Source organism: Harpegnathos saltator, unplaced genomic scaffold (genome assembly GCF_003227715.2).
Source record: "Harpegnathos saltator strain DR-91 unplaced genomic scaffold, Hsal_v8.6 scaffold29, whole genome shotgun sequence".
Classification (NCBI taxonomy): domain Eukaryota; kingdom Metazoa; phylum Arthropoda; class Insecta; order Hymenoptera; family Formicidae; genus Harpegnathos; species Harpegnathos saltator.
In genome coordinates this window covers 574,037-646,125 of record NW_020230083.1, presented here as the reverse complement: position 1 = coordinate 646,125, position 72,089 = coordinate 574,037, and the positions used below count along the sequence as shown (strand labels likewise).

Genomic DNA, 72,089 nt, shown 5'->3' with positions numbered 1-72,089 from the left:
CCAGCGTCTCCGTAAGCGTCCATGGCCTCAACTTTTGCATAGCAATCTTGTATGGACGCCCCCACGGATCCGCGTCCAATGTCCGGAGGAGGTTGTCCCACCCTTGACCTTTGGCCGCCCCAATGGCCTTGCGCAATGCACGCGCGGCCATACAAAATTCTATGCGGGCGGCCGTGATCTCCTCAGGGGGTTGTTGGTTGTGGCGGGCTCTCCTGAAGTCCCGCCTGAGGTGGACCGATCTTCGCCTTGATTCGGCGATCTTGTCGGTCCACCAGGCGGTTCTTTTGGGGCAGGACCTCACCTTAGGCATGGCCTGATCGAACGCCTGTGTGATCAGGCACATGATTTCGGCTACTGCCGAGTTGAGGTCCTGCCCCTCCTTCCATCGTGGCCAGGTGGTTGCCTCGAGAACTGTTTCCAGTATTTCTCTGTCCAATTGGCTTAGGGCCCATCTGGCTAGTCTGAGATCCTTGCTGAGTTTGGGCCGTGGTAATTCGTTGGGGGTGGCGGAGAGCTCCATCTCAATGATCAGATGGTCCGATAAGGACTCCAATTCCTCCGCCACCCTCCAGGCCTGCACCCTTCCATAGGCCGCAGGGATCGCCCATGTGAAAACGATCACTGACTCCCCCTGCGGTCCGACTAAGGTTGGTCTTCTTCCTTTGTTTACTAGGTGCAGGCCCAAAGCCACGGCCCACTCTTCTACTTCCTCCCCCCTCCTGTCACCATCCCGGGTCAGACTCCACAACGCCGACTTGGCGTTGAAATCCCCGGCGATGATGACAGGGCCCGGGAGGTACCGTCTCACGGCCCTCCCAATTTCTCGGAGCCTAGACTTGTAGGTTGTCAAGTCCAGGCTCTTGCTTGGGGGGAGATAGACCCCGACCACGACAAGGGCCTCCCACCTAGTCACAACATATCCCCTCCCCTTACCCAACTGGGAAGCGGGGGGGAGCGGTCATCCGCCCTCCATGTTATTGCGACCAAGCCCGTATCGTCTCCGAACCACCTTGGGTTGTTCTTGGGGACGCAATAGGGCTCGGCCGCTATTCCCAAACCTGCACCACGCTCCGTCATCGTGTGCGCAAAAAGCGCCATTGCTTCACGAGCGTGGTACAGGTTGGTCTGGAGGAGTCGGGTGGCCATTATTGTCCTACCACGACGACCTTTTCACCCGGCTCCTCCAGTCCGTCTTCCTCATCCTCTTCCCTTTTACGGGTCCTCTTTTCCCCTCTCTTCTCCACCTCCATCTCCTTCTCTACCCGTGCGTTAGAGGGGGGAGGGTGGTCGGTGGGGGAGTGGGGGAGGGGAGGACTTCATCCTTCTCCTTCTCCTCCTTCTTGCTGCTGGGGGGTGTTTTCACCTCTGCTGCTGTCTCTGTTGCTACTACTTTTGTCTCTACCAGAGCTTCTGTTGTAGCCTGCTTCTTTTCCTCTCCTATTTTCCTCCCCTTCTTTTTCCCTTTTTTAGGGGGGTTGCAGGCAGGGCCCCCATGCGATGGTCCGCTTGTTTTCCTGCGACCGCGCATATCTGGCACCTGGCTCTCATGTTACAATCTCTCGCCAGGTGACCAGTTTCCCCACAGCGGTAACAGTTTCTGCTCCTATCTATTTCGCTCTGGCACTTTACTAGTACGTGTCCTCTCTCTAGGCACTTGTAGCATTGTAGAGGTTTTGCCTCCAACATGTCTATTTTTACTTGGGTCCAGCCTATGGCCAGTGTCCCTTTTTCCGTCGCCTTCTTGGCTGCGATCAGGGGACATCCGACCCACAGGGATTTGGACCCATTCGGTGCCCTTGTGATTCTGCCAGTTTTTATACTTGCAGAGTCACACCCTCCGGTTCTTGCTATCTTCTCCATCACTTCCTGTTCCGTGGTGGACGGTTCGAGGCCCCTTAATCGTATTTCCCCCATTTTTTGGGGGCGATTAATTCTGGCCATATCTGCCACCACTTCGCGTAGTTTTTCGGCGAGTATATCCGCCTGTTCCCCCTTCTTTCCCCTGGGATCTCCAGGATTAACGCTCCAGTGATTCCGACTCTAGTCTTCATCTTGGAGATCCCCAGTTCTTCGATGTGTATTTTGGCTTTCGCCTCTACCAATAAGTCCCTGTATTCTCTGTTGCTTGCTGATATCATTATTGCAGCTGTATTTGGGACTCTTCTATTTCTCATCCTCCTCTTCTTCTCTTCCTCTGTCCCTTTCCCTGCCTTATTTACAAGTTTGGGGGGCTGAGCTTGGGTCTTCTCCAATTCTCTCCTCTCCTTCTTCTTCTCTCTCCTACCCACCACCTTGGCCCAGCTCTCCTCAGGTTTGGCAGTATCTGTCCTCTCCTTTCCCTTGGTGGGGAGAGCGGGAATTCCTCTCTTCTTGTGTTGGGGGGGGATGGGGTAGGGGTTTCCGCCCATTCTCCTGTTTTGTCATCCCTTTTGCTCCTTTTATTCTTTTTTCCCTTTTCTCTCTCTGCGGCTTCGGCTGTTTCACAGGTAGATTGAGGACTTCACTCTGGCTGTCCCTGTTCTTTGGCGCCATTTGGCTCAGCACTTTGACCACCAAAGACGTCACCTGACTTTTCAGGGTCTCAGCCTCTTCCACTGGACCATGCTGCCTTTCAATCCTGATCTTTTTGTCAAATCGGATGTCCTCCTTTATGATCGGCCCAGGCTTCCCGGCTTTGACGACCTCGTCACGTTTCCTTTTGGGGCCTGCTCTCCCCATGTTTGTTTTTACCAGTCCCTTCTGGACTTCAATAATCCCCACTATTGGTAGATTTTCCACTTCCATATCTTCTATGGGAGGGGATATATACCCTTGCGGGTCTGATTCCTTCTTTTTTTCCTCCTCGACGAATACAGGAGTCGGGGACGGTATGCGTCGGGGAAGTGGTGGGAGATTTACCGGCGCTGGTGTTGGCACCTCTTTTAATTGGCGGATGGTTTCCTTCATTTTTTCCATCTCCCACCTCAGTTCCTCTTGGTAGTTGCGAAGCCTTTGGTTCTCGCCTCGCATCTCCTCTAGGACCTCTGCCTCTCCTCCTCTCTCCGTTATTCTTTGGCAGAGCATGGTGGCTCCCACTGTTATTTCAGCGGCCGCCTCCAGGACTCTCACGTACGTCTCTTTAATACTTCCGGACCTTAGTGCTATTCCCAACACCTTTTTTGCTGCGTCTAGTACAGACGCAGCCAGGTCGTTTGTAGGGCCTCCTCCATGCGCTCTGTTTGCCTGTTTGTCTCAGCCACGTATTTGCGGCCGGTCGTGAGATTGGCAAACGAGATGGACGGACTCTGCATGGCCTTCAGTAGGTCCTCCTCCTTCATCTTGATTTGTATTTCCTCCTTCTTTGCCATGAACTCTTTTTTGAGAGCATATTCCCCAGTGGTTGTGGGCCTGCCTCTCCCCCTGAAGGCTTTTGCTGCGAAGGCCTCTTCATCGGTCTCTCCATCAGAATTTCGAGGGATGATCCATTTACAAAGTGGTTCATCCCCAAGGGACTTCCGTCTTTCCGGTGTTGTTGAGTCCGATGTGGACTCCATTTCCCTCTTAGGAAGTCCTTGATCTGGACCGCGCTGAGGATATATTGTCTGTCCTGCCGCCTCTTCGCGCTGTAGCACGGGTGTTTCTCTCCCTTGTTGCTACATTGCGGGATGAGCTGCGAAGTTCGCGCTTCTCTGTCATCTGGCTTGTGCCAGGCTGATCATCAACGGAGATTATTTTCTCCGTCTCCTCCATATGAGAACTGGTAGGGGTAATCAGTTCTCTTCCTCCTTATGACTTGCCGGGTTCGTCATTTCTTCGGTGTCCAGATCCATATTCATTTGTTCCTTGTTTTGTTTTTGTATTGCGAGGTCGTCATTTTCTGGTTTGAAACCCACCACTCTGCACGGCTCCGGCGCCCAGGCATGCCCGCATCCCTCCGGAAAGGGGGAGCCTCCGAGTTTCCCCAGAGGAGCACCATATGGCACGGGCCGACGGAATGTATCATCGTCGGCACAGGCCTCCCGCCCCCTACACGCGCCCTGACCAACATTTCTGGTGGTCAGACCGCTTTCGGGGATCCCACATCTCCGACGATGTGGGCACCGTGCAGAGCGCCGCCACGCGGGGGGCTCCATGGAAGAAGGTAGTTCACCGGTGTCGCACCCCACCGGGAACGCCTCCCCAATGGCAGCCAGCGTGCTCGCGCCGCCCGAGGGTCCGCTTTAGGGAGATGCGATCGCATTTCCTCGGGCTCAGCACTAGGAGTTCCGGCCCTGACCTCGGAATACGTCCAAGCGGCCCGGAACACCTCTCCACCCTCCGAGTACCATGAGGGGTTCCAAACCCTCATGGTGTGCAGACCCAAGTGTGGGTTCCTCCCTCCGCCCGGTCGTGACAGGGACGGATGAGGGAGAGGTCCTCCCTCTTCGGCTACTGGAGCACCGGCGTGCAATGCCTCCAGGAGTGGGGTCCTCTATGTTGGCGCTCGAGGGTGTCTCGACCCGGACCTCGGAATACGTCCGAGCGGCTCGAGTCACCCCTCCACCCCGCGGGTATCATGGGGCAAGCCCCATGATGTGCAGACCCGGGTGTAGGTTCCTCTTTCCACCTGACCGAGACCAAGTGGGTGAGGGAAAGCGGGGAGGTCCGCCTTCTTTGGCTGCCGGAGCACCGGTGTGCAATGCCTCCGAAGGGGGGGTCCTTTCCCCTCTTCGCCTAAGGGTGACCCGACCGCGACCTCGGAATAAGTCCGAGCGGCCCGAGTCACCCCTCCATCCCCCGGGTACCATGGGGTTATACCCCATGGTGTGCAGACCCGGGTGTGAGGTCCTCCATTCGCCCAGCCGTGGATGTGGCGGATGAGGGAGAGAGATCTTCCCCCCTCTGCTGCCGGAGCACCGGCGTGCAATGCCTCCAAGGGTAGGATCTCTCAGGACGTGGTAGGGTATTCCAACCCCGACCTTGGAAACGTCCGAGCGGCCCGGGGTACCCCTCCGCATCCCAGGCACAATGGGGGGAGGATCCCCATGGGGTGGAGCCCTGGGTGCGGGTACGTCTCTCCACCTCCGATCCGTCCATAACGGACGGCCATATCGGAGGCGGGTGAGAAGGGGTCCTCACTCTTTGGCTACCGGAGCACCGGCGTGCAATGCCTAAGAGAGAAAGGGGTCCCCTTCCCGAAGCGAGTGTTGAGGAGATCACCCCCTTCGGCTGCCGGAACACCGGCGTGCAATGCCTCCAGGGGTGATAGTCTCCTCCCACTCGCTTCTTGATCAGTCTGGTCATGGACCATGCTGATCGACCAGCCCGGTCGGGTGCTCTTGGTCCAGTACCTCCGTACAGACCATTCCGGCATGGTAAAACCTGCCAGGGGCCGAAACCCCCGCCGGCACAGCTCTGTACATCATTGGGACCTTCAAGCCCCCCCCTCACCACGACAAGGTGGCACCCACGGGGGGAAAAAGGTATAGTGGGGATCCAAAGGACCCCCTTTACCCCCCCCCGTCAGTGAGGAACCGATGGGGAGTACCTGCCTTGTCAGCCCCTTAAGGGGGCCAACCATCCCGCCCCAGGGGGATTCCCACGACGATATCACGGTCGCCGGGTTCACTCTCCTGGTTTGGGGCTATCCCTAACTAATGCAATGGGAGGTGTTCCTCTCATTTTGGGTCGGCCCACCTCCCATCGCTCCATTTCGGGCTATGTACCTTTCACCGCGGTGGATGTCCCGGCAGGAGGCCAACATCCAGCCTCGATTATCAGGCACATCCCACCGCGACAGGTCGCTGTGCCCATATGCCCCTGGGTGTCCCGGAAAGGAGCCATCTTGGCTCCGACTGCCAGGCACATCCCAGGGGGAGGGGGTGGGAGGAATGTGGGGTGAGCTTGATTACTGCTCTTCTCCCCATTCATCCCACCCCGCCTCCTGTATGAAGGAGCATGTCGCTTCGACCTCACTCTGCGCGTCCTCTTGGACCTCCATTGATTGGGTCAATGGAGGTTCTGGTTCGGGGGGAGCTGGAGGAGGTGCTACCACTCTCTCCAGCACTACCTTTGGCACTTTTTTGATGCCACTGAAGGTGGTGGAGGAGGGGGCATCTCCCCTCCTCCGCCTCCTGCTACCTCAGTTGTACCTTTTTCGGCCCTCTCGTCAGAGGGAGGGGGCCGCTCGCTTTCGGCGCGAGCAGCCTCCTCCCTCCTGCGAGAGGCTCGAGAACCCGGCTTTCGTCGCTGTCGGCGTCGTGGCCGTGGTTTACTGCCTTTGGCAGCCCGTGGGACTGCCGTGCAGACCCTGCCCCCATACGGTGGTTAGGGCTTCTACCTAATGAGTCGCACAGGGGGCACCGCGGTTCTGCGGTGCACCCCTGTGCAACATGATTGGCCCCCCCACATCTGAAATATCGGCTACCCAGACTGCGTTCTGCAGTCCACAGCCAGGTGACCGAAGTCCAGGCATCGGTAACATTGGGGGGGCCTCTCTCCTAACAAGCGGATAGCGGCCCTCGTCCAGCCGATTTGCAGCCCATGGGCTGCCATTAAGTTATGCGCTGCCTCAAGAGAGCAGCGTACCCATATTGCCCCGAGTCCTCCGGAGGACTGCCTAACCTCACCGGTCTGGATGTTCTCCGGAGGACACTTGGCTACCGCGCATATCGCCTGGCGCACCGCTCCCTTGGTTAAGCTGTCGTTCAGTCAGACGATTCGGACCTCAGCCTTCCTCGTCTGCCTGGCAACGACAGCGTCTCCAGTTAGAGCGTCCTCCAGTTCACGGGCGAAACGATCGGCTTTCGCCTTTCTGTTTGCACCCGTGACCTCGAGGATAATCCCGCCACTGCAGGCTCTCTTATATTTAAAGCCCCGGGGGCTAGGCCGAGCCCCCAGTGGTCCACCTTTGCCTTGGCCATGGTCAAGACTTGCGCCGAGGTCTTCCCCGGCAACGTAGTGATCGTGACCACTGGGTTGTGCGGGGGAGGCCTCAGCTTACCCGTCGGGACAGGAGGTGGCCCCACAATTGAGGTCACCTTTTGCCCCTTTTTCTGCATTGAGGGTGTTTTGGCCGCACCCGTATATGTAATCGCGGCCATTTTCTTCCCCGCTGGTCCCCGGATCTTTGCGGGTTTCGCGGTCGCGGCCGCTTTCCCCCCTTCTTTTGCGGCTGCGGCTTATTGGGCCCCACGGTGGATCCTTCCCCCTTCTTCCTGCCTTCTTTCTTCTTGCGACTGGACACTGTAGTCCAGTCGCCCCCTATACTCCCCTGCGGAACCCGCTGGGGGTTCGGAGGGTTAAGCCCTAAGCCTGCTGTAGCCGATCCTGGGGGGAAACGTCCCTCCAGTATCCGCCCCAGGCGGACGATCTCCGCCTTGAGGCCGCGGATTTGAATTTTCACAGCCGCAAGGCGGGCATCCGCTCCCCCCTCCGAGGCCATCTCGACCAGCTCGTCGACGGTCTCCTCGATATCGTCGAGGGCACGACCAGCTTCGTCGAGCTGGTCGATGGCCACACCGTTGTAATACGCGTCAGCGCTCTTCCCTATGCGCTTACCCGGAAGTACGCGGAAAGCCCTAAGGCTCTCGAGACTCCGATAGGCATAGCCCGCAGCATCCTCAGCAATGCGGGGTTTTTCCACCGGTGGAATCCCCCACTGCCGCTGAACGCCCTTACCCCGCGGATCACGTCGCGGACCCTCGTCGTTACCGTGGACAGAGTTACTCTCCTCCCCTAAGAAGGCTTGTCCATCCTCTGGGAGAGGAGAGTAACTCCCACCCCCCTTCGCGAATGAGTGGAGATCGGCATCTCCACTTTTCTCCTTTTTTTCGCGTCCGCTAAGGGGAGGGGCAACGAGTCATTACGACTCGCACCCGGCCCCCCACCGGACACGTCCCTACGGGCGGTAGCTATATTGGACGACGTGCCCGCCTGGCACACGTCGCCCAGCCCGTCGCATGCTGACGACGAGGAAGTGCCGGGATTATACGCCCTCACTCGCCGTTTTCCGGGTCCGAAGTCCGGAAGGGTTTTCTCTCCTTTTGACGTTCTACCATATTTTTGCAGGGGTTTTACGTGCCCCTGCAACACGAGTGTGATTTCGCGGTTTTCCTTCCCCTAGACTGGTTGCCTTCACCAGGCTAACGAGCCCGCTCTGCCCGCGCTGTAGGGTCCTTCGAGCCCCACGAATGAGACTCTCTAGTTCCTGATTAAAACCTGGAGGCAGCTGCTCATCCAGGAGTATTAAGGACGCTCTTAGTTTGGCCCCTCCGTACAGACCATTCCGGCATGGTAGAACCTGCCAGGGGTCGAAACCCCCGCCGGCACAGCTCTGTACATCATCGGGACACGCAAGCTCCCCCACCACGACAAGATGGCGTCAACGGGGGAGAAAAAAGGGGACACTTTTTTGGTTCCCTCTCCCACCCGATGACCAGCAACCTGGCACAATCGACGGCCATCCCTTCCGAAAGGGGCCCCAATGCTCGTTGACTTTTCCCTGACGGATCAGGTCGCCCGCCACCTGCGGGTTCCCTGTTGCCGACTATCTCCAGCCGCCGAACACCAGGGTACTCCCTTTCGGACGGATAACCCCCGACTGTGCTCCAGATTTTCCGGACACCGGGTGTTGTACCATTGATCGCATGTTGAATGGTGGGTGGTGAACCTCATCCATCCCGCACGCAATCCCGGCACCGTAACTGTCATGTCTTTCGGCATGTGCCAGTCGAACTGCTTCCGGTCGCGGTATCGTGTGTCCGTATACACCCTTTACAGGACCGGTCAAGGCACAGGGACGACCAGCTGCGGGAGTCTCCCAGTCCTGCAGTAGTGCATTCGAGAGGCTTCATCACCGCCATCGATGCCACGTCGCCACTGCACCCGGGCCGGACAACCAGGCGCTAGACTGCCAAGACCCGGGAGGGTCAGCAGTCCGACACCTGCCCAACCAGCCCGCGTGGCAGGCGCCGCAGCACCGTCTCTAACGGTGGAATACCTCCACGACCCATAAGCCCATAACAGCCGACCAGCACCTTTTCTATGAGGGTGAGACTGGGACACCGATGAGTGCATCCCCCAAGTTTCCTCAAGGAATGCCCAGCCGGCACCCAGAAAAACCCTCCTTCAGAGGCGACCTAAGCTAGTTCATTCGACGCGCTTATCCTCTCCGGCACTGTGACGAAAGTGACCCCGTCCACCACCGCCACAGCCCCAACCCATCGAGGATCAGCGCCATCCCCAGCCCCCTCCGGACCCCACCCTCCTACACACACATTCATTCTAGATGGCTAGCCATCCTACACCCAGGAGGAGCCCGTCCCGTCCCCCGAGAGCACCCCCGCTCCCGCCGCCGAGCGAGCCCCCCAGGCGCCGCGGAACTTCGGCCTAACGGATCAATGAGTGCAAGCCCACCGTTGCCGACTATCCTCCGCTCCCGGCACCCAAAAGGCCCCTCCCGACGACAGAACCAGGACCCACGGGGTCCGCCACGTGCTCCACCAGATGTTGCCATTCGGCTGCGCTCATGTAGAGGAATTAGACCACATGAACTCTGCCTTGTAAACTTCATACGCTCAGCTGTTTCACTAGACTAACGAGGCCGCCTTCCCGGGTTTGTTCTTTGATGTTCTTCCTTCCTCCTCGGTGGACTGGGAAACCAGTCTCACGAGTCCGAACACCGACCGGTTTGTTCATGAAGTTGCCTCTCCGGTTTGGTCACCATGCTGCTAACGAGCCCAAACGTCCGGGTTTTTACTTTGGGTTTTCCTTCCCCTCGTTTGGTGTCTGTTCGACAGAATAACAGGCCCAATCGCCCGGGTTTGTTATTCGGGGTTCTTCCTCCCCTAGTATCGGCTACTTGGACTGCCAGGCTCACGAGCCCGAACACCCGGTTATTGTCAGATTTGCTCTCTGTTGTGGTTGCCCGAAGGCTATCGAGCTCACACGCCCGGATTTTTACGTTGGATTTCCTTCCCCTGGTTCGGTTAGCTGTCTTCTCCAGCGTAACGAGCCCGATCGCCCGGATTTAGCATTGGGGTTCTTCCTCCCCTAGTAATAGATTACTTGCCCACGAAGTCAAGCTCTCGAGCTCTCGCCCGGGTTTGATATCGGAGTTTCCGATCTCCGGAATAAGTTCCGCAAGGCTAACGAGCCCACTAGCCCGGGTTTTTACAGTGGGTGTCCTTCCCCTCATCGGGTTGTTCGGCAACCTCCCAAACTAACGAGTCCGATACCCGGGTTTTCGTGGGTTTTCCCTCGGCTTTTACAATGGGTTTTCCTTCCCCTTGTTCGGATGTCTTGGAAAAATAGACTCACGGGCCCGATCGCCCGAGTTTATTAGTCAGGGTTCTTCCTTTCCTCTAGTTCAGATGCCTGGACTGCCAGACTCACGAGCCTGAACGCCTGGTTTGGTTCGGAGTTTTCTCTCCGTTTCGGATGTCTGGACCGCCTTGACTCACTAGCCCGAATGCCCGGTTTGTGCGGAGTTTTCTCTTCGGTGCAGATGCCCTCAGGCTAACGAGCTGCACATCCGGGTTTGGTATTACGGTTCTTCCTCCCCTAGTAATAGGTTGCTTGCTCACGAAGTCAAGCCCTCGAGCCCTCACCCGGGTTTGATAACGGAGTTGCCAATCTCCGGAATAGGTTGCCTAGGCTAGCGAGCCCACTAACCTGGGTTTTTACAGTGGGTTTTCCTTCCCTCGTCGGATTGTCTGGCAACCTCCCAGACTAACGAGCCCAATACCCGGGTTTGGTATTGTGGTTCTTCCTCCCCTTCACATAGGTTGCTTGCCCACGAAGTCAAGCTCTCGAGCCCTTGCCTGGGGTTGATAACGGAGTTTCTCCAGTCAATGTCCAGAATAGGTTGCTCAAGACTCTCCTCCGTGGACGCCACCTTGCCGTGGTGGGGGAGCTTGCGTGTCCCAATGATGTACAGTGCTGTGCCGCCGATTGTTTCGACCCCTGGCAGGTTCTACCATGCCGGAGTGGTCTGTACAGAGGGGTCAGACTAAGAGCGTCCATAATACTCCTGGAGGGGCAGCTGCCTTCAGGGTCTGGAGGGTCTCATTCGTGGGGCCCAAAGGACCTTACAGCGCGGGCAGAACGCGCTCGTGAGCCAGGTGAAGGCAACCGTTCTAGGGGAAGAAAAACCCTGATTGCAAACCCGTACTTGTCAGGACGTACAACCTGACACAATTACAAGGGGCTAGTGTGCTTCGGCACTCTGGTACAGGGGACTCAGGCAACGCCGGCAGACCCTAGCCTACCACACCGCAACCCTAGGTCATGTCTCTGGGGCCGGGTGTCTTGCCTTAATTGGCTGTACCGCGAGGCGGGTCCTCTATAAAACACCACGTAATCCTACGGTTGAGGCATGCCACGCTTACGGGATGAATGGCAGGTGTGTGACCTGTCACTAGTGGTTCCTCACCTTGGGCACCTGGCGAACCCAAGGGATACGCTAGCCTTAGTCCGGGTAATGCGGGGGCTCTACCCGGGGTCGACGCCCACTTCCCGCCGTACTCGTGGGACCAAGTATAAGATCTCCTAAAACAAATAAAAACTTATTTTCTCCGAGTCTTCGGACTCAGAGTCCCGAAAAGGCGGGTGTAGCATCCCGCCTAAGGGCTCACCACCTGCTTCGGCAGGTGATTTTTTGACAGAGGGTGAGAGAGGAACAAGGATGGGCAGAGATCTGCCGGCGGGTGCCATCTCCTCTCCCCCCGGGGAGAGAGAGCGAATGGACCTCGGAGGGACCTCGGAGGTAGCCTCTGAGGGACCATCTTATGAGGGTAGTCCATCCCCCTCAACGACCATAGCGATAGTGATCAGGACTATCGTTCTCACCGGAGGACTGATAGGGTGAGCTCTACGCGGAGGGTTACTAGAGCGGCCACCCAACGAGGGACAGGCATGTCCCTGGGGGTCCGGAGTCCCTGCGGCCCAGGGGACGCCGGTACCAGGGGCCAACAAGCCCAGCCCCCTCTGCACAAAGAGGGTGCAGAGAGAGCCTGCCTCCAGCAAAAACCAGGGGGCACGTGGGCCAACGGGGGCAAGGAAGATCTGGGGACCGGGGTGAGAGAGGGGTGTCGGGGGCAAGGATCGCGGGGCCGGTCGTCGTCACCGACATTCTCCTCTCTCAGGGATCCAGATTCCAGGTCCGGAAAGAGGGGGGAAAGACAACGCTGCAGCCAACAGGGACCGATCAAAGGAATAGCGGCGTTGCTACGGGGACGAAGAGGGTGAGGCCCTCTACCAGCGGAGGATCCATATCGGCAGAGATTGTGGAGGGCCCGACTCCGGCCCTTGTACAAGTGGGTAAAAAGAGGAGAAGACCAGCCACGACCGGAGAAGGGGTGGGGCTGAAGGAAAGGAGAGAGAAGGAGGCGAGTGAGGGGAAAGAGGAGCGCCTCAAGAGGCTGGAAAAGGAGGCGTGGAGCCTCCTGGAAGGGGGGCTCTGCCAAACCCTGGCGGACAAGCGCCCCGCTGAGGTTTTTAAGGATATTTCCTCTCCAAACCTCCTTAGGGGGGCAGGTTCGGCAGAGCTTGCCGACGAAGTGGGTCGGGCCCTAGGTGCAGTCAGGCTGGTGGCTAAGCGTTCAAACACCCTGGAGGGGACGTTCACCAGCCTTCTAAACCAGGCCACTACCACCTCCCAGGCGGCTCTGTCGACCCTGATAGCCAGGACGGCTGCACAGGGGGGTAGCGGAGCAGAGAGGCCGGAAGTAATGAGAGAGATCGAGGAACTCAGGGAGGGGATCAGGGCGCTACGGGTCGAAAATATGAAGCTCCAGGAGGAGCTCCTGAAGGCCAGGGCCCCGACAACCTCCACTCAGCCACCTCTCCTGGAGCCGTCCAGGAGAAGAACGTATGCGGAGGTAACGAGCGGAGAGGCGTCTACCTCGGCGGAGGAGGAAGTAAGAGAGGAGAAGAAAAGGGAGAAAAAGAGGAAGAGGAGAGTGGCAAGAATTACTTCCTCTTCTTCCTCCCTTCGGGGAGAGGTGAGGGAGAAGGAGGCTTGTCCGGGGGTCTACGCCATCTATAACGATGGACTCCTGGGGGAGACTCCCTCTCCGACATGGAGACCCGAGCCTGGGCGGGTGCAGGGGGACCTGGACGCCTCCATGGCGATTATGGCCCGCGCATCCGGTGGCGGGGTGAGGCGACTGATTGATCAGAAGCCTCACCTCGTCTATGGATGGGATGGGAGCCGGGTCGCAGAGGGGGTGGGGTCCCCTGCACCAGCCCAAGGCAACAAGGACAAGGACAAGGAAGAGGACCACGGTAGGAAGGAGGGCCAGGCCCAGGCTAAAAAAACTACGGTGGACCATGCAAGAAAGAGGGAAAAGGCCAGGGAGAAGAAGAAAAGGAAGAAGGCGAGGGCTAGGTTCAACAAGGAGAGGGAGAGGGAACTAGCCAAGGAAGGAGGACAAGGAATTCCGGCCAAAAAGCTGGAGGGGCTGGGGTATGAAGGAGGATTGGTATGGGCGCTCCGGGTTGAGGAGAGAAAAGAAGAGGCCTGGTCCCGAGTCTTGGGAAGGAAGGAGAAGAGGAAGGAAAAGGAGGGGGTGAGAACGGCTTCCACTCCTTCCCCCAAGCAGGCGGGGGCGAAGAAAGGGAAGAAGGCGGCGAGACAGGGTTAGCCGAAGCCGCCGAAGAGCGCGGCCGTCGCCATCACCTGCCCCCCGATCCCTATCGGGAGTTCATGGTAGAGGCCAGACGCCGGATAAGACCAGCAGACCTGGGTATCTCGGGGTCACTGAGGGTTACTCAGGCCCTGAATAGGGATATGCTGGTCGGGGTGCATGGCCTCACCGCGGGGGCAGCCGCCGACCGGCTTGCGGAGGAACTCCGTAAGCTGGCGGCGGAGAAAGGCCCCAGTTTTCGCATCCGTAGGCCGGTCAAGATCGCAGCATTGCGACTGACCGGCCTCGATGCGACAACCGGGGCTGACGAGGTGGCGGCCGCGGTGGCCCTCGCCGGGGGATGTACGCCGGAGGTGGTTCCCTCCGGTGAGGTAAGCGTCTCCCGGTGGGGCACCGACACAGTGGTGGCGCGGTGTCCGCTGACGGCTGCCGCGAAGGTAGCCGCCGCGGAGCGAGTCCTAGTCGGATGGACTCGCGCTACGGTGGTGGCACTGCCCGCTCGCGCCAAACTACGCTACCGGTGCTTGGAATCGGGGCATGTGCGCGAGCGGTGCGATAGCGCCACCGACCGCAGCGGGCTATGTTACCGCTGCGGTAACCCCGGCCATCGCGCCAAAGGGTACCAGGGGGCGGCTCGCTGCCCGGTCTGCGCCGAGGCAGGCGGGCCCTCCGATCATAGGATCGGAGGGCCTGCCTGCAAACTCTCCTCCTCAAGGAAGAGGAGGGGGGTTAAAGCGCAAGAGAAGGGGAGGTTGCCGACTGTGGTCGAGAGAACAGAGGAGGAGGAGGCCCGACCCCCTCAAGAAGATCCAGTGGACCGGACTCCGGAGCCGAAGGTCCTCCGTTGCAGAGGAGGCCAGCCCGGCCTCCTCTGCAACGAAAGACGACAAGGACGCTCCGGGAGGGGACCGAGAGGAGGGGGACTCCTCCCTGGCGTCCCGGAGAGAACTTCGACTCCTGTTCAGATGGAGACCGAGCAGCTGTCCCAGAGGAAAAGGAGAGGGAGAAGGAACAAGGAAAGAGGGACCAGCGGATCCTCAGAGGAAGACAAAACGAGGAAGGTAAGGCGGGTGCAGTCTGAGGACTCTCCCCCAACCACCCTAGTGGAGGGAGAGACAGAAGGTGATCCACCCCTGTCTCCCCTCCTTGTAGTAGACAACTTCCCCTCATATCTCCCAGAGGAAGGAGACGTTCAGGCAGGGACACCCGAGCGGCAGTCGCCCTCCGTGCAGGAAGAGGCGCAGAAGATCGAAGCCACCAAGGCCAAAGCCCCCTCTGGGGAGTCCGAGGCGGCCCAGCCGCCAGAGGTCTCCCAAGAGGGGGCGAAGGTAGACAGCCCGGAGGAGGCGTGTAAGGCTTAGCCTTCACGCCACTCCGGGTGCTACAGGCGAACCTCGGCCGCGACGCTCGGGCCCAGGACCTGTGGGTACACAGGATCCGGGAACTAGGCGCCGGGCTGGGAGTGGTCACCGAGTCGAACTGGGTGCCGATCAGCAGTGAATGCTGGTTCGGCAGCCTGGACGTCTCGGTGGCCAAGGTGACTGACCCTGCAGCGGGGACCCCTCCCTGTGTTTTAAGGGAAAAGGGGTCCTCGTACGTGGCGGTCGATTGGGGGCCCATAACTGTGGTGGGGGTATATCTCCCCCATCACAGGAACAAAGCCGGACTTGGCCGCCCCGCCCGTATCAAAGGGATCCTAGACAGGATCGGGGACCTGGTACGCAAGTGCCATCCCCGACGTGTCGTGATTGCCGGGGACTTCAACGCCCACTCTGAGGAGTGGGGTTGCAGTCCCCGGCAGCGGGATCCCAGGGGCGAGGCGGTCATCGGCTGGGCGGCGGGATTGGGCCTTCTGTTACAAAAAAGAGGGTCCACCGATACCTGTATAAGGCCGGGAGGGGGTTCATCGATCATTGATTTGGCTTGGGCCTCCCTCTCGGCCGCGAGGTTATTCTCTGAATGGAGGGTGGAGGCGGAGGGTGAGACGTTATCTGACCACAGATAGATAGTCTGGGCCCTCCGTCTCTCCAAACCGAAGCAGGTGTCGGCTCGCCGCCTAGGGGAGAGGAATTTTCCGTTGGACTTTGACGTTGGACAGCCGGTGGTCATTCGGGCCACATTTCAGGCAGCTGGCCCCCAGGGTGCGCAAAGCCGGACTGGCCGTGGCCAGGCTGATGCGTGCCCAAGGGGGCCCAGGATGGCAGGCTCGCCGCCTGTATGTCGGTGCGGTTCTCTCGGTCGCCCTGTACGGGGCGCCTATCTGGGCTCAGCTGCTGGCCACTGCGGTGGGCAAGCAGCAGATGAGGCAGGCCCTTAGGCCACTTATGACCAGGGCAATCCGGGGGTTCCGCACCGTGTCATACATGGCAGCGACCACCCTGGCCGGCTCCCTCCCTGGAGCTCCTGGCCGAGGAGAGGAGAATCCTCTAGTGGCGGGTAAAGGAGCTCCGCGAGGGGGGAGAGCTGACGGCCAGGAGCCTGAAGGCCCTGATGACCCAGGCCAGAGACCGGACCCTGGAGCGGTGGGAAGGCTTGCTAGCCGACCGCCGAGGATCCGGTCTCGTAACGGCCGAGGCTGTCCGCCCCTGTCTGTCAGAAATGACAGACAGGAGGGGGTGTGGAATGTCCTTCCACCTGGTGCAGGTATTGACAGGGCATGGGTACTTCGGGAGATACCTGCACCGAATAAGGAAGGAGCCCATCGCTCGGTGCCACCACTGCCCCGAGCAAGAGGGCACGGCGCTGCATACCCTAGCTGCCTGTGCAGCATGGGATGAACAGCGCCGAGTCCTGCTTGGGGCGGTGGATTGCCGCGACGGGGAGCTCTCGCTCTCGCAACTAGTGCGAGCCATGTGCGGGAGCGAGAGGGCGTGGGACGCGGCGGCCTCCTTCTGTGGGGAGGTAATCTCCGCCCCAGAACGAGGCCGCCAAATGGAGGCACCGGCCTGGCAAACGCCATCGCAGTGGACGGCGGGGCTGGTGCTCTCCTGGGGGGGATATTAATAGCGGGCCCGAGGTAGTATCGAACGAGGAGAGGCCGTTGGCCTACACGGGCCGGCGGCTCCCTCGGCCACCTCGGGCCAGGCTCCGCCACTCGGAGGGGAGCGGGAGGGAGACCTCCCGCTCTCTGGAGTGATCGGATAGGGAGGAGAAGGGGTGGTGGGGAACCCCATTGTGGTCGGGCCTACCTCCCCAAAAATCCCCCCTCTCCCTTTAGGAGGGAGGGGATAAGATGGAAGGGTGGATGTGCCCTTCCTCCAAAGTGACACCAGAAGGCCAACTGGCGGGGTTACCCGCCGGGGACTGCACCTGTAACTCTAATTCCCCGAAAGGGGAAGGGGGGGTGCGGTACAAGGAGGCGAGGGGCTCTTGGATTAGAGCCCTGGGGCCGGCGGGTTGGGGAGGGGATACGGGAGCAGTTCCCCTAACTCCCCTCCTCACGGTCCGACAGGTAGACATCCCGCAGGGGTTTTAGTCGGTAAGAGTCCGACATAACCTCCGCCCCTCCCCAAGGGGGCGGGGTATCCATGATGGATTTCCCCTGCGTGAACGAAAAAAGGTTGCTCAAGGCTGACGAGCCCACTAGCCCAGGTTTTTACAGTGGGTTTCCTTCCCCTGGTTGTTTGGAAACCTCCCAGACTAACTAGCCCGGTATCCGGGTTTTTACAATGGGTTTTCCGTCCCCTCGTTGGGTGCCTGGAAAATAGGCTAACGGGCCCTCATCGCCACGGGTTTTTATGGGTGTCCTTCCCCTGTTTGGTTGCCTCCCAAAGGCGGGGCTAATGAGCCCAAACGCCCGCGCTGCAGGGTCCTTCGTGCCGCTCTAGAGCAGCCCTCCAGTCCTTTAATGCTTCAAGAGGCAGCTGCCCATCTCGAAGCATGTATTGGTCGCTCTTAGTAGCCACTCTCCTCGGTTCACCCTCGAACTTGGAATCCTGAGATTCCAAGTCCATCCCCTTGGATCATTGTGGCCATCGAGCTTCTGCACCACGACAAGGTGGCGACCATCCGCAGAAGTACGAGAGATTGCGACAATTTTCTTTCCTTTTTTTTTTTGACGAGGAGGAAATCCATCAAGGATACCCTAACCCTCGGAGAAGGGCCAGGGTTATGCCGGACTCCTACCGGCTAAAATCTCCCCTGGTGGCGCTGCGAATGGACTGGCATCGGGGCCCCGGAGCCAGGTAACTGCTTATCGGGGCCCCGAGTCCAGGTGTGACATCTTCTGTCCCTGAGGGGTGGGGTAGTGGAGGGGGGAAGCGAGCCGAAGCTCGCTTCTACCGCCGCTCCCCCAGCAGAGGGGGGAAGCCAGCCCGAAGGCTCGCTTCGACTACCGCTCCCCTTTCCCACCCCTCACGCCTCGTCTCTTTGGTCAGGAAGAGGGAAGCCGGCCGAGGCCCGCTTCGACCACCGTTCCTGACCAGACGAGGCGTCGTCAATACATGTTGTGCTGCCGGCTGATCCACCTCCTCAGCCGGCCGCCCTACATGTGGAGGGATAGCTGAGACATCGGGAATCCCCGCCCGATGCCCCACCCTCCCGCCCGGCGGTTACGGGGGGAAATGATCCCTTAGCCGCCGGGCGCTCTCACCTCCAAAGGAGGAATGGAAGAGGTTTTGTAGATCTCTTCCTGCAGGCCCACTATTGAGAGGGGCCCTGCTGAGGGGGGGAGAGGTGTTTAATCGGTGATGAAGCCACCGGCACTCTCTTCCCCCCTTACTGTTATCCGGCCACCAAACTGGGAGCCGGGGTCGGAGGACCACAGATGGGGGTTAGGGGCTGATGCCCCGCTCCTCCCCTCGCCCTTCCAGCCACCGATGGCCTCCCAGTGGACGGGGAGACCCTCCGGTCACCACCGCCCCCCTCCCACGAGTCGTCGCCTCTTTGCTGCCATGACGCTCGCCCTGTGAGGGGCATCACGCCTCTTGAGGACCCTTCCCCTGCCTCTTGCAGGGAGAGGAGCAGGTTGGGGAGAGGGAGGCAGCTGAGGTTGCTGCCTTAGCATGGCTCTCAGTGCCTCCTCCTCTGACGAGTCCACCCCGTCCCTGCTCCTGCTCCTATTTCCTCGCCACTCCTTGTGGCGCTGCCTTCTCTCTGGCCCTTCCCTCTTCCTTCTGCCTGCTGGCGGATTTCCTCCGCTGCCTCCTTTTGAAGCATTACAGTCTCACAAAAGGAGGCGAATGCTACGACTATGAATATATCCCATACAAGCGTAGAAAAGCATTTGCGCCAGCTGGGATACGTTTCTCGGCTTAATGTTTTTTTTTTTTTTTGGTAACGCAGGGGAAACCCATCATGGGTACCCTACACCCCCTGGGAGGGGCGAAGGGTTATGTGAGACTCTTACTCACTAAAACCCCTGCGGGATGTCTACCAGTCGGACCGAGATGGGGGGAGTCAGGGGAACTGCGCCAACATTCCCTCCCCGATACCCCGACCCCAGGGCTCTGAGAGAGCCCCACGCCCAAGTTCCGCGCCCGTGTGGATCCTCCCCAAGGAGAGGGTCTGGGCGCGGAGCCCCGATCGGCGTGCCGATCGGGTTGGCCTTCCGGTACGTTATGGGAGAGGGGACACCCACCCTCCCTCCCCGCCCCCTCCTCAGGAGTGATTTCCACTCCGGAGGGGGCGGGGGAGCGAGACCCTTCCCCAGTGGGCCTCGCTCCCCCCTACCCTACCATGCCGACGCCCGGGAGAGGGTGTGGGGGGCTTATATCTCTCCCCACGACGACCCTCCCCCGCGCGTCCGCAGTTGGGCCCGAAGCGGCCGAGGGGGCGATCTCCGGCTGTCCGAAGATCGTTGCTCCCCCTCGGCCGGCGCCACCTCGGGCTCGCTACTCTGACCTGGTGAGCCCGTCCCCTCCGCCATCTCCTCGGACCGTCGGAGGGAGCTCGGCTTAATGTTTGGGTGCCGCATCAATTAACTGTGGCTAACTTGACCACACGCATATCTATCTGCGATTCGCTATGGAAACGCCAAGACAATGATCCATTTTTTAAACGAATGGTGACGGATGACGAAAAATGAGTTTTCTATGATAATCTAACGCGTAAAAGATCATGGGGACATAGCAGCGAGCAAACCGCAAACAATCTCGAAGGCGGGATTGCATGCGAAGAAAATAATTCTTTCCGTATGGTGGGATTTCAAGGATGTCACCTATTACGAACTGTTACCGTCAGGCGAAACGATTGATTCAACTATATACTGTTCGCAATTGACGAAATTGAACCAAGCAAACCGCACAAAATGTCCAGAATTAGCAAATCGCAAGGATGTCGTCTCCCACCACGACAACGCCAGACCTGTTTTTTTTTTGGTAACGCAGGGGAAATCCATCATGGATACCTTCGACCCTCTTGGGGGGTCGGGGGTTATGTCAGACTCCTTCTGACTAAAACCCCTGCGGGATGTCTACCAACCGGACCGGTGGGGGGAGTCAGGGGAACTACTCCCATACAGTGCTGGACAAAATAAATCATACACCTTTCAACTATTTGAATTTGTTAGTGTAACTATTCTTACAACAAGCAAATATATTATGAGATACAGGAAAATCAAAGCATTTTAAAGTATTTAAATAAAGGAAATGTGAAATAATAAAAATTGTGCTCAATTTGTTTGCAAATAATTTATTACTCAATATTGGTGCGTTGTGCCCTGGACAAAATAAATCATACACCTAAATGATATATGGTAGGAAACTGTCAATATTTACATTTCATCGTTCTGCTATTGTTCGTCATTCTACTGTTTGTTTACATTGTATATATGACTAGAGTTTATGTGTTCGGTGAAGCAGTAATAATTGTGACAACCAAGAACAATGTCACAGAAGCAAATTTCTCTTGATATCCGAAATTTAGTCATTCGCGACCGACAGAATGGTAATTCTTTTAGAAAAATTGCTAATAAATACTTGATTTCTGTCGGAGCAGTGCAGCACATCTGGAAAAAATATGAAACACATGGGATTGTGGCAAACTATTCCGGAAAAGGTCGAAAACGGGCTACAACTTTTCGTGATGACACCAGAATCGTTCGAATGGTAAAACAAAATCCGAAGCTATCATCGCGAAACATTGTGGAATCGATGAACCTGACTGTTAGCAGTAGAACTGTGCGTCGTAGACTTAGGGAAACTGGACTAAAAAGTGTGTTCGCGTCAAAACGTCCTTTCATCAATAAAATAAATAAGAAAAAGCGATTCGAGTTTGCCAAGAAGTATGCGAATATGCCTCTAAGTTTTTGGAAAACAGTATTGTGGTCTGATGAGAGCAAGTTTGAGTTATTCGGACAAAAACGACGGTCTAGAGTATGGCGAAAATCTGGTGAGGGTCTCAAAGAAATAAATGTTCAGAAGACTGTAAAACATGGAGGCGGTAATATCATGGTATGGGGATGCTTTGCATGGTCTGGTATCGGTAATTTGGCTCGAATTGAAGGTATTATGACGGCAGAAAGATATATTGATATATTGTGCGAGAATTTGGAAGAATCTCTTTTGAAATTAGATTTAGAAACTAACTTTATCTTCCAGCAAGATAATGACCCGAAGCATAAAGCGAAAAAAACTATTGCCTTTTTTAAATCTAATAAAATAAAACTGCTCGAATGGCCGCCACAATCACCAGACTTAAACCCCATTGAAAATCTGTGGGCTTATTTAGATAGGAACGTGGATAAAACGAACGTAACTGACAAGACATCGTACTATGCAGCACTTCAGAAAGCTTGGGAGGATATTGATCCTGAATATATGAAAAAATTAGTCGAGAGTATGCCTCGCCGACTGGAAGCAGTATTAAAAACTAAAGGCGGCAACACCAAGTACTAAGCACCATTAGAATTAATGTTCTTTGTTCGTGACTACTTTTTTCTATAAGTGTATGATTTATTTTGTCCAGGGCACAACGCACCAATATTGAGTAATAAATTATTTGCAAACAAATTGAGCACAATTTTTATTATTTCACATTTCCTTTATTTAAATACTTTAAAATGCTTTGATTTTCCTGTATCTCATAATATATTTGCTTGTTGTAAGAATAGTTACACTAACAAATTCAAATAGTTGAAAGGTGTATGATTTATTTTGTCCAGCACTGTATTCCCTCCCCGACACCTCGGCCCCAGGGCTCTCCGGGAGCCCCATAGCCTCGAATACCACGTCCTGTCCCGCTGAGAGAGTCCAGGACGCGGTCCCCTGATTGGTTTCTCAGCCGGGTTGGCCTTTTGGTGGTTACTTGGAGGGAGGGGGCATCCACCCTCCTTCCGCGCCCCCACTGCTCCCCTCCATAGGAGAGGGGGGGCGGGGAGTGGAGCCTAGTCCCAAACCCGAGCTTCTACTCCCCCCCTCTGCCTATCCTATCCGACGCCTAGGGGAGAAGCGGGTGGGTCGACACATCCTTCACCCCTCTCCCCCCCGCGTCCGAAGTCGGGCCCGAGGCGGCCGAGGAGGCGGCCTCCGACGGACCGGAGGCCTGTCCTCTTCCTCGGCCGGCGCCCCCTCGGGCCCGCTACTCAACCCCGGGGAGCGCTGTCCTCCCCGCTGCTGCCTGCGGCGGTCTCCGCTCCGGAAGTAGGCCGCCGAGAGGGGCGACGCTCCCACTCGGCGGCTTCCTTCCGCGACAGCACGCTGCGGCAGAAGGAGGCCGCCTCTCCCCAAACCTCCTCGCTCCCGTACATGGCCCTTGCCATGCGCGGGAGCGAGAGTTCAGACTCCCTGCACCCCACTGCCCGGGCCAGGACACCGCGCTCCCTGTCCCATGCATGGCATTCGGCCAGGGTGTGTCGCACGGTGTCGTCCAGCTGACAACGCCAGACCTCATACGTCATCGACCACTCGGAACAAATTGCTTCAGCTTGGCTGAGATGTTTTGCCTCATCCTCCGTATTCACCGAATCTTATCTCTTCCGATTATCATTTATTCCGGTCGCTGCAGAACTCTATGAATGGGAAAACCTTCAAGAATAAAGGGACCGTTAAAAACCACCTGGATTGGTTTTTCGCCGATAAGCCCCAGACGTTTTACAAACGCGGCATAATGAAATTAGTGGAAAGATGACTAGAGGTCATCGATAAAGATGGCCAATATATAATTGATTAAAATTTATCTTGTATATCAAAAAATTGTTTTATTCTACTCTAAAAAACCGAACGAACTTATTTGCCAACCCAATACTTTCAAAAGCAGATAAAAAATGGTATATTAATATTTTTAATCCGTTTATTGGGACACATTTTATTTCAATGTTGTCATCAAGAGAGTACATAAAAATAAAGTTACTGTGGATATATATTTATTAAAATTTTTTTAGTTATTTTTCAACATATTGTTGTGCTCACGCATGAAAGAAATAACTCGGGATAAACTAAACGAGAAAAGCTTTATTTACAGCCAAGAAAAACGGATCTTAATCAATCTTAAAATAATCGCACGAATTCGCTTTACGTCCGTACGCTGTGACAGGACTAGAGCGACTCTCTACTCTAGTTGTTAGTAAATAAACTCCTTGACAACTCCTTAACAGCTGTCAAACATTCTCTATATGCCTTCTTCACAGTCTTCTCCCAAGAGCGTGGGAACAACACGTTCCCCAAAGGCGTGGGCACAACAATATTTATAACTTGTCCTGTCGATAGAGTTTAGATATATCTTATTATAACATACATACACATAAATAGATTTTAATAAGAAATCAAATTATAATAAGTATATCAAGATAACAATGTAACAATGTAATATATAATATAGACAATATCATAACAATGTAATATATAATATAGACAAAGATATAAACATAATTTTTTACCGTCGATGTTAGATATATAGAAATATAATTCTTCATATATTTAATATATTTACATACTTTTAATATATAATACATAGACTGTTGGAAAAGTTTCTGCAAACAATATGAAAGAAGACATGTAAAATTCGGTAAATGGCTTATTGTTTTTCAAAGTGTCCGTCTGTAAGATCAATATACTTTTGCATATGCTCGAATAAATTTTCGGAGTATTTTTTCCATTCTGAGGCTGTAACTTCAGAACTCAGTGTTCGGAATGCTTCGGAACAGATGCTTCAGGCGACACAAATAGTTCACCATGCATCTTATGTTTGATGTTTGGGAACAAGAAGAAGTCATTAGGTGATAAATCAGGTTAATATAAACAATGAATGAATCATCGACATTTTTACTAGATAAAAAATCAACGGTTTGACGTACTGAGTGACAGCTGGCGTTGCCATGGTGAAGAATGATGATGACGACTTCGGTTTGTTCTACATAATTCATTGATGACTTCTAGCAAACAAATTGTTGTATACCAATCAGCATTTATAGTCCTTCGATCTTCTAAAGCCACGGTTGTCACATGTTCAGTATAATCGAAGAAGCAAGCAATCATTTGCTTGACAGGACTGCGTGAACGAACAACTTTTGTTAGTTTCGGCTCATTTTGAAACACCCAACAGTGCATTGTTACTTTCGGGCTCGTACGAACAGATCCATGTTTCGTCTCCAGTAACGATGTTGTAGACCAAATTTGACCGACCTCGGTTGAATTTCTTGAGCATTTCTTTGCACCATTTTATACGAGTCTGTTTTTGAGGTTCGGTTAAATTGTGTGGGATCCAACGACAAAGTTTCCGTACGTTGAAATGATCATTTAAAATCGTGTGTATTGCTTTCATATCAATGCCCAAGGATGCCTGAATTTCGCGGTATGTCACATGCTGATTTCGCTCAATTATTTCACGTATAACATCAACATTAGTGGCAACAACAGATGTGGATGGACGATCTTCACGAAACTCGTTACTAAGAAAGGTGCGTCCACGCTGGAATTCGGCAAATCAATTATAAACAGTCCTATTGGATGATGCTTCATCCCCAAAAGCCACATGAAGTCGATCGATGCATTGTTTCGGAGTTAGACTAGATTTGTAAAAAATTCGTAAAAAATCATTGCCCGAAAATTTTTACGCGAAATTTCCATTTTCTCATAAAATAACTTCTTTTAAAATACTGTGCAAAGAAAACTAGTTGACTAGGTACAAACTGTCAACTGAATTATAGGTTAGAAACGTCTAATTTTATGAGAGTAGCAGAACGATGGTGCCACTGCAAGTCTTAGATTGCAGAAACTTTTCCAGCAGCCTACGTAATTATATACATTTAATAAATTATTATTATATGTATTAAATATTTATATACTAACACTTGACTTCTTGGAAAATATTATCAGGAATATATTAAACACTACAAATACGTATGATTGAAAAATATTATCAGAATTGAATAAACTAGCTACTGTCTGACGTTTCACTTAAGGAAATCATTACGGTGCAATACGACATCGATGTCTTCATTACCTTAAAATAAAATAATTATACGTATCATACATAATATTAATACTTTCACTAAAAAATGTATTACTACATTACATTTCTGCGTCATTACCATATTGAAACTTTCCAAATTGATAATATAAAACTTTGCGACTGTTAATTTAGAAGGTTTCTGACTCCTCGCAATTAATAACATTATCATCTTTTGCACTTTGACAGGCATATCATACCACATTGCACTGTAACTGAAAAAGTAGATATTTTGACAATTTTCAACAGTTTTGTGATTTCTAATATTATCTTACGCGGCTTGAGGGATTTCAGAACTGTGATCGATTACTTCTTGTCCGATCCAGTTGCTAAAAAAGATTCGAAACAACTGCGGAATCAAAATAGCCAAGAATCGTACAGTTTCAGCTAACTGTCCAGTTCGAACTACAATCTATATAAAATCGCCATTTTTAAAAATATATAATCGTATTTTACAAATAAATAAAATATTATTGCAAAAAGAGGGACCAAGAGAAATACATTGAAATATTATTACATTATATACATTTATATATTATGTATATTTACTTACTATTATACATACACAAGTATGTAATATGAATCCTAATCCAATATCGAAAAGAAAGCACGTCATGAACGTAGATTCCATTATCTGTACGAACCTGCATTTACAAGGCCGGTGTGAAGATCCTCATCTTTTAGCACCGCAAGTTTTAACGATAGTTCTAATGGTCACAATAGCTCTACTGATCTCGATAGGTTATATCAATAGTTCCGCCGAATCAGTTAACAAAATGGCGGATTGAAAATATGAGGTGCTAACTTTTCGCGGTGAAGGGCCTTCCTCTCCCCTCGGAGAAGGCTGAGCCGGCGGATCTTCACGGGGAGGGATCGCCTTCAGAGGACTCTCCACCGTCCTCCCTGACGGGAATTAGGACCCGTCAGAAGGACCGCCCTCTCCCTTCGGAGAGGGTTGGGTCGGTGGACCACCGCAAGGAGGTCGCCGGAGGACTCTCCGTCGTCCTCCCTGACGGGGAGTAAAATACTCGTCGGAATGACGCGCGCACAAAGGCCGGAGCCTCTGTGCAGCAAGACGAAGTAGTCAGGAGCGGCTGCGACCACCGGGAAATCGGGGGTCGTGAGCGATATCATTCTTTCAGAGGGCTCCAGGCTACCTATTGCAGGTCCTAGTAGCGCCACAACCACCACCACCCTGGGCGGTAAAAGGGCAAGGAAATGGACTTCCAGCGGCGGAACAAGTACTTCGGCGGCGGAGAAGCCGAAGCTGGAAGTGGCAAAGCGGCCGCGAGGCAAACCTCCCACTACTTTTCTCGGAGTGGGTCTGCGCCAGAAAAGAGAGGAGGAGGAGCGCAGAAAGAAGGAGGAGATCGTGAGTCTGGAGAAGGAGGCAGCTCCTCAGCAGGGATCTGTGTAACACGACCAAGGATCAGCGCCCCGCTGAGGATATACTAAGGAATCTAGCCATTATGGCCCGGCTAAGGGAGGCGGAATCGGCAGAACTCGCTTCCGAGGTCAGCCGTGCCCTCGGCGTGGTGAAGCTGATCGCACGAAGGTCAAAAACCCTTAAGGGGACCTTCGTGGGACTGCTGAACCGCGCCGTCATGACCTCGGAGACGCCTCTGACGACCCTCATCGCGAGGCTAGGCACCATCGATGAGGCATCATCAAACGCGGTGCGGTAGGAGATAGGGAGAGCACAGGAAGGAACTAAGGGAGCTGAGGGCGGAGAATGGGAGTCTCCGGGAGGAACTCCTGGAGAAACTCAGGGCCAGGGAGGACCCCGCCCCGGCTGCCGTCCCACTGTCTCCTGCCAAATCGTATGCAGAGGCAGCCGGAGGCAGTACCCCCCACAGGCCAGGACAAAGAGGACAGTAAGGAAGAGGCCGCGGAGGAGGATTGTGGACTCCACGTCGTCATTGGAGGACGAGGGGAGAAGGGGGTCCCCTACCACCAGCGAAGTACCGTCATACGACAATTAGTCGGAGGAGGCCCTCCTCCGGCATGGAGACCACCCATTCAGGAGTTATCCAAACGTATGGACGACTCGCTAGCCGTTTTTGGGCTCGCATTGCGTGAGGAGGCGGAATATGAAAGAATCTCTAAGGAGATCAGCCGCCTCCTCGACGCGTGGGAAAGACTCAAGATGGCGGAAGACCGAGAGCTACGACTTCGGTCCCTGCAGCACGAACCTCTTCTCCCCCTATTCAGGTCCTCCTGTTGGAGAAACAGGGGGAGGCCGAGAAGAAAGGGGGGAAGAAGAAAAAGAAGAAGAAGAAGAGGAAAGAAACTGCAGATGCGACCGGAGTTGTGATGCCGGCCTTGGCTCCACCTGCAAGGGCGCCAAGGATGACGCCCCCGCCGCAGCTCAGCAGGGACCCTCCTCCCCACCCGCCACGGGCCGCTCCAGCGGAGCGGTCCAAGGTGGTGGGGAAAAAGGAGAAAAGGAGGACAAAGGCGGAGGAGAGGAAGGCGAAGCTCCCGACCATCGCTTCCAGCTCGGCCCGAGAAAGACGGACCGAAAGGAAAGAAGGGTAACCTGGAGCCATCCAGAACAACAACGGTCATGGTAACCTGCCCCCCTGATTCCTACGATGGGTTCATGCGGGAGGACAGGCGTCGGATCGTCCCAGCGGAGATGGGCATAGCCAAAACCTTAAGGTTTGGCAGGCCCTCACTTGGGCAATCCTGATAGAAGTGCCTGATCCCGACGCGGGGGACGAGACATCTAGCGGAGTACCTCTGTCAACTGGCCGAGGAAAAGGGCTCCGGGGATCGGAGAAAGTCGCCAGTTTGCGACTCTCTGGCCTCGATAGGACCAGCGGAGCCGAGGAACTCGCGACCTCGCTGTCCCAGGCTACGGTATGCTCGCCCTCGGAATTGTCCGTGGGCGAGCTCAGGTTCTCCCAGCATGGGGTTGCAACCGTAGTTGTACGGTGTCCGATCGCGGCGGTCTCTAGGATCGCAGCGACGGAACGGACCCAGGTTGGCTGGACCTGTGCCAGTATGACGGCGCTGCATACCCGCGCAGACATATGCTTCAGATGCCAGCCATGTGCACAGGCAGTGCAACAGCGCCGTCGACCGCAGCGATCTTTGTTATCGCTACGGTAACTCCAGCCACCTCGCGAAAGGCTGCGGCTCAGCAGAGGCGCACTGCAAGGTGCATTGCGCCTATGCGGGCTGGCCGGCCAACCATAAAGTTGGAGGACCGGCATGCAGGCCTCTAGGCCCCAGTGGAAGGAAAGGAGGGAAGGGACGTGGCGGAGGCCGCAAGAGTAGGAGCGGAGGGCGCTTCTGTCCCCACTGCCGCTCCCACTCCCGCCACCGCCACCAGGAAGGACATCAGGACAGCAGGGAGACAGGGCGATCCCTCCCCTCTACAACGAGGGACGTGAAGGCTGAGGGGAGAACGGGGTGTGCTCCACCCCCCCCCCACGCTAGCGACGGGGATGGAGGACCCGCAGTTACTACCACCGCTACCGCCGTCGCCGACCCTGAAGCCCAGGAGGAAGCGAAGAATGGACGACGATCCACTCAAGTAGAAGAAGCGGACCTCCCCTGAAGAGGGACGCACCAGAGGAGGAATAAGAAACGGCTCCTCCAACAGGAGAAGTGAGTATAGAGGAGGAGTAGGTGGGGGATCGCGCCACACCTCCAGCAACTCGGACGGGAGTGAGGTAGTACCTTCCCTACCTACCCTTTCGTCAGTCCCAATATTCCCCTTGATGCAAGGAAGAGGCCACGACAGCTATTATCTCCTCGGGAATGGACGGCTTTATGGCGGCCGTCTCCGATGGAGGTTCAGCCTTCACGCCCCTCCGGGTCTCCAGGCCAACCTCGGCAACAGCGTCCGGGCTCAGGACCTGCTGATGCAGCGTCTCGCGAAGCTCAGCATCTGGCTGAGGTTGGTCGCCGAGCCGTACTGGGTAATTCTGTCTGGTTCGGCAGCCCGGACGTCTTGGTCGCTGTGGTAGCCAGATCGTCGACCGATTCCCCTCCTGTGAGTACAGGACAAAGGGTGACAGCTTCGTCGCTGTTGACTGGAGGCCCATCACCGTGGTGCAGATGTACTTGCCCCTCTGCACCAACCCCAATTTGGGTGGCCTTACTCGCATAATAGGGATCCTTGACGAAGTCGGGGTGATGGTATGTGAGTGCCACTCCCGACCCGTTGTGATTATCGGAGACTTCAACGCCCACGCCCTCGAATGGGGGTATAGTCCTCGGCAGTCGGATTCCCGCGGCGAGGCCGTGTTGGTATGGACAGCGACGTTTGATATCCACCTATTATAAATAGGGGAGACACCAAAACCTGCGTGCGGCCACGGGGGAATCAGTACTTTACTGGCCAAGGCAGGTTGAAGGCGTTTGAGATATCCAAGGATACCGCCAACAACATCCCGTTTCCCTCCTCCACGGCCTGGCGGGCCAGCTTCGCGATGCGCTAAATCGTGTCCAAGGTAGACCGGCCTGCCTGAAACCGATATTGGTCGCCGTGAAGGTCTGGATCTTCCAGGGACAAGTGCTGGACGAGGTGATCGGCAATTATGCGTTCGAGCATCTCGCCCGCCTCGTCCAGCAAGCATATCGGCCTGTAAGCCGAAGAGTCATCGGGCGCTTTGCCATCCTTCGGGAGAAGGACGAGAATCGTCATCCTTCACTCTGGGGGAAACACACCTTCTTTGAGGCACTTAGTGAATAAATGCCTCATGGCCCCGGATAGGCTCTCATCCATGAGAGCCAGCTCGCAGGCACGGCCAGGAATATTATTGGCGCCCGGGGCCTTCCCAGCGGCTGCAAGGCTGTTCAACAGCTGGGTGATGGAGGCGGAGGTGGAGATACTTTCGGACCATAATTATAAAGTGTGGTCTCTCCGCCTCCCCACCCCATCGCGGGTGCTGGGCCCCTGCCCGGAGGGAGGGCGACAGCCACCTCCCAAAGGGAGATAGGCCCTCAGGCAAATGGCACTGAATAGATTCACGGCGGCCATCCTTGTGGCCACCTGACATTTAAATCAGCCGGGTGGGGAATGGGACCCCAGCCCCTAGGAAGAGGCGGAGGAGTTGGTGGGTATCGCGACGTCGGTCTGCCACGTCGCGATGCCTAGGTCCCATCCCCGTCGGCGCCGGGCCGCATATTGGTAAACGGAGGACGTCGCCGCTCTGTGGCAAGCCTCCGTCCACGCCAGACGTGTGTATACGCGGACCCGGCGCACTAAGAATGACGGGGAAATCATGAGGGAGAAAGAGGACTACTGTCAGGCACGGGAAGCCCTTAAAGCCACCGCCCGTGAAGTGAAAGTTAGCGCCTGGACGAAACTGGTGGACTCGCTGGACGAGGACCCGTGTGGGCGCCCATATAAGCGGACGGTCGGTCAGATCCGTCTCTGAGCGCCCCTGCCGACGGAGTCCCTTGAACGCCCAGATCCTAGGGAGAGGGGGGTGCTCGACGTACACTTCTCGAGTACGGGAGACGAGCCCCCCTCATTTCCGTCCCCGAACTAAGGAACAGGGACTGGAGGTGGATCCGGGCAAGTTCGCCAGGGTCAGGAAGAGGCTCGTGGCTAAGGGAAAAGCCCCGGGCGCCAATAATATTCCTGGCCGTGCCTGGGAGCTGGCTCTCATGGATGAGAGCCTATCCGGGGCCATGAGGCATTTATTCACTAAGTGCCTCAAAGAAGGTGTGTTTCCCCCAGAGTGAAGGATGACGATTCTCGTCCTTCTCCCGAAGGATGGCAAAGCGCCCGATGACTCTTCGGCTTACAGGCCGATATGCTTGCTGGACGAGGCGGGCGAGATGCTCGAACGCATAATTGCCGATCACCTCGTCCAGCACTTGTCCCTGGAAGATCCAGACCTTCACGGCGACCAATATCGGTTTCAGGCAGGCCGGTCTACCTTGGACACGATTTAGCGCATCGCGAAGCTGGCCCGCCAGGCCGTGGAGGAGGGAAACGGGATGTTGTTGGCGGTATCCTTGGATATCTCAAACGCCTTCAACCTGCCTTGGCCAGAAGTGGGACAGGCCCTCGGGTATCACGGGGTGCTCGTCTACCTACGGAGGATCCTGTCGAACTACTTCACGGGCAGGGACCTTGCCTTCACTTCGAAGGGCGGGGTCCCGGGCTGGTGGATCATGTACTATGGTGTCGCGCAGGTGTCTGTACTGGGTTCGCTACTATGGGACATCACGTGCGATAGGGTGCTTCATATTGCTCTCCGCCCCCGCGGCTGCCGCGCTGTCTGCTATGCAGACGACACACTGGTGGCAGCCGGGGAACAAAGCTGGGGAGATGCACGCTTCTGCGGCGAAGCTGCGGTGGCATCGATAATGAGCGCCATCCAGAGCCTGGAACTTAAAGTGGCACCCCGCAAATTACAAGAAATGTTCTTCCACGATGGAAGTCGCGGGGCGCCGCTGTATTCCTGGACGAGGGTGGACAGAGTCCGCCTCCGCATTGGGCCGCAGATCGAATATTTCGGCCTGGTGCTGTACGGCCGGTGGGACTTCGCACTTCCGGCGAACGGCCCTCCGGCTCCACAAAAGCAGGCTGGCACTCGCCAGCCTGATGCGGAACCAGGGGAACCCAAGCTGGCATGCTTGCCGCCACTACATGGGAGTGGTCGTTTCAGTCACCCTATACGGGGCGCCCAAGTGGGGGTCCCAATTAATAGGCACCGACCGCTTCAAACGCTTGCTTCGGCAGTCATTGCGGTCGGTGCTCCATCAGGGCGATCCGGGCGTATAGGACCATTTTCTGGCGACTACTCTGGCCGGCCTCTGCCCCGTGGAGCTCCTGGTGTGAGAATGCCATAAAGTATACTGGCGCGTAAAGGAGCTCCGCGGTGAGCGAAAGGCAACAACGGCCAGATATGTCGCGGTCCCAGACCAGAGACCGGGCGTTCGAGCAGTGGCAGCAAATGCTGCACGACCCTCGAGTGCCTGGCTCCTAACGGCCGAAGCCGTCCGCCCATGTCTAGCGGAATTTGTGGATAGGAGAGGACGCGGACTCACCTTCCGAATGGTGCAGGTACTAACAGGGCACATATGCTTCGGTCGGTACCTGCACATAATCCGGAAAGAACCCACGGAACGATGCTATCATTGCCCGGCAATGGAGGACATGGTGCAGCACACGCTGGACGTATGAGGGTAGTCCCAGAAGTACCTGACCTGATGTATAGATAGCGGTTGCTGTTTGAAAAGAATGACTGTGGTAGAAAATACCAACCTCATAAAGCTTAAGTTTGAAATTTGACGACGTTACGTTGTTTAGTATTTGTTTGGCAGTCATCAATAGTGAACGCTCTCAGTGAATTTGTAAACATGGAAAAATTGATCATCGTTATGTGATACAATACTTTCATTTGAAAGGCCTCAGTCCAACCAATATCAAAGCGGAGCTAGATTCTACTCTGGGGGAGTCTGCTCCTTCGTTTACAACAGTAAAATATTGGATGACAGAGTTCAAACGAGGCCGTACGATCTGCCAAGACGAACATCGCAGTGGTCGACCAAATGAGGTGCCACGCCAGAAATGGTGAAGAAAATCCACAAAATGGTATTGGATGACCATCGACTGAAAGTGCGCAAGTTAGCAGACATGATAGGCATTTAAAAAAGTGCTGTACATCGCATGTTGACTGAAAATTTGGACATGAGAAAGCTGTGCGCAAGATGGGTGCTGCGATTGGATCAAAAACAGCGTCGTGAAGATGTTTCAATCGAGTGTTTGGCGAAGTTTCGCAGCAATAAAGCCGAGTTTTTGCGTCAATTCATAACCATGGATGAAACATAGGTCCATCACTTCACATCTGAGACGAAGGAACAGTCAAAACAGTGGTGGGCCACCCCAAAGTGGCTTGATGGCTATTTTGAGGAGCTCGACGATTCGCATTATAAACAAGTTATCGCAGCTATTGAACATCTCTGGGAAAAGTGTGTTGAGCTAAAAGAAAACTATGTAGAGAAATAAAGATATTTCTTCCCAAATTTCTTGTGTTTTCTTTGTTAAGTCAGGTACTTCTAGGACTACCCTCGTATGTCCAGCGTGGCATCAGCCGCATCCTCCGCCGGGCAGTCGATCGACGGAATCCGGATCTCTCACTCTCGGCCCTTGTAGAGGCCATGGTTGGGAGTGAGGAGCATAGTCTGGACGGCAGCGGTCTCTTTCGCAAAGGACGAAATGTCCAGGAAGGAGACCGGCGAACTGCCGACTCCGACGAATCCCACAGTGGCGCACGTCGAGGGGGATATCGAGCAACTCTGGGGGTACATCATGCAGGGAACAGCCTCCTCCGAAAAGGATGAGACTGTCCCCCCCCAAGGCTCGCCTCTGCACGCTGACGGGGGAGCACTAAACCACCGTGGGGAGGCTCTCTTCCCTGAGAGGGCTAGTGCCCCTCCCCCAATGCGTCGGTAGGGGGCGGATAAGAGGAGTGGGTAATCCGGTTGGGACCGGGTGCCACTCCACTCCCCTCTAAATGGGGGGTTAGGGGAGAAGGCGGGTGTACTTTCTCTCGGTCAGAACGTGTTCGGGCTCGGGACACAAATGAGCGGGCCTGCCCGTGGTTCCCCGTGGACGCGGCACGCGAGACGACACCCTAACGGAAGTCGGTGCGCGTGTCGCGACTAAATCGCTCATCCTGCGAAGTACGACCCACGCAGGCGCTGCTGGATTTTTCCATTGCCCGTTTCAGTGGTTGTGGACAACTCGCTTGGGAGTGGTAGTTGTGTAGCGTATAGCTTTTACAGCTGAGGTAGCACAGCGCGGCATCCTACGGGTGTCGGGCTTCACAATAACTGTACTCTCTCTCCATGAATCGTGACCAAGAGGCCGATCGGGAAACCGGTCATGGCGCCGCTCTCCCCTCCCAAAGGAGGAGCGCGACACTTGGGCGAAAGTATCTGCGACAGAGCCCCAGGGCCGGAGTGTCGGGGAGGGAATGCCGACGTAGTTCCCCCGACTCCCCCACTCCGGTCCGACTGGTAGGCACTCCGGGGGGTTTTAGCCGGTAAGAGTCCGGCATAACTCCGCCCTCCCACCAAGGATTATCCATGAGGATTTCCCCCCGTTAACAAAAAAAAGGTGCTAACTTCCCATAGCACCGCAATTTCTATTAAGTGTGTGAATTAATTCGGTCCATCTGGCAGTCAATTGCTGTACTACGTAATTTTCTAACTTCTATTGTCTGCAAAAGGTTTTATTTTTTAGTTTTGATATCTGGCAATAATATTCAGTTAATAAACGTTTGGGTTTGTAACAATAACATTGTGTTTATCTGATTCAAAAATGTCGAAATTCGAGCCAAAAAAGCATCATTTCCGGGGAATTCTCATTTTCTGTTTTCATTTGAAGAAAACAGCCGCTGAAGCTCATCGAATGCTCATAAAAGCTTATGGTGAAAGTGCTCCCACCGGTAAATCATGCAGAGAATGGTTTCGACGTTTCAAAAGTGATGATTGCAGTGTCGATGACAAACCTCGTCCAGGTCAGCCGAAGAAGTTCGAGGACGAGGAATTATAGGCGCTAATCGATGAAGATTTGTGTCAATCGCAACATGAGCTCGCGCAATTGTTGAATGTTGATCGATCAACAATTTCTGTGCGTTTGACAGCCATGGAGAAGATTTACAAAGAAAGAAGATGGGTGCCACACAAACTGAAAGAAAGCGACATCGAGAGACGAAAAACCTTGTCTGAAATCTTACTTGCCAGGCAAAAAAAAGGTTTTTTGCATCGTATTGTGACTGGAGACGAAAAGTGGATATAGAATTTCAATAATCCTAAACGAAGAAAATCTATTAGCGACTCAGGAAAACCATCCACATCGATACCAAAGTGGAATATTCACGGCAAGAAAGTAATGCTTTGTATATGGTGGGACCAGAAGGGTGTAGTGTGTTGTTGTGTCCGAGCCACAAGATTTGTGGCAGCGTCCGTTATCCGCGAGCCTTAGGCATCTGATGCTGATTTTGACACCTGAACGAAGTTTCCGTTTGGAAGACGGAAATTCGATAAGAAGAAAACAACAACAGCTGACAGAGAGTTTCCAGCAAGCTGTCATCGAGGACAGACGCGAGAATTGTAGATCAGATAATTATTCCCGTAAAAAGCTTGAGCGAACTATGCTGTGAATAGTAAAGATTCATATTTGTTATGCGAGTGTTTTCATTTACCTAAGTACAAGCACGAGTGCGAGAGTGAGCGCAACAGTATCATAAACTATTAAAACAGAGCCAAACCATCACTGCCGAACTTTATCAATAACAATTGTTCCGTTTAAACAACGCATTGAAGAATAAGCGGCCAGAATATGCAAAGAGACACGACAAAGTGATCTTCCAGCACGATAACGCTCGGCCACATGTTGGAAAAATTGTGAAGACTACCTTGGAAGCACTTGACTGGGACGTTTTATCTCACCCGCCGTATTCATCAGACATTGCTCCATCCGATTATCACTTGTTCAGCACATCGATGGCACGGGCTTTCGGACCAGCACTTCAACAATTATGAAGAAAGAGAGAAATGGCTCAATGAATGGATTACTTCGAAGGACGAGTCATTTTTCTGTCATGGAATGCAACAACTGCCAGACAGATGGGAAAAAATAGCAAACGATGGCAAATACTTTGATTAGTCTACTTTTTCATGTTTTTTCATACTAAAGTCTTTTTTTGGAAGAAAAAACAGACCGAATTAATTCACACACCTAATAAAAATAGCGCTTTCAAACAGTAAATCTTAGTTCCAGAATAGTTCTATAGTTTCTGATATATTTTACCAAAAGTTCTGGTTTCTAACTATTTTTAAATAATTTTCAGTCTATCACTAGCACCGCACTACCAAAGTAAAGTATCAGTTTGCTGGCAATTCTAGCCGACTTGTTAGTCTTTTTTAGTAGTTCTACAATAGTTTTAACGCTTTAGATGGATTTCGTCGAGAGCTCCGGCCTTCACAAATTTTTTAATCATTTTTGGAACATAGCGCTAGCATCGCACCACAAAAATAAAGTATCAGTTTGGTGGCAGTTCCTGTCGTATGAGAACTGTGTGTGTGCGCACGCATGTTTATGTAAATGCATGCGTCGGTGAATATACAGGGTGCACGATTTATCTGAAGACATTGAAATATCTCGAGAACTATGCATTGGATAAAAAAAAGTGGTCAATGAAAGTTGTTAGTCTCGAAGGGGGACTTCCAATGATACCAAATTCGACCTCCCACCCACCCTGGGGGTGGGGGTTGGGGGCAACTTTGAAATCTTAAATGGAAACCCCCATTTTTTATTGCAGATACGGATTCTACGCCACAAAATACGTAAATTTTGTCCGAAACTTTTTTTGATTTGTGATAGATGGCGCTGTAATCGCAAAAAATTATATTTTCCGCAATTCTCCAGAAATGATCATTGGATTGAGAAATAAAAAAATACCTGTTCAATATTTTTAAAGAACATAATAAAAGTTATTCCCCCCCCATCCTCTCGGGGTAGGGTGGGTGGTAACGTTCAAATCTCAAATGGGAACCCGAATCGAAGAGGGAACTGCTCGACGCGCCACTGTGGGTGTATGGCGAACTACGGCTTATTATAAAAGGCAGTGCAATGCTATCTATCACAAATGAAAAAAATTGTTTCAATAAAAATTTCACGTACAATCTAATTCTGCAATGAAAAATGTGGGTCCCCATTTGAGATTTGAACGTTATCACCCACCCTACCCTGAGAGGATGGGGGGGAATAACTTTTATTATGTTCTTTAAAAATATTGAACAGGTATTTTTTATTTCTCAATCCAATGATCATTTCTGGAGAATTGCGGAAAATATAATTTTTTGCGATTACAGCGCCATCTATCACGAATCAAAAAAAGTTTCGGACAAAATTTACGTATTTTGTGGCGTAGAATCCGTATCTGCAATAAAAAATGGGGGTTTCCATTTAAGATTTCAAAGTTGCCCCCAACCCCAACCCCCAGGGGGTGGGGTGGGAGGTTGAGTTTGGTATCATTGGATGTCCCCCTTCGAGACTAACAACTTTCATTAACCACTTTTTTTATTTAATGCATAGTTCTCGAGATATTTCAATGTCTTCAGATAAATCGTGCACCCTGTATACATGTTTTATTTATTGTACATGTATTATATTTTTTAGTCACTTATGTATTTAATTTTAATTAGTTCAGTTAATATTTAGTTAGTTATGTATTTAAAATAATTTTCGCTATTTTATTTTTATTTTTAGTTTTTGTTCTTCTTTTGTTTTTATGATAATTTTATAATAATTTTATACATGCTTATGTTTAGGTTTTAAGAAATATATAGTGTTCAAAAAATTCCGGTACGACCGGGTATCTCTTAAAATATTGGTTATTGTAAAAAACTTCTTGGACAAAAGTTGCAGGGAATAAAAAAGTATTCAATGGTGACCTTGACCTTTGATCTTGAGGTGACCTTCAAGGTCAAATGAAGGTCTACCTCATTTTTTCAAAAGTTTTCTGTTGACTTTCGACCCCTTAAAGGTCAAAGGTCAACATGACTAAGGGCATATCTGGATGTAATTTTTTACGCTCTTCCAATTTCTGCTATCAAAAAGACATGCTTCTATTTGAAAAAATGGGATTTACCTTCATTTAACCTTGAAGGTTACTTCAAAGTCAAAGGTCAAAGTCTCCATTGACCTTTTTATTCTCTGCAACTTTTGTCGAAAAAGTTTTTAACGATAACCTATATTTGAAGAGTTGCCGGGCCGTTCCGGAACTTGTTGAGCACCCTGTATATATTGTTATGTGCCGCTCGCTTTGAAGCACCGAGCCACCCTCTGTTCAGATTTTCATGAAACTTGGTATACAAAGGTTTTTTAGGTCGCTGATAACTGAATTTAAAGTCAGATTTTTAAAATTCAAAATGGCGAATCCAATATGGCCGACCATTTTTCAAAATTTTTTCCAATTTTGATAAAATTTGGTATATAAAAGTTTTTTAAGTTACTGATCATGAATATAAAGCTAAATTTCCAAAATTCAAAATGGCGGATTTAATATGGGCGGACCGAATTATGAAAAACCGATAAAATTTCTGTAGAAACTAATACATCACTAAATTTTAATTTTAAGTCCGATTATCGAAGTTTAGAACGGTAATATAGTAAACGAAAGCACCTATAAGAGGATTATTAGAATTTATGCTCAAATAACTAAATACGTCCAGGATACACCATACATGAGAATAAAGAATTCTTAGGAGGTTCCAAGTTCGATTTGTATTCCATTTTTTGCTTTTTTGTTTTTTCTATTTTTTATTATTTTTTAATTTTTTAATTTTTTTATTTAAAACTTTTTATCTTCTAAATTTTATTTTACTTTTTAGTTATTATAATCTTTGATACAAAATATCTTGTTTTGTAGAAGTTAATTATGCATATGAAAGTCTCTGAAACAATTCCTAGTAGCAGTCAAGCACAGAGGGACATTGCAAAACTCGCAACACCATTTTGACTTTATCACCATTTCTGTAGTGCTACAAAAAATGCATCGCCTAACACTATTAGTATATATTGGTATATGTTCTGAATTCCGCTTAGTTCCTTGCATTTTCAGCTCTAGGGTTCCAATTAATTGTTTAGCTAATTTCAGTCTAAATGTTTTCAATTTAGCATTCTTATCCCTCGTTTTATAAATAATAAAAGCATTGGTAACTGCTACATCAAGAAGATACCAAAATATTCTGTGCCAGCATTTTCTGGATTTTCTGTTTATTTCGTAAATATTATTCAACATATCTGACTTGTCGACATATCCCATATGTTTGTTATAATCGTGCACTACACTAAGGCAGTTTACTTCCGTCAATGTCCCACCTTTTTGCCTTCTATTCACTGTTATCATTACCAATGGATCATGGAAATTGAATAGGAAATGAATTGGCTTTTTATCAATCCATTTCAATCGTGTGAAACCTGTAGAAGACACTCGGAAATCATATTCTCCTCTCTGCATTTTTTTACCTTCTTTTTGTATTTTTGGTAAGTTTTCTATTTTTGTCAATAGTTCTGCATTCATATATTCCTCTATTTTTAAGATCGTGTAAAAATTTTACATTTGTAAAAAATCTGTCAAAGTAAACTTGATGGTATTTTCCAGCAATTTTTGATGTTATATCCTTAATTATACGTGTTCCTAATGATTTTTCGGTAGTCTGATGAATATTACCTTCATAGATCTGAATCTGACATATGAACCCTGACTCATCTGATCGAACCCATACTTTATAGTCACGCGGTATGGGTTTTAGAGGCATATATTACTTCAAAGAACTATGTCCTGTAACCTGAGACCTCATACTTTCATCATATGACTGGAACTGACCTAATTTATAACATTTTTCGAAAGTTTTTGAAAGTGTATCCAAGAGAGGCCGAATTTTATATAGTTTATCAAAACCTGGTTCACCTTTCTTAGGAGCTTTTGAGTTGTCAGCCATATGCAGATTTGATAGTAAAAAACCGAATCTGTTCATCATTCATGGAAGAAATATATGGATCATTCATTGCAATATCTTTAGATCACTAATCTCTATACGAAGGAGATTTCTTCAATCCCATTAGAATATTTATTCCTAAAAACTGTTTCATTTCATTGAATGTAACTTTTTCAAATTTTTTTTTGTTTGAGTCGTGTATAAATTAGTTTGACGAACAAGTGTCTCAATGAATGATTCTGGAAAGAGACAAAAAAATATATCCAATGCAGAGGTTGAATGATCCAATATATTTAGCCCAAAATCGTTTGTAAACGGGTGATTGTCAAAACATCTACTTTTTTCTTCCTAAATTCCGTCAATACATTTATCAGAATCATGTGAATCATTGTTCTCCATACTCTCATTAATTTCAAATGACTTTACATTTTCATATTCAAAAATATACATTTTCTGTAAGTTGGTTATCATGAAGCACAACAATTTCACTATCTGAATTAACCACATTGTCAATAGATTCACAGTCACTTGGAATATCCTCTAAATTTATCTCATAGTATTTCCTCGGCAAGATTTTATTCTTAGTACGAGTTACAGTATGTCCTGGATATGGGAGAATATCAGAAATATTAGAAATTGTACTCTTAGACCGGGTTCTTGGACCTTCTGAACACGATGAAATGTTTGACATATTGTAAAAATATTAAAACAAAATTATCTTATGCTATCATCAATTGAAAATGGATATGATATGTTTATTATGAATAAGTACAAATTGCGTAAAAGAAACTTCTATATAATTCATAAGAAAAAGATATTATAACGACATCAGAAGGTTAAGATTTTCAACTCTACTTACAAAAATGCAAAGAAACAATGAGCAACAATATTGATTATAATCAACGTCGTTACGTAACGTCAACAGAATAAAGTAGTTTTTTACTCACAATTGGCGACTTAAAAAAAATATTTATCTCTTATATATTAGTTCCTACAAAAATTTTAAAAATTTTCGAAAATGGTCTGTCATGTTGGAACCGTCATTTTAAATTTTGAAAAATTAACTTAAGTTTCATAATTGAAATGTACTATTCACTAACAATCAGTAATTTCGTTATGGATTCATCATGAACGATGTCCCAAAAAACCATGTACTACATGGGCTGAAAAGTCTTTGGCCTGACATATAGATGGCGCCACAAACTAAAAATCCTTATATTTCCTATAGAGTACCAACCTTAACTTAGATGCTGTAAAAATTTCATGATATTTCGTTGACTCGTGTACAAGTTATAGCTTTCGAAGTGACGTTACCTCTGAATTTATCTTTACTATGGAAAAAAGTGAATTTCGTGTTTTGATTAAACATTGCTTCCTGATGGGAAAAAACACTGTTGAAGCAAAGGCATGGCTTGATAAATGTTACGGCACATCTGCCCCACCGAATTCAACCATCAAATATTGGTTTGCTGAGTTTCGTCGTAACCGTACGAGCACAAATGATGCACCACGTTCAAGAAGGCCAAATGAGGCAGTTACTCCAGAAAACATCCAGAAAATCAGTGAAATCGTGTTGAATGACCGCAAAATGAAATTGAGTGAGCTAGCTAACATCATAGGCATCTCAAAGGAACGCGTTGGTCATATCATTCATGAATATTTACACATGAAAAAGCTTTGCGCGCGTTGGGTGCCGCGTTTTTTGACAATTGAGCAAAAAGCGGAACGTGTTCGACTTTCAAAGAAAAATCTGGCCCTGTTTAACCGCAATAAGAAGGAGTTTTTGCGTCGATTTGTCACAATGGATGAAACATGGAACCATCACTACACACCGGAGTCCAATCGGCAGTCAGCGGAGTGGTTATTGCCTGGTGAAAGCCGTCCGAAGCGCCCGAAGACACAACAATCAGCCGGCAAAGGTTTTGGCCAGTATTTTTTGGGATGCGCATAACATAATATTCATTGATTATCTTGAACATGGTAAAACTATCAATAAAAAATATTACTGTACATTACTGGATCGATTGGACGACGAGGTCAAGGTCAAACGGCCACATTTGGCAAAGAAAAAAATTTTGTTTCACCAAGACAATGCTCCAGCTCACTCGGCTCGCGATACGACCGATAAATTAAAGAAATTGCGCTATGAATTGGTCCCGCATCCCCCGTATTCTCCAGACCTGGCCCCCAGCGACTATTTCCTTTTTCCCCGACTGAAGCAGTGGCTCGCTGGTAAAAGATTTTACTCGAATGAGGAGGTCAAGTTGGAAACAAATGCCTATTTTGAGGGACTTGACACCGAGCACTATAAGACCGGCATCGAAATGTTAGCGGACCGTTACACTAAGTGCATTACTCTAAATGGAGATTATGTCGAGGAATAAAACACTTTTTTCATTAAAAAAATCGTTTTTTCATTGTTAAGCCAAAGACTTTTCAGCCCATGTAGTATACTGACTTTTGCAGAACTTTTAATAATTTTGCGTACTTTGGTTGTCCATATTTGATCAGCCATTTTAAATTTTGGGAAACTGACTCCATATTTGTAATCAGCGGCATAAAAAAAGCCATATATATCAATTGTTATCAAAATTAAAAAAAATATATGAAAAATCGTCGACCATATTAGATTCGCCATTTTGAGTTCTGAAAAACTAACTTTTATTTATTGTTAACAGTCCAAAAAGACTTTATATACAGGTTTTTTACGATTTTTTACTTTTCAACATACTTTATATCCAATTTTCCCTTTTCGAAAATTTCCTACACTTCAAGGCGCCATTTTGAGCATAAGATGTGAACATTTCTAAATTTTGACTTCAAATTCAGATTCAGCAGACCAAATTACAATATAGCACTAGAGTGCTGGACGTAACAATATATATGGGAAATAAAAATTAACTGCTATTGCATTGGTATTAAAATTTGGCATATGTTATTAAATGCGATTCGATGCTTTGCGGTGCATTTGTTGTCTCACTCTGTCGTTTTAAATCATCATATTTATGTACCAGTATGTGCTAGCAAATGCGAAAGCAATGTAGTGACCATTCTTGCTTTAGTTATATTATACAATATATAATGTACCATACCTGCTAATATATATCTATTCTCATTCAAAATAATAATTTTTGCTATCGAGTCTAAAGTGTGTTTAATTTTGATGTTTTGGTTATCATATATAAGATCTGTAAAGATGGCGGTGTCTATTAGTATGTGCTTTCCGTAAGTATATTTAATAGTTAATTGTGCAGCACATGTGTGTGTATGCACACACACACACTCACACGGCAGGAATTATCACCAAACTGATACTTTCTTCTTCTGTTGCGATGGTTACTTCAAAAATCAGTTGGAACTGGCTACAAAATGGTACTTTATTCTTGTGGTGCGATGCTAGCGGTAAAATTAAAAAATTATTAAAAAATATGTAAAGGCCGGAACTCTCGACGAAATCCACCTAAAGCGTTAGAACTATTGTAGAACTATTAAAAATTTATTGTAGAATTATTAAAAAAGACCAACAAGTCGGCTGAAACTGCTGGCAAACTGATAGTTTATTTTTTTGGTGCGGTGCTAGCGCTAAAATTCAAAAGTTATTAAAAAATATGTGAAGTCCAGAACTCTCGACGAAACACACCTAAAGTGTTAGAACTATTGTAGAACTACTAAAAAAGATCAAAAGGTTGGCTAGAACTCCCAGCAAATTGATACTTTATTCTTTCGGTGCGGTACTACCGCTGAGATTCAAAAATTATTAAAAAGTATGTAAAAGCCGGAACTCTCGACGAAACCCACCTAAAGCGTTAGAACTATTGTAAAACTACTAAAAAAGACCAACAAGTCGGCTGGAACTGTCAGTAAACTGATACTTTACTTTTGTAGTGCGGTGCTAGCGATAGATTTTGAAAATTATTTAAAAATAGTTAGAAGCCAGAACTTTTGTTAAAATATATCAGAAACTATAGTAGGTGCGCAACTAAGTTTCCGGGTTTCACACATGGATGGCGCTAACGACACATATAGTCGACATACACAGTCTGTCCCAGATCCAATGAGACTGGTCTAAAAAAAATACAAAGAGTTTATTATTTTGATTTTTTATTCTTGTTTATTCAAAAAAGTCTCCTTCTGAGTCAATACAGCGCTGGAAACGTTCAACAAATTTTTCGAAACATTTTTTATACTCATCGGCTGGAATGGCCTTTAGTATAGCGGTCGAAGTCTTTTGGATGATTGGGATGGTATCGAAACGATTTCCTTTCATCGCCAATTTCAGTTTGGGAAATAGCCAGAAGTCGCACGGAGCCAAATCAGGTGAATACGGTGGATGATCGATAACAATGATGCCTTCTTTGGTCAAGAATTCACGTACCATGATGGCTTTGTGCGATGGTGCATTATCGTGCAACAAAAACCAACTGCCTGGCTCTCGAAATTCTGGTCGAACTCGTCGAATTCTGGCCCACAATCGTTGTAGAACTCCCAGATAATATCTGGGCAGACACACAGCGGTCCCTTCGAAGAATTTCTTTGACTTTCTCGATGTTTTCTTCATTGCGAGTGGTTTTTGGCGGCGGTGCTCTGTCATCGTCTGCAAGGTCCTCACGATCGTCACGGAATCGACCAAACCAACGGAAAACCTGTGCACGGGACATGCATTCATCCCCGTACACATTTTTTAGCGTTTCGTACGTTCTGCACCACTATTACCCAATTTAAAAGTTGGTTTTTCGACCGACGTACACAACGTGACTTTGACATGTGGTTGATATTTCACTGTGGTTTGACATGTGGTTGATATTTCACTGTGGTTTGACATAAAATGTCAAACCACAGTGAAATATCAACCGAATTCGCTCAAATTTTGAGGTTAAGTAGATGAAGGGTAGAACATTCACCTACCATCATTCACTCATAGATATCGCTGCGCTAAGAACTTTGATGGAACCAGTCTCATCGTATCTGGTCTACAGACTGTGTACATCTCTGAAGTTGTGTTTTTTTATAGCTTGGACATCTATTAACAATAACCAGTCGTAATACCACATATCGCAACGCAAAAATATTTTTTCTAACAACGCAGATGTCGAGTTTCGTGCCACGTAAACAGCATTTGCGGGAAGCTTTGCTTTTCTGCTTTAATTTGAAAAAAGTGCAGCTGAAGCAAGTCGTTTGCTTGAGGAGGCCTACAGCGAACATGCACCATCGAAAACTATCTGTGAAAATTGGTTTAAAAGTTTCAGAAGTAGCGATTTCGACACTGAGGACAAGAAGCACTCCGGAAGACCGAAAACAACTGAGAACGCTGATCTGTAAGCGTTATTGGATGAAGTTGATACGCAAACACAAGATTAACTTGAGGAGGCATCAAACATAACTTGCCAAGGTATTTCCAAACGTTTACATGCCATGGGAAAAATTGAAAAGGAAGGGAAATGGGTGCCACATGAGTTGACTGAGAGACAAATGGAAAATCGAAGAGCCACTTCCGAAATTTTGCTTTTGCAGCATGAAAGAAAGAGTTTCCTGCATCGAATTGTTACTGGCGATGAGAAGTGGATATATTTCGCGAATTCCAAACGCAAAAAATCGTAGCGTTCACCTGGCGAAGCATTAACATTGACGGCACTGCCAAATCGCTTCGGAAAGAAGACAATGCTCTGCGTTCGGTGGGATCAGAAGGGAATCGTGTATTATGAGCTGCTGAAGCCGGGCGAAACTGTCAATGGGCATTGCTACCGACAACAACTGATCATTTTGAACCATGCATTGCTCGAAAAACGGCCAGAACGAGACACGAACGAGTGATATTGCAGCACGACAATGCTCCGTGCCATCGCACTTCTAACGTCCAAGACACCATCAAAACGCTGAAATGGGATCTGCTACCGCACCCGCCATATTCGCCAGACCTGGCCCTTTCCGATTATAACTTGTTCCAGTCGATGGCGCATGGCTTGGCTGGGCAACACTTGGCCAATTTCGAAGAAGTGCAAAATTGGTTGGATGAATGGTTTCGGTCCAAATACGCGTTGTTTTATCGTCGCGATATTCATGTATTGTCAGAGAGATGGAAAAAATGTATAGCTAGTGAGGGACGATACTTTGCATAAACCATTTTTTGTATTTCTCTTGAAATTTTCTATTTTTCATTGATCAAAAAATCCGGAAATTTGGTTGCGCACCTAGTAGAACTATTCTGGGACCATAAGATTTCGTGTTTGAACTTCTTTTAGAAGTTGCGGTGCAAGGGAAGTTAGTACCTTATATTTTAAATCTGCCATTTTGTTAACTAATTCGGCGGAATTATTGATATAGCCTATCGGGAACTGTAGAACTATTGTGAGTGCCATTAGAGCTATCGTTAAAACTTGCGGTGATAAAAGATGAGGTGCCAATTTCACACAGGTATTTACAAGTATGTATATTTTGTATTCATGTATATAAGGAAATTAAATAAAATTGAGAGATAAGAATTATAAAACATTTGGAGTAAGATGTTAATTACAAATCCGCAAGGCTTAAATTATTGGTACACCAACACTCTTATTCTTCTGTCTAGTTGAATACATCGCCGTGCACGTTCATTGATCTCATAATTTTTGTTTACGCAAATATTATCCATTTGTGACAATGTATCATACACGGTTAAATTCTTCAGACGGTAACTGCAAAAGAGGTATAAATATACATATAAATATAAGAAACATATATCACATTTAATATAACTTTTTCATATAAAGGGAGTCCCATTTTAATGTCCCATCCCAAATAACTTTTCAGTATTGAAGTTTCAAGGAAAATGATCTGAATAAAAGTTGTAGGGATTTAAGTGAGCTACTTTATCATGACCTTAACTTTGACCTTGACCTCTATTTTCAAGGTCATTTGAAGGTCAACTTACGATTTTTAAATGGGAACCTTTATTTTTTATTACACTGTTTTTTTTCAACTAGTTCATTTGAACAACTTTTGTTCAAAACATTTTTGTCTAATATTTTTTGAGATATTTGAGGAAAACTTGATAACTTTTTCAATATTTAACTTACGATATCTCGCTAATTATTTGTCGGAAGAAAAAGTGGTACTAGACTTTCTTGCTTTATTTAGTCTCAAGAATATATTGTTACAATAGCGCCCTGATTTTGGTTAATTTGATGATTTTGAAATTTCCAAAAATCAGTAAGTTAACAAAAGTCAATGCGCTATTGTAACAATATATTTTTGAGACTAAATAAAGCAATAAACTAGTACCACTTTTTCTTCCGATAAATAGTTAGCGAGATATCGTAAGTTAAATATTGAAAAAGTTATCAAGTGTTCCTCAAATATCTCAAAAAATATTAGACAAGAAAATGTTTTAGACAAAAGTTGTTCAAATTAACTAGTAGAAAAAAAACAGTGTAGTAAAAAATAAAGGTTCCCATTTAAAAATGCAAGTTGACCTTCAAATGACCTTGAAAGTAGAAGTCAAGGTCAAAGTCAAGGTCATGATAAGGTAGCTCACTTAAATCTCTACAACTTTTATTCAGATCATTTTCGTTGAAACTTCAATATTGAAGAGTTATTTGGAGTGGGACATTAAAACGGGACACTCTATATACAGTATAGTAAAATAAAAATACCAATTGCCGGATGTGTCTCTATATCCGGATGTATATGCAAAAACTGATTATTATTCACCTCAAATATTTTCTCTAGTGTAGCATTAAAATTTAATTGAAATCTGTCGATACTCAAAAATATTTATATGATGAATCATTTTAAATATTGCAAAAATTAATATCCAGCAAAAAAAGAAAAATCCAATGTGATTAAATACGAGACATACTTTGTCGATATTCTTAACATTTTCTTAAGAAGTTTGACATATTTGTTATGACATTTTTTACTTATTTTCTTGTTTTTATTATACAAACATTGTAGTATTCGATCCAAAAATAATAAAGAATGATTATAAAAATGCATTTAATTAATAAAAAAATTATTTGTAATTCAATTTTATAAGTTCAGCTATTGTATAATAATTTTGTGAGTGCCTAGCAACCGGTCATATATTTAATTACCAGTGCAATTCGTTTTAGTAATTCATATGCTCGCGAGTATTAATAAGCAAATTGAGGAATAACTGATGTTAATGAAGATTAATCTCATAATTACTTTTATGAATAAGGCTATTTGATAGTATTGTCAACGTTAGCTTACAGAGTAAATAGATATTCTAATTTAAATATATACGTTTTGATCACCCCATTTATAACTTTTATAATAACATCTATCAGATAGGGTGTTTTAGATCACCCGTCCATTCCTTTTAAAATGAAGTGAAATATTTTTAGTAAAAATTCCAAAAATTTTGATGAATAAATGGGTTAGGTTACGCTCTACCCAATAGTAATATTTTCAACATCTAATATTGACCAGAAATTGGAATATGAAAATACAAGAAAATAAGCATCGAAGAAAAGAGAAAAACCAGTAACAAAGAAGAAATTAGAAAAAAAAAGATTTAATAAAATAATAGAAAACGCAAAACAAATGAAGGAACATAAATAAACAGTTCGTAATTAAAAATAGAGTATATAATTATTATCTTATACGAGACATATATAATTATATATAATTTATAAAATATTTATAAACAAAATAATGATTAACATAGGATGATTTCAAATAGTTAACAGAAGGTTAATGAAAAGTCAATAAAAATGAAGAATTGATTTGCATAATAATTATGTCTGGATATTGGATCGACAGAGTTTAGCAATCGGGACAACTGTTCGGATAATGGTACATTTATATTCTTTAAAATTTTGATTATTTTTTAAATAAATTTGAAACTTTTTATATTTTTTATTTCTTAATAATAAATTTTCATATTTCAGTTTTCGATTGCATATTTATTAGGTGTACAAATTAATTCGGTGTCTCTTTTTATGAAATTCAAAATTTATTTATAAAATTTATTAATAAAAGGACAAGTTTTCCTTTTGATATTAAAAATAATCTTTATTATTTTTGATGACTTTACTTTATTTTTTGAGCAACTGACGAATGCCCTTGCGGAAAAAACTTGGTGGTTTTGACTCGATGAAGTCATTGATGCTTTTTCCAGCTTCATCAATTATTTTAAAGTGCTTATTAGCCAGGTAATGCTGAAACGATCGAAATACGTGGTAGTGTGACAGAGCGAAATATAGTGAATAAATCGCGTGAAGAAAAACTTCCCAGCCCAATATATTGTTACGTCCTGCGGACTCCGCATACTCTAGACTTCTTTTATAAGTAAGGAAAATTGAATTTTATATTACTTATTATATGGCCGGATGCGCTCAGGCATGTTATCACACGACGCGATGGCCCTGGAATCTCTGGAAGTTCCGATGCTCCTGAAATATTAACCAAATCCTTGAACCAATTCAGATCTTGTTTCCTACGCGCTTAGTCAACGTTAACAATATCGCGACATCCTTTTTAACCGCAACTGAACTCAACTATTCCCTTACTTATCATTGGACAACTCGGGTAAAAATATCGATGTTTCCTTCTTAATAAGATTGCTGCCGCGTTCTTTTTTTGTAAGAACAAAGAGACTCTCGAAATCCTCTTATTGCCGTATGCATCCTATCTCCTACAAAATTATTTTAAAGACACTTTAGCACTTTAGTGCAACGTACTTTTGACCCCCACCTTTAAAAAACATTCGAAGCACAGTCCTATGACCATATTAGGGCATAAAAATTAGATTTTCAAAGCAATTCCCCAAAACTCCGCCCTCTCAATCCAGCTGACGATTTGAGAAAAGCCAAAAGGCCACTTGACTTTTCGCCAGACCAGCAACCGGGACAGAAGCTCCTCTTCAGCACCCCTTCAAGGTCTTTCTAACAATCTAGTCTATTAGTGGCTTAGACAGATTAGTGTTCCTCCAGTCTTTAATTATTCTGTGTAACGATCTCGTGTATTTTTGGACCATTGTGAGCAATCCAGCTGATACCAGCTCCCGATTCTTGGCGCAGAACTTGAGTCATCCACCCCCACAGACCCGCAACAATTACTCTCTTCATTTTCGACAAATATCATAGAACCAGCAGTAAGTTATTTATATTTTCTTTTGCCTGATTGACTCTTTTCCTTTATTATTTATCTTTTCTTCTCTCTCTTTTCTTTTCCTTTCCTTTTCCTCTCTTCTTTTTCTATCACCCTTGGCATTCCTCCTTAATTGTGAAATCCAATTTCAGTGGCCCAATCTTTTCGATCACAATCGGACATAACGAACACAGAATTTTGCTCAGACCGCGATTATTTCATATTAATATATATATATATGTACATATTATAAAACCTTACGAATTCCAACGGATATACATTCATTGTGAACTTCCATTTAGCTATCAATAAAATGAGCAATTTGTAATTACATCGCAATCACGTTTTCTTACTAATTATTCTCAAAAAATTCTCCCTTCCCTTAACCGTCGCTCACGGTCCTATCCCAGGTAAAAGGATTCAGTTCCTTGATCTAAATAAAGAACCGACGTACGTCCGCGCCAAATAAAGGGGTTATTCCGATCCTTGATCTGCACTGCAGACTTGCGAGTACATTGGAGCTTGTGAAAGCAAGCGTCAAGTTACGTTCCTCCTCTAGGACGTAACAGTATAGATGATGTCTTAAATCCCTTTTGCGGTATGTAGTCGAGCATTGTACAATCATTTGTCTATATCCGGCTAATATAAGGCCTTTTTTGCTCCAATGCATCATTTAAACGGATAAGTTATTGTTGATAATATTTCGCAATAACGGTTTGTCCACAATTGTAATACGTCACAACGGTAAATATATACCAGGTATGTAAATATGAAACCGGAATTTTTGTATAGAAAATACGTTTATTGTATGAAAATGATAAAAAATATTTTATTTGAAGTATTGTCCATCGTTAGCTATACATTTTTCCCACCTGTCGGACAATTTGTGGATGCCACGTCAAAACAATTGTTGCTCTTTTGAGGCAAACCAGTCATCGAGCCATTTTCATACATTTTCGTAAGAAGTGAAGCGCTGCTCAGCAAGTGCGTGTCCCATCGATGCAAATAAGTAGTAATCGGACGGAGCCAAGTCTAGTGAGTAAGCCACATGCGAAAGTATTTCCCAACTAAACACCTCAATTGTTTCCTTGACCAGTTTTGCTGTGTGTGATGGTGCATTATCATGAAGCAAAATTACTTTGTGTTGCTTTTTTTGATATTCTGGTCGTTTTTCATGCAAAGCTTGATTCAAATCGATCATTTGTTATCGGTAGCGTTTAGTATTAACGTTTCGCCAGGTTTTAGCAGCTCATAATAGATCACACCCTTCTGATCCCACCAAACACCTCCTCTCCCACTTATATGTACTGTTACCTACATTTAAAGTAAATGGAAACTGCTTGTCTACTTCAAATATACTTCAACGTACAATTATAAAAATTTAAAGTCAAATATCTCAGAAACTACCAGGTGTGTCGGTAATTCCTTTCCGGTTTTTTCGCTAAAGAAAACACGTTTATTTACAATGGATAGTTAAAATATATTTATTCAAAGTATTGGCCATTTGATTCTATACATTTTGCCCATCTCTCAGGCAATTTATGGATGCCATTCCAAAAGAACTGTTTCTCCTTTGAGCTAAACCATTCATCGAACCATTTTTTAACTTTTACGAAATCGGCGAAGTACTGCTCTGCAAGCGCGTGCCCCAACGATGCCAAAAGGGGGTAGTTGGATGGAGCCAGGTCTGGAGAGTACGGCGGGTGCGATAAAACTTCCCATCCAAGTGATTTCAACACTTCTTTGACTGGTTTTGCTGTATGAGATGGCGCGTTGTCATACTGCAAAATTACCTTATCATGTCTTTGAGCGTATTGTGGACGTTTTTCGATCAATACACAGTTCAAATTGATCATTTGTTGTTGGTAGCGATCAGTATTAACTGTTTTCGAAATTAATCGAAATAGATTCGAAATAAATTTTCGAAATAAATCCATTTTTCATCACCCGTTACTATTCGATGTAGAAATGACTTCCTTTGATACCTTTGAAGCAGCATTTCACTGACGATTTTTCGATTTTCCAATTGCCTGTCATTAAATTCATGTGGCACCTATCTTCCCATCTTTTGGATCTTTCCCATCGCTTGTAATCGTTCACAAATTGCTACTCGGCTCACATTCAACTTTTCTGCCAATTGTTTTTGAGTTTGTGTTGGATCTTCATCCAATAACTCCTGCAATTCCGCATCTTCAAACGTTTTCGGCCTACCAGGACGTTTTTTGTCTTGAACGTTGAAATCACCACATTTGAATTGTCGAAACCACGTTTCACATGTTCTTATGGTTGGAGCATGCTCACCGTAAGTCTCTACCAACAAACGATGACTTTCAGCGGCTTTTTTCTTTTGATTAAACAAGAAAAGTAATGCGTGCCGCAAATGCACGTTTTCAGGCACAAAACTCGACATTTTCAAAAAATTATTAATCTATAACGCTGTTATTTTGGCGGAACGTAACTTGTATAGTTTTGAGGTTAATGTCAGTAGAATAAAATGACATATGTATCAAATCATAACATTGCATACTTATGGCTAGTGACATCTGTTACAAAAACCGGAAAGTAATTACCGACATACCTGGTACACTATGCAATACTTTTGAACCGTGAATATTAAGTCTCGATATGGATGTTAGTGGATGTTAGTGGTTGGCTTAGATCAACCCATGATTTTCTCGTTCGGCATTATCGAAATAGATCTATTTTTTATCCTTAGTAACAATTCGATACAAGAAACTCTTCACTTTGTCTGGTGATCAACGAAATGTAAATGTTCAACTGGTTTTCAATGGCATTTTCCGATAATTGATGTGGAACTCATTTTCTTTCTTTGTGAATCTTTCCCATATCATGTAAATGTTTAGTAACTGTTGTACGATCAACATTTAATGCTCCGGCAAGTTCTGAAGTGGATTGTGCTGGATTTCCATTCAATAATGCTTGCAAATCTACATTTTCAAATTTGTTTGGCTGTCCTAAGCGATCTTTATCGTTGATACTGAAATCACCACTTTTGAATCGTCTAAACCAATATTCACATGTCTTAATTGATGGAGCAACATCACCATAAGTTTCTATTTTAGAATTCTATGATCTTCAGCCGCCGGTTTCTTCTGATTAAAAAAGAAAAGTAATGCATGTCGAAAAGGCTCTTTAAGAAGCTCCATTTTTAAGATGGTATTAACATGATTTTTATTGCGTCTGTTGTTAGTAAAAGACTAAATATCATGGATTAATATTAAAACATTAAGAAACAATAGTTGTGATTAAAATCTCTTCGACAAAATGAGTCATGACTTTAGTACCATCTCTTGCAAAACCCTCAAAACTATATCACACTCCGAATGGTTTGTACACCTAATACATTAATAAATTTCATATCTTTATAAAATTAAACAATCGTAGCAAACAGTGCAGCGTTAAATGTCCGATTATTGAGATATTTATCTTACGTACGTAAGTTTTGCAATCAGTTATTAATTTGGATAAATATCAAACTAGGATTAATCGGTATTATTCTTACCATAATATAGTGTGCATCCCGCAAACATGTTCCATGAGTAAAAAGAAAGTGGTATCGATGGCTGTTAAAACAATACAACATATAATATAACTGACGTGTTGACTTAACCAAAGTACGTAGTAATGCTTCTCTTGACTCATAAAGTACTCTGCCTTATGAGGCAACTTTCTCGGCCTCGTTTCGTTCAGAGGTGAAACAATATCAAGTACAGGTGTGGCAAGAGGCAACATTCCGTAACAAAATACACATCCGATTACACAAACTAACCAGGGAAAATACATTTTTGTATTATGAAATAATGAGATAAAATTAAAAAATTTTGTAATATATTTTCCTTGCCAACAAAGTGAATTTGTTTGACAATAATTGTGCACTGACATATTTTCTTCATAATTCATACTTGAATATGTGAGTGTGAACTTTCGGGCAGTATTGGCATAACGTGTTAAAATCTGCATTTCTTGACTCTTCGACAGATTATTCCAATCCTCAAATGTTAAACGTAGTAATACCTTAAACTGAAACAACGCTTTCAAAAATGAATTGACAAATTCGACATTACCTCATCGTTTATACCTTCTCGGAATTGCGGATTAAACAAATGATTTTCACAACACATATCATTGAACCACACATGGTTGGCATGATTTCGAAAATTTCATCCAAATCACTCGAATATTCGAAAATATATAATATCTAGTGATAAATAAAATATGTATGGCATTCGTTATATATTATATGTCTCATTAATGTACGAAGGTAGATTGAAAAGTTCCCGATCTGATTAAGAAAAAAACATTTTTTTGAGCTAAATGATATTTATTTCTCAACTAAGTCTTCCTTCAACTCAATATATTTGGTTTAGTGTTTTTTTAGGCTTGTCATTCCGTCAATAAAATATCTATTATCTAAATCCGAAAAACAGTCATTAACGGTACTTATCACTTTAGCAACCAACAAAAATTTTTCCCAAATAGCTATTTTTTTTTAATTTGGAAACAGGAACAAATTGTACAGGGTCAAATTTGGAGAATACGGTGAATGTGGAATTAATTTGTTCTTTCAGTTTGTACAATTTCATCATTATACCAGCTGATTTGTGGGCTATTGTCCTAATGGAAGAAAATTTTCTTTTTGGCTAAATACGAATGTTTATTTTTTCATTTCTATGTCGAAACGTTATAATAGCCTAGCATAATATTCTCTGGTGTTTTTTTTATTTTTTCCAAATAGTCCACAAAAATTATCCCATAAGAATCCCAAAAACTGGCCATAACCTACCAGCCAACGGAACTGCTTTTGCTTTCTGCAGAGTCGATTCGTCCTTTGTAACCCATTGCTTTGACTGTTCTTTTGTCTCCAGAATGTAGAGTTTTGTCAACAATAACAAAACGCCGTAAAATATCCTTTCCATCGTGCTTGAAATGCTCCAGACGATTGTGAAATGTCCAACCGATGTTTTTGATCAATAATGAACAAACGCGGTACACAATGTGTGCTCAGCTTTCTCATACCTAATTCCTCATGTAAAATGCTCGTTTGTATGATACATCAGCAGCATCCTCTATCTTTTTTAAAGTTAATATACTATCGTCCATCACGATTTGGTGAATATAACATGATCATTTCATCTATTGCTGCGGTTTTTGGTCATGCAGAATGTTCTTCATTGAAAATACTCATTCTGTCACGCTTGAACTTAGCAGCCCAGGCTTTTACGGTGGTAAATGAAGGAACAGCATCTCCACACATTGAATCTAATTCAACTTCAACTTTCTAATTTAAATTGCCGTAGAAGTTTTCCCTTTTAAATAAAGGAATTTTATCACGGCGCGATATTTCAATTTCTCCATTGTTGATAAACTGTAACTTTGAAAGGCTATCAGAAACAAATGAATTGCTAGAATGACATCAAACTTAGTTTATTGAAAAATAAAGAGGTGTACAAAAAGTGTACTATGCCGAGGTATAAAGCCTATTGACATCAAACTTAGCTCTTTGTGTAGTATCCCTATACATAAAGTTTGGCTACTGACCGTCCATATTTCTATTGGCTGCTTTCAAATTTTGTAATTAAATGGCGGGACCAATCAGAAATAGTACAAAAATGAGGCAAATTTAAACAGAAGAAGTATTATAAATGACAGAATAATTATAATCATATATATTTAATTATCATGAAAAAGTAACATCATTTTGTTAACATAATAATAATTCATAAACTAAATAATTCATATACTGAACAGTCATAACATTGGGCAGAATTATAATATATAAAATCACTTAATTATATGTAATTGAATGCATAGCCATCGTTTTTAATGGTAGTGATATTGATTGTTCTGAATCTGAAATACTATTCATACTATGTTGTATTTATATTTCATGATATGTCTTGAATGTTTCTATATTATTGGAGTTTTGCTGAATATCAGTTTCCATTTGACAATATGCTTTATTCAGAATAACTTGTTGATCAGAATCACTTGTTGATAAGAAAGGTGTTTCATTTTCTCTTCCTTCAATCTAAAAATATATGAAAGGATGATTATTTTAAAGATTACTTCAAAATTGATTCTTTTTTATCTGGCAACTATTGGCAATTACATAATTAAAAGTAAAAAGATACTTACATCAAAAACACAAAATTATTATGTTCATTATTTATTTTAGTTAAATGTGTCATTTTTTATACCTGCAACTGATTAAAAATTGTTGGTACTGCATTCAACTTTAATTTTCGTTTGTCGTCTATACGAGGCTTCTCCCTCAGAAAAATGCATTTATAAAATATTAATGCAATAAGTATTATATTTTCATTCATCAACAATATTTAATATTGAATATCTTACTTCACATATAAACCATTTTTTTATGATTCCCAATTCTTTCTATTAAATTTTGACATCCATAACACCTTTTTTGTAGGATCTATTGGAAATAGTCACATAGAAAATCCTTTTTGGTAATAATTTTTGCACCCAATAACACAGCAGCTCCGTATTTTGACTTCTATCTATTTACATTTATATTTTAATTATTTGTAATTATATAGTTTGTCAATAACCTTTTTGGTCTCTAAGTTTGGTTCTTTGAAATTTATAATTTATAATTTATTATATATTTAATTCATATTGCAAGGAATGATACAATAGTTTTACTTACTTTAAAGATTAATCAATTCTTGATTTACAACAACGTAAAACAATAAAGAAAAAGTGTTCAATCTAAGGCTGCGTTTCAATATTCACTGCCAGTACTAAAAATATATAGTTCATGTTACATGTACTATACATTTTCAGTACTGGCAGTGAATATTGGAACACACCCTAAGTATGTGTTTTGCAACACAACAGACGCCATTTTATTACAAAACCGTTTGAATGGTCAGACTCTGTGTATAGGGACGCTTTTTTTTATATATTTATGTTTCCTTCACTGCTATCTATTGGACAAGTATTGAAATTTGACTGAAATCTTACTCTTTCTTTATTAGATCGGAAACTTTTTAATTAATCCTTGTACACTTGGATAAAACATGTTTTCATGTACAGTGTCTGCCAAAAGTTCCAGAATAGCTAATTATTTCAAAAAATAATGATTGTTTAAAACAATGTTTGAAACAAAAGTTGTAGGGCTTAAAAAGAGCTATCAGATATTGATAATTGTTTGACTTAGAAATGACTTTGAGAAACGTTATCAAGGTTGACATAAAAATTTTAAATAGAAACTCTAATTTTTTATTACACCATCTTTTCCACCAATTAATTTGGACAACTTTTGTATGAAATCTTTTTTCATTTGCTTAATATTTTTTGAGATATTTATAACGATAACTTGGTAACTTTTTTAATATTTAACTTACGATATTTCGCTAACTGTTTGTCGAGATAAAAAAATGGTACTAGACTTTTCTATTCTATTTGATTTCAAGAATATATTGGTACAACAAAGCTGTATTTTTTGTTAATTTATCGATTTTACGAAATTTCAATATCATCAACTTAACAAAAGTCAGGGCGCTATTGTAACAATATATTCTTGAGACCAAGTAGAATGGAAAAGTCTAGTACCATTTTTTTATCCCGATAAACAGTTAGCGAGATAAGTTAAATATTGGAAAAGTTACCAAGTTATCCCTAAATATCTCAAAAAATATTAGGCAAATAAAAAAATATTTCATACAAAAGTTGTTCAAATTAATTGTTGGAAAAAGGCGGTGTAATAAAAAATTGAAGTTTCTATTTAAGTTTTTTATGTCGACCTTGATAACATTTCTTAAGGTCATTCCAAGATCAAATAATTATCAATATCTGATAGCTTTTCTTGAGCTCTACAACTTTTGTTTCAAATATTGTTTTGAACAATTATTATTTTTTGAAATAATTAGCCGTTTCGGAACTTTTGGCAGACCCTGTATATACAATCATTATTATAACATAGCTCGCACTACTATCATTTCGTTTGCGTAATTAATAATTGACGCGAAACATATGTATTTAATGTGTTTAAATAAATGTGTTTAAATAAAATGCTGTAAATAATTTTGTTATTATTTAAAGAATAACATACCTGTGGTAGCCATATTGTCATAGATCCGAATATGCTAAATGATATGTTTAGAAATTTAATAACCATCGTTTGATAAGGCCAAAGTCCTACGAAAGACAAAAGAAACTTATTGATCCGAAATTGCGTATCAAACAAATCCATGATCATCATACTACAGTTCCCACTTAAAAAGTTTCAAACAGTCGCTATTCTATGTTTTAAAGTTCTTTCGTTCTTTCAGTCTATAGCGTCTTTAGTATTCCGTTGCAAGTCTAGTTTTACGAATATCCATGAAATATTCCATGTAACGTGAAATAGAATAGATAACAGAGCATATGTTTTAGTAGAGAGATAAGCTGGAATATACTGCTACATAGAATTTATGATTACATCGTCTCACGGCGAAAACTTTATATCCCTGCACAATAAAAGCTTTACACATACTGCTCATTATTATTTTAAACGTTCAGTTTGTATCTAAGAAAAGCGCGACGATATATGTTTCTTAACATCTTGAATATTTTTCAATCTGACAGAGCTGATATTCGTCTAGAATATAAAGAAATAGTTCGAATATCATGGTAACTATAAAAAGAAACAATTATAATATATTACTATTGATATAAACGGCGATATAAACAAATATTATTCGTAATCTATATTAGATAAGCACATAATAGTTATTGATATACATTTATTACACATATAAGATATATATGGTTTGTATTTATACATTGATAAAAAATGATTTCTCAAAAAATATATATGTGACTAAAGATATGTATGACTAAGAAGTCTCATTACAATTCACATATTGTTGGCGTTTCGCGTAATCAATATGTGTAATATGATGTAGATGTACTCATTATTTAAAAACCCAAATTAGTTATGCGTCATATAATATTATTTATTCACTAAAATATACGGATATATAAATTTCTATTATTATATTATTCTATTATAGAATAATTATTCCTTTATTATTCTATTATTTCATCGATAAACCAGAGTTTTGAAGCTTTACAGTAGTAAAAGTTTTCATACTGATAATATATAAAATTTAGAGATTATTATTTTAGCCAGTTGTCAATTCCTCGCAATTAAGTACATTAGCACCTTTTGCTCTTCTATAAACATATCATATTATATCTATAACTGAAAAGACTGATGTTTACGATTTACAATAGAAATATTTTTAACATTTCTAAGTGTATTTTATGCTGCTATTGAAATTTTAGCACTATGATTAATCATTTCTTGCCCGGTCCAGTTGCTAAAAAATAATCAAAAACATTGTACTGTCGGAATGGCGATGAATCATATTATTTCAAATGATCGTTCTATCCCGAGCATAATCTACCTCAAATGTTACAAAATTTTAAGAAGTACGCAACAATATTTTACAAATAAGATAGATTTTCACAGATGAAAAGACAGAAATAAATAACACCACTATTACTATTATTTTAAACTTCAAATATGCATTGCACTTAACATTAAACAGGGTGTCTCATTTTATATGATTCAGCCCAATATCTCGAAAACTAAATCCAGTAAAAAAATGTTTCAGTCAAAAGTTGTTTGGCTCGAAGGGGGACATAAGATGGCGCCATTGACTTGACGTTGAATAGTCCTCTAAAGGTCACGTGAAGGTCACTTTCAATTTTTTAAATGGAACTCTCTATTTCTCATTACATATTCTTATAGCTCATCTCAAGAACTTTCCAGAACACTGTAACTAAGTTATTTTTCGTTAAATGTTTGCGACTCCGCTCGCAAATGAGTGAAGATACGCGGATGCCGGACACCCTTATCAAAAGGATCGGAATCAAGGATGATACTTGACTCAGGTCTCGTGCGGCCTATCCGGGTCATAAATCCAAGATCCGAGAAACCCGAGGAACACTCGTGACAGATACGTCCACAAGCGTTAGAATGAAACCCTCCGTCATTTCGAATGGCCTGCCCTTCCGGATTAAACGGCCTACAAGCTGCCACGTTCCTGAGAAGCGTGGAGATGCACAAGAGAACGCGCTGAGCTCGTGTCACGCGAGAGGCGACTCAGTTGCTCCGGGACACTAGCCAAGGCCTTGAAGACGCTTGGACAGTGAGCTCAGAGTTCTCGAAGAAGCGACCACGTCGTTTTTGAACGCATCAAGATCCTAGACGGATACTTGGCAAGAGAGAGTTGGCAAATCTCTCAAAGAGGCGGCAACGCCGTTCCTAACAGCCGAGGTCTTCAACGGACGCTCGGAAAGAGAGAGTTACTCGCTCCACATGGAGGCGATTGAGTTCGCTCCTGAATCGTGGCAACGAGGCGAACTCAAAGCTAAAGTCGATTCTCACCATAAAGCCTCAACCCAGCAGGGTATATTAGCACCGCAGTCAACTCAGCAGAGTATAGAGTGCGTTGGTTTGAATCTCGACTATGCACGAAAACTGCTCTAGGAAAGCCTAGAGAGAACGTCGGTAAAGACGGGCGTTACAAGTCGCACAGACCAGATACCAGATATTGCCACAATCGGCGTTGGGCCATGCGAAGGCGCCGCGCCGGCCGTTGCGCTGGGTGATATACCCGGCCGGCGGATTCTTGCCCGCGGGTCGCGGACTCGTGAGGCGTGCCTCGTAGCGGCGTCGGGGTGAGCTACTCGCTAGGCGCGGGCGACCGGCGGGACAGTCGCGCACTCGCCTGCGAGAGACCGTGCGCCTCGCCGACCGCGAAAACGCCAGCGCCGAGAAGCCAGACCGCCCGCTATGCAGGATTGGCTGCATTCCCGAACATATCGCCCGCCTCGACTTAGTCGAAACCGAAGACGATATACAAGACGGGGTTCCAGCACCCGGTGACCTCGAAAATATGGGCCGATGTTCAAGATGAACGGCCCTCTTCTTGAAGCTCCGATTCCAAATTGATGGAAACTGGGAGGAAACACACTTTTCCGATCGGTTGCTTAAGTACCGTGGTGGCTGTTTTAATGGTCATGACGCAGACCAACTGATCGTTGCTTGGATGGCAGGCAGTGATGCGACCGAGATGCCAATGATTGTGAGCCGCATTGGGTTCGGCGACCAACACAATTTGTCCCACTCGAGCCAACCGCTGACACTGGCGCCATTTCGAGCGTTGTTGAAGTGTGTGGAGATAATCTCGCGACCACAATTTCCAGAATGCCTCGCTTATTTGCTGAATAGTCCCCCACCGAGACAGTCTAGTCTCAAAGATATTGAGGACGCTAGGCTCCGGCGTGGCCACGGGCGGAGCTCCGATTAACAGATGTCCGGGAGTCATTGCCTGATAGTCATCAAGGTTTTCGGACACGGCAGGAATAGGCCGAGAATTGAGACAAGCTTCTACACGGCAAAGGAGAATGTGCATTTCTTCCATGGTGAGTGTGTGGGCTTCGACGCATCGCTTGAGATGCGATTTGACGCTGCATACTGCTGCCTCCCATAAGTCTCCAAAATGGAGCTGCAGGAGGTATGAACCGTCAGGCAGTTCCGTCGGTGGCCAAGCGGCCTGCGAAGTCTGGCTGCTTAATAGCGCGGATGTGCGCTAATCGCAGCACTCGATCGGCTCTCTGGAACGTTGTGTCGTTGTCTGAGTAGATCGTGGTAGACAGGCCACGCCGCGTGACAAATCTCTAATATGCTGCCAGGAAGGCAGCGGAGGAATAGTCCGAAATCAACTCCAGATGGATCGCCTTGGTGGTCATACATACAAAGAGCGCGATGTATGCTTTATGAGCCTGATGGCCTCGACCAGAGCCGTATCGGACCAAGATCGGGCCGGCGTAATCCACGCCGGTGCGTGAAAGCTCGTTGAACCCTAATGACCTGATAGTCGGGCAGGTCACCCATTAATTGTTCCGGGACGGCGGCCGCCGCTCTTGCGCACACCACGCACTTGTACAGAACTGCCCGCATAGTTGATCGTGCTCGCAGAAGCCAGAACTCCTGGCGTATTAAGGTTAGCATCAACTGAGGGCCTGCATGCAAGGCGCGGTAGTGCACGTTGATGACTAAAAGTGTCACCAGCGGGTGCGCCTTTAATACAATGGGATGTTTGGCAGAATATGATAGATTCGCTTTCTGGAGCCGTTCTCGGACTCGAACTAAGCCGTCACCATCGAGAAATGGGCATAGCGAGGAGAGGTCGCTTGCCCTTCTGACACTTCCCGTTCGGCGCAAACTGAGAAGTTCCTCCTGAAACATGTCAAGCTGCATTCGCTGTAGCCAGAAGAGCCTAGCGGCCGCAATGTCGGAGGGATCGAGAGAGACTGTGCTGACTGCACCACCGGAGCGAGCCTGGGCGTCAGGACGCGCTCGACAAGTCCTGATGAACCGCAGAATATGGGCTGTCACTCTTACGAGCTTAGGCCACGAGGAGAACCGGCTCTGCAAATCCCAGTTGGCAGATTCGGTTACGATATTAGCCGAAATGGCTTCTCTCATGTCCGGATGAAGCGCGTCCACGAAACGCGGCGTGAACCCCGACCAGTCGGTAATCGGGTGTCCCAGCCAAGATGGACCACTCCACCACAGCGGGTGACTGACCAAGTCTTGCGCTACGATGCTCCGCGACGCACAGTCGGCGGAGTTGTCGCTTGTCGGTACGTGCAGCCAGTGCGTTCCCTCAACCAAGGTCTGTATGCAAGAGATACGGTTGGCTACGAACATCTTCCACTTCGAAGGAGATTGGCTGAGCCACACAAGGACAATGGACGAATCTGTCCAGCAGTAAAGTGGCGCGTTCACCGACCGCAGAGCGCTCCGAGTGAAGGCCATTAAGCGGGCGAGCAATAGTGCAGCGCACAGCTCCAATCGCGGTACGGACAAAGTCTTCAAAGGAGCGACCTTTGATTTGGCAAGCAACAATGTAATCGCAATCGCTCCCGATGAAAAGACTCGGATGTATATGACCGCAGCGTATGCCATGGTGGATGCATCGGCGAAGCCGTGCAACTCGGCTCGACTCCCGCCGGGACGGTATTGAGTCCACCTGGATAGCGACAATGATTCAAGCGTTCGCAACTGCTCATGAAACCGTGTCCATTCCGCCTGAAGATGCTTGGATAGAGAATCATCCCAATCGCAACGTTCTTGCCATAGGCATTGTATGATTACTTTAGCAACGACAACTACAGGTGTCACCCATCCAAGGGGGTCAAGCAGACGCGCGATAGCAAAGAGGATTTCCCGTTTGGTTCGACCCGGACTCGGGTCGACCCTGATGCGAAAGTGGAAAGCGTCTCGTTCGGGTTGCCATGACAGGCCCAGTATTTTGAGCGTCTCGTCTTGACGCAATTCCTTGTCGCAGGCTAACCCGCAATCAACGGGGTCAACGTTTGACAGCAGCTCAATGGAATTGCTGATCCACTTCCGCAACCGGAAGCCACCTCGAGCCAGAAGAGCTTTGAGCTGGTCACGCGTGGCTCGAGCGGAAGCCAGATCATCTGCGCCGAACAAACAGTCATCAACGTACGTGAGAAACTGCAACACCGGACGAGCCAACGGGAATGAATCCCCTTCATCAACAATGAGCTGGCGGATGACGCGCAACGCCAAGAACGGAGCGGAAACTGTTCCGTACGTGACTGTACGGAGTTTGAGCTCCTCGACTGGGCCAGAAAGCGTCGGCTGCCAGAGGATGCGTTGAAACTCGAGATCGCGTTAGTCTACCGAAATCTGTCAGTACATCTTGGCAATGTCGGCAAAGTACACGTATCGAAACTGACGCCACTCAGTGATGATGGCCCCGAGGTCAGTTTGAAGCTTCGGCCCCACCGACAAATAGTCATTTAACGATCTGCCGGTAGAAGTAGGGCATGACGCATTGAAGACAATCCGGACCTGTGATGTGGCGCTGGATTTACGATAGACTGCGTTCTATCGGGGTCATCATCACATGATGGGGTATATTGGGTGAAGTAAAAAGTTCTGAGCGTTTTTTCTCTTTATTTCGACGATGAAATTAACAAAGTTAGGATTATCGGATTTAGATCAAATATGCGCCGTTTTGTTCGATAACTTTTGTCCACTTTGAAGGCAATTTTATAATTCCGCGATTGAAGAAGTCCTCGTCCCTATTGGTAAAAAAACTTGACCAGCTCATTTTCACAAGCCTCTCTTGAGGCCAGTTTTGTACCATCAAGAAAATTTTGCAAATGCTTCAAAAGGTCATAATCGCTTGGAGCCAGGTCTGGGCTATACGGCGGGTGCGATATAACTTCCCATCCAAGCTCTCGGAACTTCTGGCGCGTCGTCAAAGATGTGTGCGGCCTGGCATTGTCTTGATGGAACACAACACCCTTCCTATTGGCAAATTCTGGCCGCTTCTAGTCGATTGCCTGCTTCAATCTGGTCAGTTGTTGACAGTGTAGGTCCGAATTGAGTGATTGGCCCGATGGGAGCAGCTCATAGTGAATGATTCCCTTCCAATCCTACCAAACACACAGTAGAACCTTTTTAGCCGTTAATCCGGGCTTAGCAATCGTTTGGACCGGCTCACTGCGCTTGGACCACGATCTTTTTCGCCTGTTGTTCTCGTATGTGACCCATTTTTCATCGCCAGTCACCATCCGCTTCAAAAATGGATCGATTTCGTTACGCTTCAGCAAAGGATCGCAGGCATGAATTCGGTCCAAAAGGTTCTTTTGCGTCAATTCGTGTGGCACCCATACATCGAGCTTCTTCTTGAGACCAGCCTTATGCAAATGGTTCCAAACGGTTTTCTGGCTCATCCTCAGTTCCTGGGCAATGGAATAAGTATGCCGGTCCGACTTGACGATTTCCATGATTTTATCGACATTTTCGACAATTGACCTACCAGAGCGTGTTTCATCTTCGACGTCCATATTACCAGAACGGAATCGTTCGAACCACCGCTTTGCTGTTGCATTCGATACTGTATTGGGTCCATAAACAGCACAAATTTTTTTGGCCGCCTGCTCCGATTTTTCCCTTTGGTCGTAGTGGTACTGAAGAATGTATCGAATTTTCTTTTTATTTACCTCCATTTTGGAACGCTCTAACACTGGCTCTAACAACTGGCTTCACCAAACACAAAACTGTCAAAGAACTTTTTTTAAAGCGTTACGTAACCTTTAAGTCGCAATATAGAATGAACAGATGCGACGTATACATCGTGAGATATGACCTCACTAAAGCTATCTAGCGGAAAATGCTCAAAACTTTTTACTTAACCCAATATAATAGGAAGCCCGATTGGGAGGCTCCGTTACTCTTTCCATGTGTCTTAAAAGTTCATACTCCTGCATGAAATTCACATAATCGTCTGCCCTGGACGTGTCTGCGGCCAAGCGCTTGGTGAGCCGCCGCAACCCAGCGAGTGCAGCGGAGCGAGATTCCCTGAGGTCGCTTGGTGGGGCGGCTTTGAAGGGCAAGCGCACTGTGTACCGTCCGGCTTCATTATGGGTATGAGTCGTGAGGAAATGATCCTCCGTCGCCTGTTCCTCCGCGGTGAAGGGACTCGCGAGGGGAACCTCCTCTATCTCCCAGAAGCGTTGAATGCAGTGAGTCAGATCGCTCTGGGTTGCGCAGTGATGACTTAATAGGCGCAGAGGTCTTTGCGCATAATCGATTCGACCCGATAGGATCCAGCCTAGAGCTGTCTTCTGAACGACAGGCTCGGTGTTTATGCCCCTACGCAAGCCGGGTCGCAGCAAACGCCCATATAACTCCGCTCCGATCACAAGGTCGATCGGATCCGACTCGGTATGGTAGGCGTCAGCGAGGCCCAGATCTTTGATGTGATCCCAACGGCTTATTACAGGCAAATGAGAAGGCACGTAAGATGTAAGAGTGCTCAGAATAATCGCACTGGTGTTAAACGATGGTGATCGTGGTTTCTGCGCAGAAATGCTAATCGATGCAGTGTGGCGGACACGACATTGGATGTCCCTTATCCCACTGAGGCACAAGTTGGCACGTTGACGCTTGAAACGCAGCTGCTTAGCGAGTCGCTTTGAGATAAGCGTGGCCGCAGAAACCTGATCCAGCAGAGCACGAGCCTGCGCCACTCGACCGTTTTGGGGTCGTATCTGCACTCGGGCGGTGGCGAGCAAGACCGACCCGTGCGAATCAACAGCAGTGTGCGTGGAGACCGCAGGAGTGTTGCACTTCGGATGTGACCTGAGTGTTGGCTTGCGTGTCCTTAGGCGTATGAAGAAGTGTGTGGTGCTTACGCCCACACACTAAACATCGATGTGCGCTAGGACAGTCCTGCAACGCATGGCTCATGGCCAGGCAATTTTTGCAACGCTTATGCGTGTTAGCAAAGCCCTGACGCCGATTTGGAGGATAAGAGCGGAAGGCTTTGCATTGATACAACGCATGAGAAGCATGACACAACGGACACTTGGTTTGTTTTGTGGCCGCTGCATGTGATGCCAACGTCTTCGACCTGGCCGCTTTAGAACACGAAGCGTCGGAGTGCCCGTCAGAGGTCTTCAGGGTGAGCGCGCTCGTATTCTGGTTTCGATGAACCTGTCCAAAGCGTCATACCCGCCAGGATCAACTTTGTCTCCACGGCGTAGCTCCAATTCCTTCCTCGTGGTCTTATCAAGTTTGCTGAGGACTAGAAACGTTTGTAGATCGTCCCAGGCATCTACAGAGCGACCCAAATTCCGCAACGACTGGAGGGCGGCATTCGCCGTATCACGCAAAGCTCGTAACTCTTTGGCATCCTCTGATTTGATGGCAGGCAAATTGACCAAAGTTTGAGCGTGCACCTCGATGAGAGCTTGCTTGTCCTCATATCGCTTGACAAGAATCTGCCAGGCAATGTCGAAGTTTGCTTCAGTGAGAGGCAAGTGCTCGAGAACGTTGTTCAGTTCTCCTTTGAGGCAGGAAACAGATAGTGCAATTTGTCCACGTTGGACAAGGTGCGATCGTTGGAGATCATGGAGCGAAACCGATCCCGAAAGGTCTCCCATTTAAGGAGACTGCCGTCAAAGCTTGGCAGGTTCAAGCGAGGAAGATGCGAAGTCTGGCGCTGAGCGCTTTCTGGCATTAAACTAATATTTAACGGAGATTGGGGCGGTTCTGTTGCTTCAAGGGCTTCCGCCAGGAAATCGACTGTTTCCTGATAAACGTCTCCACATGAGTCGAAAGTGTCATTGACGAAGTATTGGATTGTGCCCTGTTGCGACTCTGTAGCCAGCATCATGAGTTCGGCCTGAAGAGCCTTACACTCTTGAAAGGCGTCTTTCAATGCTGCAAGGCGTTGACGTATGAACGCGCCAGTCCACTTTGGCTTGCCCAGCTTCTTGAAGTTGGGCAGGGCCCGTGAAATAACCCTCATAGCAACTTCCTGCTTGAGGAGTTGCTCTATCTCCGACATAATGTCACAATGATAGTGAGAACAGTCCCCAGAGAAGTGGTAACTCCTCGACTTTCAATTCCTTAAACAGGAAGAACGGAACGATTGAAATCGCGAAGAACCGACTACTCGCTTACTCGGATCCGTTGACTCCGATGCGGCTCGAAGGACCAAATATTTGCGACTCCGCTCGCAAATGAGCGAAGATACGCGGATGCCGGAACACCCTTATCAGAAGGATCGGAGTCAAGGATAATACTTGACTCAGGTCTCGTGCGACCTATTCAGGTCGTAAATCCGAGCCGAAAAACCCGAGGAACACTCGTGACAGATACGTCCACGAGCGTTAGAATGAAACGACCTCCGTCATTTCGGATGGCCTGCCCTTTCGAACTAAACGGCCTGCAAGCTGCCACGTTCCTGAGAAGCGTGGAGATGCACAAGAGAACGCGCTGAGCTCGTGTCACACGAAAAACGACTCAGTTGCTCCGGGGCGACTAGTCAAGGCCTTGAAGACGCTTGGACAGAGAATTCAGAGTTCTCGAAGAAGCGGCCACGTCGTTTTTAAACGCACCAAGATCCTAGACTGATACTTGGCAAGAGAGAGTTCGCAAATCTCCCAAGGAGACGGCAACGCCGTTCCTTACAGCCGAGGTCTTCGAAGGACGCTTGGAAAGAGAGAGTTACTCGCTCCACACGGAGGCGATCGAGTTCGCTCCTGAATCGTGGCAACGAGGCGAACTCAAAGCTAAAGTCGATTCTCACCATAAAGCCTCAACCCAGCAGGGTATATTAGCACCGCAGTCAAATCAGCAAAGTGTAGAGTGCGTTGGTTTGAATCTCGACTACGCACGAAAACTGCTCTAGGAAAGCCTAGAGAGAACGTTGGTAAAGACGGGCGCTACAAAGTCGCACAGACCAGACACCAGATATTGCCACAATCGGCATTGGGCCATGCGAAGGCACCGCGCCAGCCGTTGCGCTGGGTGATATACCCGGCCGGCGGATTCTTGCCCGCGGGTCGCGGACTCGTAAGGCGTGCCTCGTAGCGGCGTCGGGGCGAGCTACTCGCTAAGCGCGGGCGACCGGCGGGACGGTCGCGCACTCGCCTGTGAGAGACCGTGCGCCTCGCCGACTGCGAAAACGCCGGCGCCGAGAAGCCAGACCGCCCGCCATGCAGGATCGGCTACATTCCTGAACAGTTAAGTACTTGTTAAGTTATATTAGGTTGGGGAAAAAGAAATCCATTATTTTTCCGTTAGATGGCTGTAACGGCATAAAAATTCTTCATGACGTTACGCTGACTGCCGCCTAACATCACGTGGCAGTCAGCTGAGCGCACACCCCCCGACCCGCGCCGTTACCGCACCTAACGCCGCGCTCAGCCGATCCTGCCCGAATACCAGGCAGCGACGGTCAGGAACGATCGGCCGCCGAACCGAGTTCGCGGCACCGCCGAAGAAATCTTCGGCAAGTGCCGCATAATCACGATTAATTCCGATTAAAATTCGGAATTTTCACCGATTAAGGGCTGGAGGAAACCGAAATTAAGAAATCTCGGGTATATAATCCCGGCAGATTTCTGACGAGGGAGAATCTCCAGAGTTCCACCTCAGCAGATAGTTCCTAGAGAGGATCAACCGAGAAGCTCCTGCAGAATACGTAAGTCATTTACCAGGTCATCCACGGCGGCGCTTATTGTACCGTCTTTGCGATATAGAGATCGAACGGCGAGTTTGCCGTCACTCCAGTGTGTTCTCCGGAACGATCTCCGATTATTATGCCGTCTTTGCGATATAGAGATCGAACGGCGAGTTTGCCGTCACTCCGGTGTGTTTTCCGTAACGATCTCCCGGTCATTGTGTCGTCTTTGCGCTATAGAGATCGCACGGCGAGTTTGCTGTTGCTCCGGTGGGTTCTCCGGAACGATCTTCCGGTCTTGTGCCGTCTCTGCGATATAGAGATCGGACGGCGAGTTTGCTGTTACTCCGGTGGGTTCTCCGGAACGTTCTCGTAATTTCTTTTTTTTCCATTTCATAATACAGGACCACGGGAAAACAAGGGCCCCGACAACCTAGGATCTCGCACACCGACCAAGCATGAAAGGAACACGCGTGTCGTCCTCCCCCCTCGCACACCAACGCAAGCCGACACTTAGGCGCCGTATAAAAAAGAGCGCGACGTGCCACGACGCGTTTTTGTAATTCTTTTTGCGACCCATCGTCGAGTCGTGTGCCGAAACACACGGCCATTAAAATCGCGGCGAAAACGCCAAGCAACGCACACCGTGGATTCCTTGGCGCCCACCGCGCTACCGCTAATTGGTGGCCACATAATCATTTTATATATAAATCTTGCGACGTGCGTAGTATTTGTTAATTGTACGACAAGCGAATCGCGCGCCCGCGACTGCGACCACGCGTAGATCCCAGCGACAGCGAGACAAAGTCGCGCGATAACCGAACACCCAAACATTGGGACATCGCGCCGCAACACGCGGTCGTAGCGTGCGACCAATAAAGACTTATTGTGTTATACTTATTCGCTTTCTATTATTGACACGCACACACCTTCACCCAAAAATCTCTCCTGTGGTCGGATCGCAGACGACGATCCGACCCTGCGGGTCGGATCGACCCGAAAAACCGAGCCCGGAGGTGCGACCGTTACATGGCTTTAGTGGTATATATTACGTGATGTATTAATCGTATAGGTTAATATTTATACTCGTTGGAAAAGTGACATTCCGTATGTAACGAGGCGCAGATGCACCTCGTTACTACCGGCCTGACCGACCACCTATCGGGCCGAAGAACGGCGCTTTGCGCCACCCCAAAGAACCGAGACGATCGCGCCGCCGCTATCACGCGCCGCCGCTATCGCGCGCGCGGCCGCGATCACGCGCCGTCACCGTGCCTCGCGCCGCTCGATCGCCGCCGTATCAATCGTAGCGCGATCAACTATAAAACGGCGGCGATCGAGCTTCTAGACACCAGACCGATCCGTACCGCCGATTCGATCTAGACGCTTCATGCCGAAAGAGAGAATATCCGGACCGTTTCGCTCTGCCTTCCGCTTTCCGACTACCCGACCGGCGACTAAGCAAACGGGATTGTGCGTCCGCAGTCTCGATCGAGCGTACTCGATACTTGGCCGTCTCCCGTCTTCCTGGGCTCGTGCGTGCGCGTGCTCAGTCGAGCGTACTCGACAGTCTCTCGCCTTTACCCGCCGCCTTAAGTCAGGGGTTCATCCGTCGGCGAACTCCGCTGAGCGTACTCAGCCTTTAGGCGATCCGTCTAGCGACCAAGAACCCGGGACGGTGTGTCCGTCGTCTCCGCTGAGTGTCCGCAGCACTTGGTCGCTTTCCTCCGCGAACGTAGGGAAAAGGGAAGGTGCGTACGCCTTCTCTGTCGAGAGTCCTCGGCCCCGACGGACGAAATCATTTCGCGTATCCCGCGACTCGCGTGCGTGCGTTCAACCGAGAATCGAACTCTCCGGTGACCGGAGACCGGTCCGGCGACCATTTATACGCGAGCGATTTCGAGACGAGTATTGGGCGATAATTGTCCGAGACGCCCAGCGTCGCGAAGCGAGACCGATCACCGCGCCGTTACCGTCGTTACCGTCTACACGCGTCGCGCAATAGGCCCCGCCTTCCGCACGGCCTATCCGTCCGTACGAGCGCTTGTACCGCTCACCGCACCGCACCGTACCGTACCGACGCGCCTTATAGACGCAACCCGCGACACCGCCTTCGGGGCCGAACTCTTGTATCCCAGTAAGCATACAATAAAGCTAAGTTATTTCGATTGCCATTGTCAAGTGTCTCGCTGCTTTACTCCTCCTCGAATCCGGACTCCGACGAGCATTATCCGCGCGAAACGCGTAGCAGCGACCGAACCGCGGAGTTCGGCCGTTACACGTACTAAAAAAAAATTCTTTAACGGTTTTGTGATTTGTCGATTAAGTTGTGAGTTATAGCACGTAAAAGATGTACGTCAACAAAGAGAAGATTCGGTATATTTCACAATTTTGCTTCGATAAAGGCAAAAATTCAAGCCAGGTGGCTGAAATTGGTGTTTATGGTCCCGATACTGTCACAGCCAATCACGCGCAATTTTGGTTTCGTCGATTCCGTTCCGGTAATTTTTATGTTAAAGATGCATCTTACACAGGTAGGCCCGTCGTCGAAAATGTCTATAAAATTATGGAAATGATCGAAGTAGGCCGGCATGTTAGCAGTCGTAATATCGCCCAGGAGCTGAGGATCGACCACAAAACAGTTTTAAACCATTTGCATAAAGCTGGATTCAAAAAAAAGCTCGATGTTTGGGTGCTACACGAATTCACGCAAAAAAACATGATGGACCGAATTTCAATCTGCGAAGCCTTGACCAAACGGAATGAAATCGAGCCATTTCTGAAATGGATGGTGTGTCGTGGCAGCCGGGAAGGCGCCCGTCACAGTGCGACCCTCGGTCCTTATACGAGGTTCGCGGGGGGGGGGAACATATCGCGCGGAAATTCCGAGGGGGAGCCGCCTTACCTCCCCCGTATTACATAATGTTAGTGAAAGAAGCGTGCAGGTGGAACGGTCCCGCGTCCCCGAGCTCTGTGCCCCTGGACCTCCTGTGCCGCCCATCAAGACCGGAGGAACCAGAGGGAAGGAGAGGACGTCACCCCTCGACCGGACCACCACCCCAGGTGAATGCTCCACTTTCTATGTTACCGATTCCCGTATCGCCTCAAAAGATTCTCGCTGCCGTTTCCGTTGTCCACAGGCCCGTAGGAATATCGCGCAAAGCTATCGTCGCTCCCGTGCTAGCCGCGCGATCGCAGGCGAGGCCGAGCCGGCCTAGGCGAGGAGACCGCGGGAGAGCGAGCGAGAAGGAGAACACGCAAGAGAGAGACCGAGCACCCGTCCCGCGGATCGAAAACAAAGATCCGCGGAAGGATTCCCGGATGGGGAGATCCACCGAGGAACGAGGAGAGACAGGTTGCTCGACACAACAAAGAAAAACGACTCGAGACTTCTTTTGGAAAAATAATAAAAGAGCGAGCTCCCGTTTCGCTCCTTCTTTTTAGCTTCTTCTTCGTGAGTCGATTACCG

General features: G+C 47.3%; 1 protein-coding gene across 1 annotated transcript; it reads right to left on the bottom strand.

Annotated features, from left to right (window-relative positions):
• Positions 1 to 24,839: 24,839 nt before the first annotated feature.
• Positions 24,840 to 53,368, bottom strand: LOC105190332 (odorant receptor 49b-like). Its single transcript, XM_025299713.1, has 6 exons — positions 53,089 to 53,368; positions 46,022 to 46,147; positions 25,546 to 25,636; positions 25,268 to 25,404; positions 25,075 to 25,207; positions 24,840 to 24,986 (listed from the first exon to the last, which is right to left on the bottom strand). The coding sequence occupies exons 1-6, from the start codon at positions 53,316 to 53,318 to the stop codon at positions 24,918 to 24,920; spliced, it is 786 nt and encodes a 261-aa protein (XP_025155498.1). The 5' UTR covers positions 53,319 to 53,368; the 3' UTR covers positions 24,840 to 24,917.
• Between the last annotated feature and the right edge of the window lie 18,721 nt (positions 53,369 to 72,089).

Bases quoted from the DNA above. Each gene is read 5' to 3' on its own strand.
- LOC105190332 (XM_025299713.1), bottom strand. From the start codon at position 53,318: ATGTTGCCTCTTGCCACACCTGTACTTGATATTGTTTCACCTCTGAAC. The intron at 46,148-53,088 runs GTAAGAATAATA...CCTCTTTTGCAG, and splicing joins GGGATGCACACTATATTATG to TTACCGTCTGAAGAATTTAA. The intron at 24,987-25,074 runs GTAATGACGCAG...TTTTATTTTAAG, and splicing joins ATTTGGAAAGTTTCAATATG to GTAATGAAGACATCGATGTC.